Source organism: Cygnus atratus, chromosome 4, assembly GCF_013377495.2.
Source record: "Cygnus atratus isolate AKBS03 ecotype Queensland, Australia chromosome 4, CAtr_DNAZoo_HiC_assembly, whole genome shotgun sequence".
NCBI classification, from domain to species: domain Eukaryota; kingdom Metazoa; phylum Chordata; class Aves; order Anseriformes; family Anatidae; genus Cygnus; species Cygnus atratus.
The window spans coordinates 51,239,420-51,311,508 of NC_066365.1; the positions used below are offsets into that span (position 1 = coordinate 51,239,420).

The window sequence follows — 72,089 nt, forward strand, 5'->3', positions numbered from 1 at the left end:
GATGAGCCTATTGGGCGAGTTGCTCGGTCCTTGTAGAGTGGGTCCCTACCTGTTTGGGTGTTTTATTTTATTCTCCCCCTCCCCTTTCCCTTCCCCTCCCTTTGCCTGCCGTGTGCCGCGAAGTGGGGGGGGACGGTGGGATTGGCAGGGTCGCCGTTCCCCAGCCTCTCCGGAGAAAAGTCGGGGAAAGGAGAAGCTCCCGCACGCCCATGGATGCGTGGGGGGGCCCCGCGCCCCTCTGGAGCCGCCGCCGCGGGGCCCGGCTGCTGCTGCTGCTGCTGACCGTGCGGCTGGGGAGCGGGTGAGTACGGCCGGGCACCGCCACCGCCAGCCCGTCTCCTCCCGGGGAGGTGCCGGCCGGGCTTGGGGAGGGGAAGGAGGCGTGCTGAGAAACTTAAAAAAAATAATAAATAATAATAATAAAATTTTAAAGGTGCTTCCTTCGGATGCGGGGGAAGTCGGCACCGGGAAAGTAAAAGTTCTGCCGCATCCCACTTGTTCGTGGGAGCGTCGCATCACCCGGCCGGCGCAACAAGCGGACCCCCCGCCCCGGCTGCGCTCCCACGGGTGGGGAGAGTCTGCCCCCGCCGCGGGTGGCAGCGTGCTGGCACCGCTCGTGGTGCTGCTACCTTTTCTTTTTTTTTTTTTTTTTTTTTTCCTTTCCCCTTTTTTTCCCTAGCGCGCCGCCTGTGGGGTGCGCGCAGCCGGGGGTGCCGCCTGGCCCTGATCCTGCCCAGCCCTGGCTTGCGGGATCGGGCCCACGCGTGCCGGGCTGCTGCTGCTCAAGTCCGCCAAGTTGGAGACGTGCCTTCCGAGGGAGAGTTGTGAAATTTGGGCGGGAGGGTCTCAAGACACAACAGTTTGGTGCTGCTGCGTGTTACTAGTGCCCGTAAAAAAATTAACAACAGGCAATCTGATCGTTCAACGGCATTAATAATTCAGAGGTAATGTGCATCATTCCACAGGTTATACTCTCCTAAAAAAACACAAAGCAGTATCGAAATGGTATTCGGTTGTTGCTCAGTGTCTTCATAAAGGAAGACCAAATTGTCATTCCAAGAGGCTATAGCAGATATATATATATATATAAAAAGACTGGCTGAAAAAGAAAAAAAAATCCATAAACTTTTTTTTTTAAATCCATTAGAATGTAGACCCCTTCCTCGTGTTGAATGATCATTTATCAATCTGTGTGAAGTGTGTTCATCTCAGCTCATCTCTCATCTTCAGAAGGCTGCTGTGTTATCCCATTTAGAAACCCTACTGATTATACTTTCCTTATTCTGTCTTTTAAAACCTTGGCATATTACGGAAATATTTTTCAAAAGCATTGATGGAAATTATACCAGTGCAGCTGTGCATCTTCAGAATGCTTCTTAATGAACATATTGTACCTCAGGTATGAAAGAAATTATCAAGTGGTTTGAGAGAAAAGAATATGCATGCTAATTTATCAGTTCGAAGGCTTGGTTACAAAGGAGGAGGACTAGCTTAAAAAAAAAAGTTTTTTGTTGTTGTTTTTTTTGTCAAAGTGTGGTTGTGATTACAAGACTAGGTGTTAGATTATTATGTTTACATCTCATTAATGGTCGCATGTATAAAGAAGTTGATGAGAAGTCTTCAGTGAGAAAAAGGAGTAACTTACATGCATCTTTTTATTTTGTGCTTCAGAACATCTCAGATAAAATGCACCCTTTGGTTTAAATATGCACATATCTGAATCAACGTTTTTCAGCCTTGCCTTTCATTCAGAGAATACATAAGAAAACGGTGTCTGTTGAGAGATTTTGTTGTTGCTGTTGTTATTTTTTTTTTTAAGTAACCACAAATGGACATGTTTTTCAGATGTTTTCCTGATTCTCTGATGTGTATTGCATTACAACTCAGGGTGTTTGCAGAGAGCTTGTGAGCTCTAGCGCCCTTTAGCAGCCTGCCACAAAGTATGATGGAAATACTATTTCTCTTCTCTGGCTGCCTTTCTGTAGTTTCAGCCAGAGCTTTTCATTGAAGTCCAAATGAAAAAACATAGAAGCAATGCTCTTCTCCAGAATAGACTAGGCCGCACCAATTCTAGCTGGTTTTCCAAAAACATCCTGCAGGAGCCAAGCCATCTTTCAAGACACAGTTTTTAAAGGCTGCAAATTGCATAACTTTTCATATACATAGAATGGTTTGGGTTGGAAGGGACCTTAAAGACCATCTAGTTCCAACCTTCAGTTATACGTGTTGTTTTATGTTGAGTGTGGGTAAAAGTTACTGCAGATGTGACGTGGAACTAAAGCCTAAGAAAGGAAATTTGAAGTTGACTTCAACCATGAGTTTATCATTTTTAGTGTATTGCCCCAAAGCCATAGCACACCTTCACTGAAGGAATTTGCAACAGTTGAACTCTGACCCGTAAAACAGTTGTTTTCCCCTAGTTCTGCACACACACCACAAAGAGACACAAAGAATTGCCACTGCACTCGGTGTAAGTTCATGAGCTGGTATTTTGAAGGGGGATGTCTTCAATAGCTGGTACACCTTCTACAGAAGTGATCCTTTCCATTAGGTGTGCACAAGAAAAGAGTAGTTACCCAGCAGTCACCGCAGTCCTACAAGTTCAGCACACTCATTATTCTTATTAATCTCATATAAACAGATATTTCTTGGGGAGACCATAAGGGTTGATAAAAAAATTAATATTGTTTTCCTAGTTCTAAATGTACAGGTACAGCTAAACTGTCACATTTTTTAAAAATTTCTACTGAGTAGAGCAAGAGTTCAGTTGGAAGGGACCTTCAAAGATTATTGAGTCCAACTTCCTGACCTCTTCAGGGCTAACCAAAAGTTAAAGCTTATTAACGAGGTCATTGTCTGAATGCCTCTTGCTGTTTTAAGCGATACCTGTTGGTCAGCATCTATAACAGCATACTGTAAGGTTTACTTTATTTTGCTATACCTTCTCTTTAGTTTTGGCAGTGGCTGTTCTAAAAAGCAATTATAAATGCCCCATCACAATGGGACTGTCGGCAGGTGCAAATGTCAACTAATATTTTCTTTTCCATTTCATAGCATCTCATAGGAAAATACTTATATAATACAGCCTACATTTTCTTCTTGGATAAATTCATGGATCAGAGTTAAGCCTGTCATAACAACATGGGTTTCTTAATGCTTGATAATAGTGATTTAGTGTTTCATTTGAACATCTGTGATGTTTATTCATTATTATCCTCACTCATATATGCTTCGTTCATGATGTGACAGTGAAGAACTTGTTATTTATTAGCACCAATTGTTTAAAAAGTTCTTTATTTTATTAACAGTTCATAATCTTTTTTGGGGGTGTTAATATAAAGTTTAACTAGGAATAGTTAAACATCAAGAATTACTATTATTTATGCATCATTTTATTTTCCTTTATTGGATTTAAAGGAAATCTTCAAACTAGGGCAATCTAAAAATGCTCTCATAGTAAATTAAACAACATTTTCAATTGCTTTTAACTTTCTGCTTGTTAAATATTCTGTTGTTGTTGCTTGCTACCAAGTCAAACTTTTTTTTTTAAGCTGGATAGAAAACATTAAAGGTGAGCACTCATTGACTTTGGTCAACTTTTTCATGGATACATGTCTGACCATGTAAATGACAAGGGGATAGAAGGACCTATGTTTTTTCTTTGAAGTTACAGAGGAATTGTAATAATTTGGGTTTAATGCAACACCTAATTTCTATGGATAGTATGCAGGACTACCTAAATGGAGAGAACTGAGTACCTTGGCATATGTGCAGTTGGAAAGTGAGTTGCCCTGGTTTGTGCTACCATATAAAGCTGAAGAGGTCATGTATTTTGAACTCACAGAAAAAAGAGTCTGCAAGTTGCCAAGATGAGCAAACAACCATTTTTTATAGTAACATTTATGAGAGAAGAATGTCTGGGCTTTTTAATTACTTGCTCAGTCCTTTTTTGCATGGCATACTAAATATATCATGCACTTAAATAAAATGATAATATCATAATGTGTGGTAAAAAGTGACAGAGAGAAGTTATGATTATGAACAACAGTATGTAGCACATTGACAAGAGCCTTTGAAAGGGTGGTGGATGGCAGCGGTGCTAAGCTTTATTTCTTAACAATTTCACTTAATAGTAAAAATTTGTAAGGAAGAATAGCTCAGATGCAATTGAATTAATCTGCTGATGACACGGAAACCCTGATTTTGCAGTTTTACACATGTGAGTGCTTCTATTAATAAGTCTGAAAATAGTGTGGTGAGTTCAGTGGCCTACTGGCCTAAGTAAAAACCTGATTCTACATATTTAAACTTAAAATGGTAAATCATGCACTGAAGAGGATGTTGTGATATAGGTGACTGGAAAGACTAGATATGTCTCTCCAGTGCTCCAAGGAGTTGATCAGAATGGAATTTGCTTCAAAGAGGGAAATCCTAATGATTGGCAAAGATGAAAATAAATACTTCATAAAATATGCTTTCATTGATGTATGTTAAAGTCTGCAGGATCTGTTGTGATAATCTGGTCCAACATAAGAATAAATGAAGATGCAGAACTTGACTTCTGAATCAGGTTTGTTGCTTCAGTATAACTGTTCTAAGCCCCTGCACACACACTCAACAAGAAGGAATCCAGTGAAGTATTTTACGGTATTTCTAGTCTTAGGTTCTTCTAGCTTCCAGCCACTGGATTTTCTGCCTTCTTCTGCTAGATGAAAAAGTCTCTCTTCCTCTCCTCCTCTCTTCCTCTCCTCCTCTCTTCCTCTCCTCCTCATATCCTCTCCTCCTCTCTTTCTTCCTTTTCTTCCTTCCTTTTTTTTTTTTTTTTTTTTTTTCTCTTCCATGTACCACATGCTGCAACTGTCCCAGCCACTTTTGAATCCAATGTGCTTCAGTCCATCTCTTGGCAAATCCATGACCCCGTTTGCACCTCTGATTTTTTAGGGCAACCTCACAGTGTGGACCCATGGCTGGAGATGCTCTTAGGAATGGAGCATGGTCTGCAGCACCTTGAAGAAATCTCAGAGCACCTAAAATTAATCCTGAAGATTCTTAAGGGAATCACTATCTTGGTTAGAATACATCCTGTTGTCTGTTTTCACCATAGTCTTTCATGACATGTTGTGGGTTACTTCCTTGCTCCAAAAAACTTCCTCACCTCTCAGAGATGAGCAACTGTTGAGTGATCTAGTCCAAAATGAAAGTTTTATACAAATGTGTCACAATCAGAGATATTCAGCACAGGGTGGAGTTTTCCATTAAATTGGATTTACCCAAGCTATAGCCGGAATTATTTCCTTGGTATATATAGTTTAAGAGGCAACTTAATAGCAGCTTACATTTTTCTCTCAGATAAGTAAACTGAGCTACTTAAATTTCTTCAGCAAATATTGAATTATTCGTTTAGACATTTTTTAAACCCTTTCCAATTTTTCTTTGAAGAGCAGACCTCAGAAATGGGTAGATTATACAAATATTAGCCTCACTAATGGTATATACACACAGAATATTACTCCCCTACTCCTGCTTAATACTGCTGAGGTAATAGATCCCGGGATTAGCTCCAGTACTGCCCTGGTGTACCTTGTGTTCTTTTTGCTTTCTGCCTTGATTCTCAAATCCTTTTCAGTGCCACTGCATTCCTCATTCCTGGTCAGGTGTGAATGTCTTTTCGTGGTCCTAAATCATATGCAGTCATTCTTGTTTTCAAGAAGATAGACAGAAATTGTGGATAGAAAAGATCTGAGGTAACACAAGATACATCCCCACCAGATGAAATTATTCAGTCTTAAAAAGTGGCTGATTGTCCATATAATATGGTTTTCTCCTTATTTAAGGCAGTGTACCATGAGGGATTAAGTTTTATTATTAATAATGTAATATTATGGTCCAATTTATCTTTCAGAATAAAGTTCAGCTGGGTGGAATTTATATTAGGAAAAGTTGTAGTATTAAGTATTAATTTAGGTTGCTAACTCTGGCACTGTAAGTCATGACAATTTTTTTTTTCTCTTCATTGTGCAATGTCACATTTACATTGTAGAATAAATTATGTAGACATTTTTTAAAAATAAACTATTCTCAAAATTTTCCTTGATGGAGAAATGTACTTGACCTCACCAACATATAGACATTGAATATATACCAGATTGTGTCAGACCTGCTGCAGGTGAGCTATGGAGCCATATCTTAAGATCAAGATTTTTTGATGAAGACCATCCATCTGATGGCCAGCAGGTTTCACCCAGCAGGGGACATTTCTGACAGTCATAAGCTTTATTCACTGTCTGACGAGAGGTGGAATGCTTCTCTTGTAAAATATATGTGTTATATTTAATACACAATAAATTACACTGGAGAAGAGAGAATTTTGCTTGCAGAGACAGACAGCAAATTTTATCTTGCATGGTTTAGGTATTGCCACTAGCCCTTAAAGAGCGTATTTGCCTCTTTGTATGATTATTCATTAATTTCATCGACCTTTGGATTAGTCCGCAATTGCCTAATAACAATTACACAAAAATTTCAGAAGAATCCATTAACTCTTTCTCTTGGGGATAAGTTGTCATTGTCTAGTTACAGAAGGTGTATGGCTTTTTCTATGGTATTGAGCCAGATTCACCTATACACTGCAGTTATGGTATGCAGTTCAATACAAGTCTCTGGTTCTGTTGCTACTTCAGTCTATATATATTACTTAAACTCCTGGGGAAGGAGACTGGTACTTGCTCAGGTGTGTGTCATTATTTGGAAGTATTTTGAAGAAGCTAGTTTTTGTGAAGGGCTATAGTAGATTCCTAGTTACCTGAAGATTTTGCAGGAAATATGCAGTGAATTGTTAGAACAAATGTTTGCATGAGTATGCAGAATTATCAGTAGCTTATATAACTGAAATTACCTCATGAAGGAGAACTTGTTTTATATATTTCTTGTGATTCAGGAGACATTTTAAAGTTGAAATCTAACACTGTTGACTTTGTGATTTGATTAATGTTATAGTGGCTGTGGGATGGCATTTAATTAGGGTAACTGCTTTTTATTAAGGTTATGGATCTCAGTATTCATTTATGTTAGGTTTGCTTTAGGTCTAGTTCTACTCTGGAAAATGTTTCTTCAATCAAAGCACTTAACCCACCAACAATACATCAGTTCATTCTGAACCCGATGATAATTAACCTTTCATCAGTCAACTGCAGATAAAGATCTGCAAGAGATCTTCAAGAGACTGCAGATAAAGATCTGCAGTCTCTTGAACTGGATGCTGATTTGTGGCACATGGATTTATGTGTGTTTGTCTTTGTGTGATGATTCTAGTCTGAAACTCCTAGGAGGTCTGATACTGTTGTGCTTAATGTGCTCCAGATATCCAGAGGTGATGGCTTTTCATCATCATGTCCTTCCTTAGTAATTTGTGAACATTTTGTCCTTTATTTAGTACCATTTGTCTCTTTTCAGTCATATCTACTTAGACTCTATAATTTGCTATGGTTATCCTTTTATCTTCTGTTCTCCGAAGCTCAATTTCTTTCCTGCTATTTGGTCTGAAGGAGCACTGGAATATGGCGTTTTATGTTTTAATTACTTGATTCCATGGTCTGACCAAAACCCACAAAAAAGGTGAGACTTACCAATTGAGAAAGCAAAACTTAACAATGTCCGTTTCATTCAAATCCATCTGAAATAAATCTCCCTAAGAATTTTAGTAATTTACACTTAGTTTCAGTCAAGACAGTATCAATTTTCTTAAAAACTACTTTATCTTCTTGATAAGTTTTATTTTCTTTTGCATATAATGGTGGGAAGACTCTCCTTAGAAGACAATTGGTAGGAGAAGATAAATGTATATTTCTCTAAAAAACAATTATAAAGGCAGAATGCTCTTCATCTGTAAGATTAAAATATAGATAGCATAAGGGCCTCTATTATTATTATTTTTTTTCAGCTAGCAATAGAAAGGTTTGTACTGAAAAAAAGGAAGGACCTACTTACTGAAGATAATGGGCACTTTCAAGTACTTGTCTAGGCAAAGAACTGCTTTAAGATATTGTAATAACGATTTTCTGAGAACAGAGGAAGAAGAATATTTCTGCTGTGAATGTGCCAAAACAAAACACACAACACGTTCTGCAAGTTTGTAATCAGAACATAGAATAATTGGTGTGAAGAAAGAGGACTAGTGATAAATGTGTCCTGTTTCCTCACTTGTCTGGGGCAGAAAAAGAGCTGCTCAGAGCATTGGGAATAATGATGTTAGTATAGCCATTGTTGAAGACAATTTATTTATTTTTAACCTGTTGAAAGACTGCTTATACCAAGTTCATATGTTTGATGGCAGGGCTGCCGTTCAGAGGGCCCCAGAGCTGATGGTAGAATGGGTCGAGAGGAATATTATGAAATTCGTTGAGGATGAATATGAAGTTCTGCAGCTGGGCCAGAAGCCCCCTGGCAGCAGAACAGGCTGGGGACTGCTGTCTGAGGAGCAGCTCTGCCAGAAAGGACCTGGAACTTGTGGTGGACAGCAGGGTGCCTTAGCAGCAAAGGGGGCCAGCAACATCTTGGGCTGAACAGGCATGTACTCAGGAGGTTGAGGGAAGTGATCGTCTCCCTCTGCTCAGCACTTGCCAAACGACATATAGACACTGCATCCACTTTTCGGTCTAAACAGGAGAGAGAACTTAGCAGCGGGCCGTCAAGCTGGTCAGGCAGGAAACCTTGCCCTGTGACGAGAAGCTGTGGGACTGGGGCTTGTTCAGCCTGTAGAAGGGGTGGCTTCGAGGGACCCAGTAGGAACCCCTAGCACTTACAGGAAGGTGATTAAGAGGACAGTGATAGCGTCTTCACAGTAATGAGCCGTAAGAGAATAAAGAAAAATGTTGAAGAATTGCAATAGGAAAAGACCCAATAAGGTATAAAGAAAAAAAAAATCACTCTAAGGATAGATAATCTGTGGAACATGTCCATTAAGGCTGTGGGATTTCTGTCCTTGGAGTTTTCAAAGACCCAAATGGATTAAGCTTTAAGCATCCTGGTCTGAATTCAGCATGAGCCCTCCTTTGAGTTGAAGTTGACTTCCCAAGGTCTTTTCTAAAGTGCGTGATTCTGTGGGAAATAGCAAGAATTAGCAAATTACCTCTTTTTTTTGTTTCTTTTCCCATTATTGTTTGCTATCTTACTCATATGAGGTTCTTGCTCCCTGTTTTATAGTGTAAAAGAAAAGGGGTGCAGAGGTGCAGAAACAGCTACTTGTCCCCATCAGATTTACAAAACTGGGAAGAGTATTTTTGTAACCACATATGAAGGTAAACTGCTATTTTTACTAAGGTGGTCAAAGTGCTTTATCAGACTTCATATGTTTGAGAAACCAGTAGCTCTGAACTGGCACAGAGAATTACCTATATGTGGACAGATAGATGTGATAATTTGATTAGAATGATGATGATAATTTCTGTGAGAACTTTGAAGCCATTCGAATTAATAAGAACAAATTTGACAAGTGTCATTTGAAATAATATTATATGAAAGTTGACATAGGAGGAGAGCAATTTGTGTTGGTCTCAGAAAAAAAATTGTTCTGTATCATATCTTTAATAATACGTGTTGTTCTGAACTTCAAAAATTCATGTTTCTATAAATGTTCTTTGGAGTCAGGTTGTGCCTTTGTTAAGTGTTCAGAGTTAAGTCTAGTTGTATTGTTCATATTAGTTTTTGTTATACTACTATATCACCGAGATGTTGAAGATCAGTTTACAAGAAATGTAATAATGCTTTTAAGCGAAGGTCTTACTGAGACTAAAATTAATTGTACTGAACTTATTGTGTGTGGGAGAAAAGTTTCATATCTTTCAGAGGTGTACTTCAAAGCTGTAATCACTCAGAAAAGCTTGATCACCTGATGCTTGTGATATGCATTAAGATGCCACGAGTCTGATAGTGTAAACACTCAAATTTGTAAGCAACACTTTCCATTACATGAATTGTTGAAATGCCAGCTTTTGTTTTGTTAGGTGATTTTCTTAAACAAAACTTTACCCATTATCAGATAGGTAAGTAAACTTCTTTATTAAGTTTAACCTAAAAATTGAATGTTTCTCTATGATAAGAATCTCTGTTTGTTGTTTTTTTTTAACTATTATTTTTTTATTATCATTATTTTTCCCATAATTTTCCCTGATAATTTGAATGCTGGTTTAAGGGGAAAATTCATCCCTTCAGTAAAAACTTGTGAAGAAGAAGGGAAAGAGGAAACAAGGCAAGAAATAATGAATAGCCAGAAAATATGAGATTAGAGAAAGAGAAGAACATAAGTAAGTATGTATATACAGAAGAAGAATCAGCCTAATGGTATCTGGTAGGTATACTGCAAAAATATTTTAAAAAGCTATATTAAGTAAAACGGATACTTCAGTGGGATAGAAATGCATTTTGACACACAACAAGATGCCAGACTCTGGCAAGGCAAAAAAAGCAGGAGGTAAGGGAATAAATTGATAAAAGCACCTGAGATGAAATGGATGGGGAGAAAAGAAAAGAGATGTTTTTGTCAAGAGAATGTCAAACCACTTTAAGAAGAATGAAGATGAAGGAATATGTCAGTGAGTCTATATCCCACAGGATTAGAATGAGCTAGTAATGCTTCCCGGATACATGTTTTCAGTAGCCACATTTCTTTGTTTGCAGTTCCAGTATTTTCCCAGGAATTTTCTGCCATGAATAAAGCATACTGGTGAAGAAGCTGATGATGAAGTGCAAAAGAGTTCTACTGAAATTTCATACAGCAGATGAGTATGAAGTCAGTCATCAAGTTTGGAAGTTCTGGAGAGATGCCTAAACAATACAGTACTTATAGCAGCAGAAGAAAAAAATCAGGAAAGTCTTCGAAGAAAAAATGTTGTTGTGTCCTATTCTAGCAGTCATGACTATGTGGTTCTGCTGCTATTGCTATTGCTGTGAAAAAGGGATATTTTTGTATGTGCAGGACTCTGAGTCCTGAAGGATACTCCAAGTCTGTTTCAGGTTCTTGCTTTATCTTAGGTAGATCCAAGAAAATATGCTATTATATATTTTAAATTACTCAGATAAGAGCGATTATTCTTTCCTACCATGTTGAAGTTGTATTTTGCTCTATTTGTAATGAAGTCTCTTCTGTCTCAGGCAATGTTTAAACTTGTCATCCTTCTACAGTTCAGACTTTCATCTATACCTGGCCCTATGCCTTGGTCATTCATGTGAAACATGTAAGAACTTACCTTTTTACCTTCAGAATTAGAACCAGCACCAGCACCTGTAAAAGTGCCTGAGTCTGCATATTGGGTTGTCAAATCCCATGCTTTGTTTTTCAGCAACGCTTTAGGTCTTTTTTCATAGTTGACTAGGTCATCTGATATCTGAACTCTCACTGATGGGGCCATGAAATACACTTTTGTATTGTATCCAAGCTTATCATGTTTGGTGTTCTAGAGCAAGATCATGTCTGGTTAGATATCTGAGAGGTTGGAAGCCTGCCCTGGAAACCTTTGTCTGGACTAATTTATTGTGAAACAGTGTCTGGTTAATTGCAGGATATCGACAGACTTCTGAAGTTGTATTTTTATTATCAATGTATTCTTTCATATTTGCAGTTTGCGAAACATTACCATTTTGTCTGAAAGTTGAAAACCTTTTTTTTTTTTGAAGTACCGTAAAATAGAGATTAAATTTAATTATACTTAGAGGACATACTACTAATATGCCGGGAAGCACAACCAGTGAATAACAGTTGCCTTCAGGCATTTTTTGTGATTTGTTAGTTGCTTCTTGCATTAAATATATCAAAAATATATAGGCTTCTAGGACCTTACATATAAGAAGCAGAAAAGTGCACTTACTGATTGTGGAGTCTTTTAATTTTTTAAACTTTCTGTTGTCAAGATGGTCATGACATGGTCTTCACATTTGTGCTCTGTTCTATCATTATGCAACCTTTTGAAACCTTGGCAGGCAATGTGTGCTAGGAACTTCCTTTCTCAGGTCCCAGTCACTACATCCAATGTAAGCTGTCTATTAGTTGTCTGTGGTTTGTGAAGCACTGATTTCCTCCCCTTATCCTTTCTTTTCCTTTGTAAAGCCTCTGCATGCATCTTTAGCTGCTGAACCAGTTCATTCGTCAGGCAGAAGAGCAGCATCGAGACTGGTCTTTTAGAAATGGAAATATTACATCATCTGCTCATTAAAAGGAGCTTTCTTTTTCATCCTCAGCTTTGACTTCTGTTCTTCTTTTAGCTTGTCTCAGAGAGTCAGATGAGTGGAATGCTCTGTGCAAGGCAGTGTGTCCAGTTTACCAACAGGAGAGAGTTAGCAGTGCTTCTGGAGTAAAATGGGATTATGCTCATTTTACTCAGAGGAAATGGAAGGCATGAAGTGTCAGTGGAGATAATACAGGTTTTCTGGCCAGTCTCTATTGCTTCTCCAAAAGTCTATAGGTTCCCCGTAGATCAACCCTACCTGGAGGACTGGGAACCTTTGTGTGTGTTGGGTGGGAAGAGGAGCCTGGGAGTGGGTAATGAAATTGATCCTCATCTGTGTTTAAATACTCCATCTATGCTATGCATGTAGTTCTATATGTAATACTTTCATATGCTGATGCAAATGGCAGTAGCAGCAGTCTCACTGTATCCATTTTTTTTTCAGTTCCTTATATAACCTGACAGATGTTAATTGCAACTTAAAGCTCATCTGATTGTTTTTTCTCATACTTAAAATAGAACAAAGACCTGTGATATTAATGTCTGAAGATGTACATGCTGCCTGATATTGAAAAGACTTATTCAGTCATTAGTTGCTTGTGCTGAGGGATTTATTATTCATGGTAATGTCTCCAATTAGTTGAAGGACAGAGAGCATAATTAGGGCACTTTGTGCCTAATTACTGTTCACTGTATACATGCAGTTACTGTTAAGTTTCTGAGGCTAACGGAAGTGTTATAACAACAAGCATGTTAAGAAGTGAAGACTTACATACTTAGAGAATTATAAAAATTAGGGTCAACCTAGAAATATTTGAATGTAAAGATGTCATATTTTTGCTCTGAACCTTTGTCTCTCCAGAGAGTTCGAAAAAGACCTACTGTGTGAAATTTGTTGAAAAAAATATGTAGTTTATAGTAAATGGAGAGAGGATCAAGTGTGATGATCTGTGTATAGTGAAATAACCTTTAGATAAACTGGGAAAGGAAAAGAACTCCTCTTTAATTGTTTGCCTTTCTTCCCTGGGTTGTGTGAGAGAGAGAGGAAAGTGCTATTGTTAAAGTTAGGGTGGAGTTAATTAGCATTAATCTTCATGGGTTTGTAAGATTTATTTCAACTGCAAAGAAGTAAAATGGTGTTAAGCTGAAATTAACGGTTGTTGCTAAATATTTCAATGGCATACCTGAATTTAACACTTTATCTTTTTAGTTTGGAATTAAATTTATTACCCTTTATCCCATTCCAAAACTTGGGGAAAAAACTGGCCTTTGAAAAGTGAATTAAGAGGCACAGAGAATTAGGCCAAAGATAAACAGTTTTGGACCAACTTGTTCTCCAATGTGAATATTTCTTTAAATAATGTGGTCTAGCATCCTCAGTTAGATCCTGGTAACACCTTCTCAACAAATCCTGCTGACTGTAATTCTGAAGGGTTTTCTACCTTTGAAACAGAGTGGGTCAAACCAATGTAGCATGATAAGAATCAGTAATTCTGATTCCTAGAAATGAGTGTATATCCATTGTCTGCCCTTCATATGTCTGTGTGCTCTGTCTGGGGAACTATCTGCTTTATGCGACTTCCCTCCCAACCTCTGAATGGAGGACTCCAGCTGACAGTTGTTGTGTGCTCTGTTTCACTGGAACACATACAGAAAACATTCTATATATTCTGCTCACTTCCTTTTTCCCGCCAACACCATTCCTGTCTTATCTCTCTTGTGTGACTTGCTAGTCAGTGGCTATGGCTTTTGAATCAAAAGTGCAGAAATGTCTACCCTTAGCATTGCAGAGAGATTATAGTCTTCATTGCTTGCTCAAAGTGGTCTTGGGCACATTCTAAAAAAAATAAAAAGGATGGCATTCTGGTAGCAAGATGTCACAGTCAATCATCTCTGTAAAGGCTAGTTACATTGGTTATATTGGAGAGAGTGAGAATGTCTCCTCACAAATTGTGAATAGCAATAGTGCCTTTTCCTCCACATTTGGATATATTCATTTCTAATCTGCACTGGTTCTTTTGGTTGTTTAGCTAATGGATGAGCAAGTCACAAGGTCTTGAGCTAGCATACTGGTATGGAAGAAAAGAAACAGTTCCTGATAAAAGAACTACCTGAAATGGATTTATTTAGTAGTGTCTGGAAAAGCTGTTGGATATTGGGATGGAATTTTTCCATCTCACCCTGCTATTGTATTATTAATAGCTTTCAGAAACCTATCAGTGTCCTCATCTGCATAGTACTTTATAGTTCGAAGTTTTAAAAGTAGATGTCCAGAGATTTTGCCTTAGGCAAACCAGGAAGTACAAATCTGATATGTACTTGTATATTTCTTTTATTTTTATTAATTTCAAATATATTTAAAGATATTACATGATAGAAGAAGAGAAGTGGAGAGTGGATTGCTTGGAGAGGTAGTGCAGTTTTTTCTCCTTGGAGGTCTCCATGACCTGACTGAATCAAGCCCTGATCAACCTGGTCTGACCTCAGAGCTGTCCATGCCTTTAGCAGGAGGCTGGACTAGAGACTTCCTCTGGTCCCTTCCCACATGAGTTGTCATGTGAATCCATAAATAAAATGAATGCTTCAAAATGGCAGGGTATTTGAGTGGCTGTGCATGGAGGTATCATGGTTGTAACTCTTCTTGCATTTAGGTCGGCATGGGCATTTGGCATGACTTCTTGTACCTTTCATCTTGGCTAAATCTAGGATATTTTTAATAATGATGATGCAAAAAGAACATTAAAGGGAGACAAAACTGTGTCCTCATCACTGTGTCATGTATGGAGCTCTGGTAGTTTCCCTGTACTTTCTGTTGTTTAAGGGATGGGGAACAAAAAGAATAAGACACAATGGTCAGTTTTGTAGTGAATGTTTCCTTCTTTAGAGAGCTGCTCATAAGTTAAGTTTTACTCCTCATCATCTTAATGCCTCAGGGAAAAGCTGGGATTGCCTCTGCACTCTGAGGAACCATAAGCTAATTTATATAGTAATTAGATAACATAAAGTACAAACAGGCCAAAATTAAATAAATAAATAAAACAGTGTGGTAATGAAACATGAAAGAGATGGCAATAGGTAGCTTTGAGGGAAAAGGAGTGTACATTTACAAAACTTCACTTCCTACTTCTTTTAGTACTCCCATTAGTGGAATCCTGCTAATGGGGGATGTTAAATATTTAATAGCTGACATTTCTATAATGTCTATGTAGTGCAGTAAAAGGTACATTTCAATTTAAAAGAATGAAAGCACTTTTCAGGTTGTTAGAGGGGAAGCTGATGGTGAACCTTGTATTTAGATTTCTTATTACTTTCAGCTATAATAGACTCTTGTGACTTGTTTGCAGCAAGCTAGGTATGAAAACCTTGATATCCAAGCAGTGCCTTTTGTTCACCTTCTGAAAACTTACCGAATTGTGGCCAGTTCCCTCTTGCACTTGCCTGAAAAGCAGGCTTGCTGAAACTACTGAGCAATTACTACAGTGGTGATAGTCTTGAGTTTCAGCGAGACTTAATAGTATTATGTGAGAGGTGGTGCAAGGTCTTATGGATACAGACTGTTTTGGTGCATTCCGACAAAGGACTACAATAACAACCAGGCATGCCTATTCCATCTTTATACTTTCCTGATTTTTTCTGTCCTTTCTCTATGAAGTCGTAGTGTTGTGGAACATCCTGGTGGTCTTCATTCCTGTAGGAAATTTACTGAAAAATTCCACCCTTAGCCTTGAGTGCAGTATGTTTGTAATTTAGAAGCTCTTTAAAATCATTTTCTAATAATATAGAAATACATTTTAGTTTTGGTGTACAATACAAATTGGTACAAGGACAGTACTTTGATTCCTTTCCTTTACTGGAATATCTATGCTTATGGTAACATTAGAACTGATTTATATGATTTGCATACCCTCAGTAATAATTGCTATGCAGTGTCCCTTTGTGAAGATTATATGACAGTCAGAGTTACTGCTATCAGTCTGATGCACTTTGCTTGATTTGAAGCCCATAGCAGTTCCCTGAATTATGCTGGATGAGTAATGTAGATTGCAAACTTTAGCACTGGAGGAATACTTAAGTCCACATGCATTTGATCCAAATGGAAAGAAAACTACTTCCAGGCATTCTTTGACCTTTTGGTGATATCTGAGTGAATCTGCAGACATAACCAACGTACTGCCATTTTTTTTACTAATGACTTAGCGATAAAATATATATTGCTGCTTATCTAATTAAAAGACAGGCAGTGCATGAACATATAAGTGTTTTTCTTGTGCATTTGTTCCATCTTGATAAAATAGATGGCTAACAAATAATCGTAACTGGAAAGAGTGGTACAGAATTTTAGCTATAGCACATATACATGCAGGTATATTTTTGACACATGACTGCAGTTTCTAACTGTGAATGTTTCATAGCGTATGGACACAATATTTGTTTGCTTTCTTAAAATTTGAATGGAGTTGAGTGAGTGTATTTAAGGTCTTATTGTTTATGTAATAGATAGATTAAGAGGCTACTAAGAAGGAAATTCTGTTAATGCTTTTGACACCAATATGTGTCTATTACGATGACTAAACATCTATTAGAAACATCAATACCATGAATTGAAAATGGAGTATGTACAGCAAAAAATTTCAGAATTCCATTTTGTGTTTTAAAACAGGAAAAGGTTGACAGAGGATGCCTACTGGTGCTTTTATGAGTTTTACTCATAGTTTGAGTTTTTCTGTGTATGTAATGTGTTAAAGTTTCTCTTGACATATTTATTAGCTTAAAATTTCTCTGCTATAAAATAAAATGTTGGTGTTTCAAATAAGGTACTTCCTCTTTCTGTTGGCACCAGAACTCATTATAAAATACTTTAAATTATGTTCAGTATTTTACCAGTTTCTTCTTCACCTCTTGTGTATTTTGTTTCACTGTTTCTTTTTTTCTAACCTTTTTTTTTTTTTTTTTTTTAAATTCAATCACCATTAGAGCCGATAAAGCAGATGATGAGGATGATGAAGATCTAACAGTGAATAAAACATGGGTCCTAGCACCAAAGATTCATGGTGGGGATGTGACTCACATACTGGACTCCTTACTTCAAGGATATGACAATAAGCTTCGGCCAGATATTGGAGGTAAGCTCTTTAAATAATTCAGTAAATAGAAGATGTGAACCAGAGATCACCTGCATTTTGCTGAATTTGGCAAAAATGTGTTTAATATGTTATTATGCTTAATGAAGTTAACTATAACGGCAATAAAATGCAGTGGTTTTCTAGAACTGATAAAAATAATATACCATGCATGAGCAGAATTTTTGTGTTATATTTATAATCTTTTTCTTATGCAAAGTATTGTTTTCTTGGGACAGTGATCAATAAATCTTTAAAAGATAATTATATTTTGCTTTGTTACTCCAAGATAATATTACAAAAATAATTGTATATATAAACCAGCCACAATTAAATATATATATAGAGAGAGAGTCAGCAGGAGTTTATTAAGTATTATTCCTAGACATTTTAATCTTACTTTTGAAAGTGAACTGTAAATGTGTATTTTAAAGAGATTGAACTCAATCCACCAGTCCTCTTTCCTTAGCTCAGATTTTGAAAAACTTTGTAAGAATCTATGAAGACAGTTTAGGACTTTTCTTGAAGATTATAGGAAGGAAGATTTCATCACTGTAGTTTAAACTTTGCAGTTAGTAGGAAATCAATTTTGTCTTTCAATAGTCAAAATATCAATTCAGATATAACTAAGTATAAATATTTTGTAGGATTTGTGCTGAAAATATAGAACACATGAAAAATTCACCAGCTCTCGTCTACCACATGCATACTGGATCAAGCTAAGAAAAATAATTTTATTTCTCTGGGTCTGTTTTCTGAACTGTGGAGGGAGAGGTGGAGGACAGACTTATGTGTTAAATACTTGGTGTCAGAGAAATGCAAAGTCTATAAGCCGCTTATACAATAAACAATTGTACAATCTAGACTTATTTCATTTATGTAGAAGAACAGAGAGATGCAATCCCAGACTGTTTTCTTTTGAAAGCTTCTGACAAATTGTTTTTTTCCCTAAATTTCTTAGTTCTGTTTTGTTGCTGACTGTTTCTTTGAAGACACTGAATGGCAATTTTTCTTTCCCTGTCATAATAGGGAATCTCATGAAGTTTGCTCTAAGTCTTTCCCTTCACCTTTATTTAATTGAATTACTGTGAACATTTAGACAACAAAAAAACTCTTCAAGCTTATTTTTCTTTAAATTATCAATGTGTAGCAGATGTATAGCATTCCTGTTTTTTTCAGACTGCTCCATGCATCAGACAGCAAAAGAATTATAAGGGAGTAATCTATCTCCATAAAAAAGTCCTTCTAATGGAACGTGTACATGAAAGAAACCAGAATTCTGTTTCTCTTCTCTCCCCTTAATATTTTGTAATAAAGAAAGGGAAAACAGAGGAAGAGAAAATTATTCTGACATATCCAACATGTTATGTACTGGTCTTGGCAGAGCAAAAGCTCTGCCTTTCTGTGAGTAACTCTATGTGTAACTTTCTGGATTTCTAATATTAGTTCCCGAAAGAAAACACCTCCTAACTTCTACCTTCTCTCATATAAATGCTCCCTTTCTTTTTCTTCTTTACTTTCTTGATGGTACACTTTTGTAGTAATTTGACCTTTGCTATCTGGGACTTACCTCTATCCATATATTAAAAGGCTTGTGAACATTAGCCAATGATGAGAACAGGAGACATGCTGGGGTATTCACATTGTTGTTAGGAGAACAAGTATTAAGGTTGATCCTTCTGGATGGAGGAGAAGTTGCAGAGTTCTGCCACAGGGCAGAAATTTTGGAGAATGTAAGATGAAAGTTTCAGCTTCAAATACAGGCATCTTATTCTGTCCAGATGCTTGAGAAGTGCAGTAGAGATTTATCAGCGAGAAAAACAAAATCAGCCTATGGTTCATTCATCTTAGTCTGCTTCAATTATGTGGATAAAATGTAGTGTCAGATTCCACAATTTCAGAGTATATGTCAGTACTTTTACAGCAAGGTTATTGACTGGAATTATAATTATCTTTCAAGGTAATAATCTCCCCCACAACATCTTTACTATTGTATTACAAAGCTCAGTTAAAAAGACCACATTTGTTTTTATTTTTTTAATTTTTTTTTGAGGCCTGCACTTTTTGAATTTAAATAGCAGAGCAGAATTTTGTTTTCTTCCTAATGTTGACACAGAATTTCAGCATCACAGAGTGAGATAAGGGGTTTCATTGTTAAACACACAGAGGAAGATGATAAAGGAGAGCCAAATGAAAGTTGAAAAGTTAATGGTAGTACTGAAATTTAATAGCAGAAAACCACATTCTGTCATTTTTGGTGTGTCTCACACAAATATCCATGAGTTGTACTGATTTCTAAATTGCTAACCTTTAATATGTTTATTAAACATATTAGTCTTTAACTCACATATAACATACTTTTAGATGTTTGGAGCATAAACATATTATTAAAGTACTTCTTCTCAGTATGAAATAGTAGCGGTTACCACCTGGGTTCTCTTATCTGTAGCATAAATTCCTATAATTACAGATACAATCTTGGAGTGTTGATGTATTAATGAAAAAATATTATTCTCCCTGTATGTTTACCTTTTGGCTACTTATAACTACACCGTTTTAGCTCCAGTCCTAGATCAAATTATTTGTTATTTTTCAACTTTCTAAAAGGCAAGTATTCTGGCTGCTCATTATTCCACCTTTCACAACTTAGGGATACTAAAATAATTAATATTAGTTTATCAATTTATATATTTTTTTCTAGTTGTCTTATGCCCAGTGTCGTGTAAAACACAGCTGATAATCTGAAAGTTCAATTAGAAATAGTGATTAATGACATATTACATCTCTAATGTAATGTTTTCAATCACCAAGTTAAGAAAAGTCATTATTGAAAGATTTTTAAGAATGATGAGGATTATAGCTCATGGGCATAGAGAAACTTCTACCTAGAGAATTTTATATAGTTGTGATTGCCCTGTAAGCAGAGCATGGGCAAGTAATTGCATCTCAGTCCACTAAGGTGAAAAGACATAATCAGGGATTTAAAGGTTACATCAACAAAATGTGGGCTTTCAAGAGACTGACAGATACACTAACTCTGAAAAGATAAGGTTATAATGAGGATATTCTCTTGAACATGTAGGTGCCCTTAGTGTAGTATCGACAAAAGGATGTTATAGGCAGGAAAGTAATAAACTTAAATAAGCACAAAAAGTAGCAGGTAAATGTAGAGAAGTACGTATTCTGATATGAAGAATATTTTACAAGAATTAAAGGAAATTAAGTACAAGAGTAATGTGTAGAAGACTGTATGCAGTAAATGTTAAAAGTACTCTATGGGTGCACTGCATGGAAAATGATGGAAATTATAAAAGTGTTGTGGTAGGTATTTGCTAAAGATTTTTTTTTTTTTTTAATAAAAAAGGATTGAAGAACAGGGCTCTGCTTTCATCAAACTCACTGAAAAAATTCTTTAGAGATGGAGCTGGAAGCCCAATGTAAACACTTGAGGACAAATTTTAATATAGATAGCCATATAAGTATATTCTTAGATTACTGGTAGTGAAAATTGTATTGTTATATTAAATATTTTTACAAATTAAGGACACCTGTTATTTCTTTATGCACCTAATTTCTTTGCTGAATAACTGCTTTATCACCAAGAAGAGAAAACTCTTTAGGCTTCTTTATGCAATTAATAAGGAATTACAGAAAATTTTCTCAAAAAAAAAAAAGCTTAGATGAAATTAGTAAAAGTCTCTGTTTAAATTAAAAATCATGATAAATTAAAATCATGATAAATAAAAATAAGGGCTATGCCTTCATTGTAAAATGCACATTTTTTGATAAGTTAAGGGAAACTGAATGAACAGGAGTGAATTTAGATGGACTAACATTCTATTGGGTAATGGTGAGGACTGAAGTAAACTAAATGGAGGAATATTCAACAAGAAAAAGGGCAACAATCTACACTTTTAAAACAATTGTAATAGTTTCTGTGAGGAGATAGAGGTTTGTAAACCTAGAATAACTGGTAAAGAGAGATCTTCAGCATAAAAGGCAGAGAGATTTCAAATATCAAAGGCTGAAAATTGGACCTGGATAAATACAGGATGAAACAGAGTTACTTTCAACAGCAAGAACAATTATTAAAGTAATTTGTCAGTGATCAAAATAGATTTTTGTCATTCTGATTTTTCTAATCTAGAGCTAATGTTTTCCAGAATACAGATTTTTGAACCCAAATTTGAGTTCAGAATATTCCTGGGGATTATCCATCATCATTCCTTGCTAGGGGAGCACTGGTCCATACTTGCAAAAGAAAGGCTTCTTTCCATGTCTTGTTGCTTTCTGGGAAATTCTTTCTCACTCTTGAATTTTAAGCACAAGAGTCACTTATTTCTTTCCTGGGACAAGCCTGTACTTAGCTACATGCTTGTGTCAAATGATGTTCAGTGACATTCAAACTTTCTAAAGAACAGAAATTTAGACTAGTGAAGAAATGGTAGCAAAGCAGGAAATCAGGAAGTGTGAGTGCATCTCTCCAGATAAGGCTTAGCGAATGGGTTTCCTCTGTCTCTTGCATGCTACAGCTAATTTGGGACCTGATGAATTCTCTCTTGGGGGCAGCTGCTTCTTGGTGTTCTTTGCTCTCCCTGTTTAATATGCAGTCTACTGTCCTCTCGCTTTCTTGCTTTACTCCAGCCTCTTTTGTGCTATCTCTTTTCACTCTTCAGAAGTTTCTGTAAGTCTACAATACTGTTTTACACTTCACTCAGGATGTGTTAAACAGGTTTCTACCTACTCATAATGTTTTCAAGGCTGTTACTAAATTTCGTAAATAAAATAAGCATTCACTGTAGAAATATCTTCTCAAACCACGTTTCACAGTTAGCTCTTTGTGGAGAGCAGTTGAACAAAGTAATTATATGGATGTTAAATTAGTATAAATAATGTATTCTCCTCCAGCTTTTGTCATTTTAGTGGGCTCATATCACTTCTAGTTTATGAACATGAGTAGAATGAATTCTTTCTTCTAATTCACAGAAACACTGGGATCTGTTCTATACAGAAGATCTAAGAAAAAACAGCCCCTTTTAATGTTATTTCATCAGATATATTTCTTCTTCATTTGGGTCAATTAAAATAATTTCAACAGAGGCAGATTTTCAGACTCTTCACTGGCTCTTAATAGGTCTAATAATCTTACTCAGAGCAGTATGGAAAAGGCAACTGAACCCTGTGGCACATTACAAGAGAACCCTTGTGGCAGATCAAGTACTGCTTTCTGCAAGCTGGAATTTCATAAAATTGACACAGCCCACATTAAAAACTGGCTCACTGACAGATCTCAAAATTCAGTTATTAATAAGGAAATATCAGAAGTAGGGCTGTCTCACAGGAAAGTCTTGATCAAGAATAGGGATATTTTGAAAGATTTCAGCATTTTTTTTTTTAAAGTAAAGTTGGCAAATGACACAGACTGTTGGAGACTGTATGTGCAGAATAATTCCATCCTTCAGTAAATTCAGAGACACAAACAAAAGATAATTGTTAAAATAAAGAAAAAAAGAAAAAGAAAGCCTGTGGGTTATAATTCAAGGTGAGAGCTGCACAGAAGAGCAATGATTTAGGGTAAAACTTAGTTATTTTGTGTAGTATGAGTTCTTAGGTATGCATCACCCAGAAGAGTAAGTCCCCTTTGAAAAGACACTATGAGTAGAAAACTGGAAGTATTCATGCAGCACTGATAACACCATTACAAAAAATTCCAGTCTTGGTGTCCACATTTCAAAATGGGTCTGGAAACAATAGAACAAGTTTAGAAGTTAAAGCTGAACAGATTATCCATGACTAGCATTTGCAGTATGTGGCATGAACTGCTCAGGTTATGGAAGTCTGAGGTGACTTTAATCCTTGTGTGTAGATGTTTGTGTGTGAAGAGGTTTGACATATGGCTAGGCATTGCCAAAGTTGGAATTAAAGAACTGAACTTCAGAATAAAACAAAATTTCCTATTAATAGGAAGAATTAAATATTTCCTACAGTTACAGGGCAAACAGGACAGGATTCAGCATTTCTTGACCAATGAAGCAAGATATGCTTTGATCCAGCTCCTTATGTTCTAGCCTGGCAGTGGTTAAAATGAGGGGTTTGGCTGTTATATAGATAAACAGGTTTGCAAAATCAAAGGGAGTACATATGTATTTGTGAGACGTGGTGTGTGTAAAAATATGTCACATTACACAGGCAACATGTGTATATATACACACAAATATATATATTTATTTTTATTTTTTCTTCCTCTGATATTTCCATCTGTGCATACTAGTTTCCAGGGTCCATTTAAACTTCCTGTGAAGCATGCTCGGGACAGCAGGATGATCAACGGATTTAGTGCTCCGTGGTCATACAAAAAATTCTTTGTGCAGCCTGACTAGGGTGTCTTGGTCTCAGGTTCAGGGCAATGGGTAGTCAGATTTAGGATCAGGGAGAATTTCCTGCCAAGTGAGACTGGCAGGGAAAAGGTATCTTTGGATATTTAGGAAATGTATCTTGCCTGTTGTCATAGCTGACAGGGGGGCTGTTGCCCTGTTTCTTTCTGTGTGCCTGAGTTTTAGATTTTTGAGATTTGAAAAATCCTTTATTAATTAAGATTTTACATTTGTTATAGAGCACTTAGGAGATCTCTGATGGTTTGCAGTATAAAGAAATCAAATCTTATGACCTAGCAACCCTCTTCTATGAAATCAAAGTACATTTTTCCTGTACCTTCCTCCTTGTCCATCTACGAATAAACAGAGGTGCTTCACTTTAATGTGTGAGATCATGGGAGAAAGAGCAGCAGAATTTTGTAATTAAGGGACTAGGACACGTATCTTCTTATGTCCATACTCTTTGTCATTCACTCTCCAGTACAAGCTGGAAAAAATGCTTGGTGAATTGATGTTGTTTAAATGCAAATCTCTCCTGCACCACACCCGGACCTCTTCCATTTGTACCTTTTCCCCAAAAAACAGTTATGAGGTTAGAACTGATTTATCAATGACATGTACATCAGACGTGACTTTCTTTGGAAGTTGCTTAGAGTTTTTGTCTTTCTGTAAATACATTATGAGAATATATTTCTAAAGCAGTTAATTTTGTCAGCCCAGTGAGAGTAGTTTTACTGGATTTCTTAAGAAAAACAAGTTTGAAAATGTTTAACTTTTAAATGACTTTCTCTTAATGAATTTCCAATTTGGTGTGTGGAGCAGTATATTGATCAAGTTGATGAAAGGATATTAATAATCCTTAGGTGTTCTATTATCGCATGAATTGAAGAAATATGTAATAAGTTATTTTATTTTTGTCAGACATCTTCAGTAGGAATTGACAGAAGGTGCTGCATATTGATTTATTGTAGTTGATAAACACACCTGCTCCAAGACCTTATGGTTTGCTGTACTATCATTTTTTTCCAAATATTTATTTCTGTTTATGATTAATTTTTAATGTTGGAAGAATGTTCTCCCCCCCCACCCCCCTTACCTCTTATACTTTTTTATATCTATCTTATACCTATTCACGTGACAAAGTACAGATGGTGGTTGTATTAAGAATTAAAAAATTCATCTTGATAATTCTAACTTAATTCACATGGAATAAGGAAGCCAAATCATATATGATTCTTCACGGAATGAACAAAAGAGAGATTTACTTTTTCTGAGTTTAATAAATGAATATTGTTGTTTTAATACATACATTGAAATACATTAACAGTGTAAAGAGTTAATTAAATCTGTAATTACTATTGTTACTATTTTGTTTAGTGAGGACTACGGTAATTGAGACAGATGTCTACGTTAACAGCATTGGCCCAGTTGACCCAATCAATATGGTAAGTTTTGAATATTGACAGAAAGTAGTATCTGAGAGATGTTGTAGATTAATGTTATGAAATAATTATAATCTTATTCAGATAAGCTTCTTTATTTCTTACTGTGTATTCTTTTGTTGTTAGATAAAATTGTGCTTATTGCAGAAACTTGTTTAGACTCTGTATTTCAAATTGTTTTATTCTTTCAATAAACTTCTTTTTAAAAATGTGTTTTCTAAAAATACAGAAGACATTGCATCAAGTGTTTATTTTGGTACATGTTGAACAATTTCACTATGTTTGTTTATACTTGGTCTACCTCTGGCCCAGTATAAAATATTTCCTGGAGATATTCTTAAGACTAGGAAAAATAACAATTTACCCAGCATTTGTGAATAACACCATTTTCAGTGTAATGAGTTACTTATTTTGATATCATGGAAAGAAAAAAAAAAAAACTCTATTGTCTTCCTTCTTCTATGTCTTATTTGGTTTTATGGGTCTTCCTCAATGTGTGTGTACATAGCTGGTTTCTTCAGAAGTTAAAGCAATGCAGTACACCTTAGTTTCAGGAGAGACATGTTGAGGTCAGATCTCATCTATTTGGTACAAATACTGAAATAATAGCACTTACGAGGAAGTTCAGTCTGTGGCCTTTTCTCAAATTACTTAGATTTTCTGTCATTTCTGTCTGAAATGGTGATGCTGGAGGATTTAGAGAGGCTTCTGTACAAGACTTCTCCTGGGCAGTGCTACCCAGCAGTGGCAGTGGCTCCTGTCAGTAGCTCAGGATCTGAAGTACTAAGACTGAGACTGGCACTTGGGCGAGTTTGAGCTCATTGTCCTCCTGTCTTTTTCTTTTTCCACCTCCCTACAGGACTGCTCACATTTTTGCATTTGCATGCAGAAGGGCATTTTGTTCAGTTCTAGTATGCTGGGATATGCCAGTGCAGGCAATTTCTGAGCACTTGGTGAAAGCATAGTTATTCCAGAAGACTGTTAAAGATTTTGTGATTTGCTTGTATGTCATCATGCTTGGGGACGGGGAATGTTGACTTTCATTGGTGTGAAGCAGGAAAGGACAGTGGTATTTAGATAGTAGGGGTAAAGGTGCCAAAAACAGATGATGCAGATCTGTGGCAAATGACATACATTACAGCGTAACAATCTACTAAGTTTAGGGTTGTTATCACTTGGGCTGTGGCAGGGAATTCAATGTTTCAGGTGAGGGCTGTATGTAAATAACTGATTGAAAGAGCAGAAGAGCAACGTGGTAGAGGAAATTTTTCACATTTTCATGTCCAATATAAGTGCTTTTTTGTGGTTTCATCCGTTTTCCAACTGTAGTCTTTCTCCTCTGCTTCTTCTCTTCACATCTTCTGAAGGAACTTACAGCAGGAGCAAAATATGGGGACAGACAGTTACTGCTAATGAGGACATAGCAAATTGTAAATGTTTCCTTTACAAGTAACCAACATAAGTCTTTCAGCCTGTGACCAGTAGGTTGCATACATGAGGACCAAAAAGGGGAAATGCTTACAGCTCCAGTTTGCCAGTTATAAAGAACCAACTCTTGCCATCCTCTTACCCCTACCCTGTGTTGCACCTGCAGTAATTATAGGATCATCCATAGGACTGTATCATGCCACTTGGTTAGAGGTCTACCCATATGCGCTACAGCTGGGCAATGCTGCTTTTGCCATAGTGCTAACAAAATGCAGTCATACTGACTTTAATCTAAGGCAAGGATATCATATTGAAAAAGCATATTACTTCATTATAAAGTAGGATCCTAATGGTTATAATGTATATCAACATTTATCCCCCTAACCTGATTTAAAAAAGAAATAACAATGAAGCCGCTCACCAGAGGCTAATAAGGTAAATGTCTTTAAAACACAGAACTTTGAAAACTATTCTATGCTTTTAAAAAATGAGCAAAGAACTACTTAGCAATTCAAATTATAATCTAAGGGCACTATGGCCTTCATAAAATAGCAATTGCTTTCTCTATGCTTGGACTCCAGGAACCTGGATCATATGAGCATCTAATATCACTAGAAAAATCAAATGTTTGTGAAAATAAATAAAACCATATATATGCAAACAGTTTTTATTAAGGCTTCCAACAAAGATGTCTTTAATCTCAGCAAAAAATAATTATGGATTTGACCCTGTAAGCAATTGTTATGTGAGCTCTTTCATTAGGGAAGCACTTTCCCTGGAGTTAATATTGTTTGTGATAGTTAACCAATATTCCAAAAATTGCTTCCATTACAAGGGTTGTCCTTAGTCCTTCATTCTATCACTTTATGTGAGAACACATATCTGTGATTCCCCATTGAATTACTCATTCGCCAGATATGTTAATTCACTCTGGCAAATGATGTCCTTTAACTATTTACTTAGGAAACAATATGGCATGATGTAGAAAGGGTTTTTTTTGAAACGATGTTGAAACAGCATATCAGGGGAGTATGTTCCTCTGAAAGCTTCAAAGGACACTCATTATGAGAGGAAACTGATTTATGTATATAATTCAGTCTATTTTCCTCTTGCTATCTGATAGACTCTTTCACTTTCATAAAATTGAGGCTTTAAGCATATGTATGACATTCATTAGAACTTGTTTTTGAAGGCTTGCATTTTGGCTTTCAGTATTTAATTTAACAAAGATCTACATAAATTTCTAGATGGTATAGACACCCCATGCATAAAAGATGTTTTCCTACAGTGTGTGGTCTCTCTAGGCATCTGCAGCCTCAGTAAACATTTTTAACAAGTGTCCAGATCAACGAAGTATTTAGGCTTCTAGTACTCATTAAGCCTAAAGATTTTTGAATCTGTTGTTTAGAGCTACCCTGGGCTATGCATCCTGCAAGGGTCATATAAACCATATCTAAGTGCATTTTTATGGCCAAAGTCTCAGTCCCCAATACCTCTGCAGTGGTCTAGAGGTTTCTTAATGGAATTTAGACATATGATGAATATTTAGAGCCTGTTTTTGTTTATGTGGAAACTTATTCTGCTGAGCGCTTAATATATACGTACTAGGCTCTTTCCTCCCAAACCAGGACTAATATTAAAAAAAAAAAAAAAAAAAAAGCCACTCTGGTGGTACAGGTTTTAAGTCTGTTATATGGTCCCTGTGTAGAAATACATGTTCATCCATGCTGTCTGTTGGCCTCACAATCTTTTATTTTTTGCCCTCAATTTCATCCCCCAATCCCTCTGTGTTCACCAACACGTAATGTTTTGTGCTACTGTTGCCCCAATGTCTCCGGGATATGCAGATGTTCCCTGCTACTGCCTGTGGCAGAGCCGTGGGAGTGCCTTGGCTTTTGTGTTCTGACAGCTCAGGTTGGAATTCCTTTCATGTTGGAAGAAGACTGTGCAGAGGAGAACCATTGTCTGTAAGAGCTCTATGATGACCAAGTGAGAGTAAGGGCATGAGCACTTCTGGCCATGTTTTAAAATTTATGAGTTTCCATAAGGTTGTGCATGTTCATCATGCAAGCATTACAGGCTTTGTTTTATTTTGTTTTGGAGTCCATTGTATGCATGTTATGAAAGCAGCTTCCTTTCTCTTTCATACGGTAGGAATAATTGTTTCGAAATCAGAACAGAACTATCAACAAGTCTTTGAATATTACCTGTTGCTTATTGTATAGCATCTTTGGATTGAACTAGAATAGCACACTTTCTTTCCCAACTTACTCTTTTATTTTGACTAAGAAAGGTAGATCCCAATCATTCTGATGCCTATCAGCACTAAAAGTGATCACAGTTAATTGCTTGTTACTCAGATGAATGTTTGAGATAGATGGAGACAATGTTCATTTACAACAGTTGAGGAAATATTCCTTCAGTAATCTTAAACATTGTTGTTTCTTTGTTATAAAATACATTTAAGTATTAAAAACAGCATGTCTATTAGTATTTCTTATTTTGCCAGCTGTAGGAATTTGAATAATAATTCATAAATACAATTTTATGCATGCTTTCTGTTTTTCATGGGGGAAAAAAAATAGCTTAAATTGATTAGTCTGGTTCTGGCGGGCAGCGAGTTTGCCTGTTACTACTGCAAGGTACTTGCAGCTTATCCTACCCGGTTTCAGGGGAATCAGCCAAGTACAAGCAATATTCTGCTCATACTGGCTCAGCACAACAGTCCGTATGTCACCCTCAATTTCTGTGATCATTTTGAAGGGAGTGGCAAGGGATGAGGGAAAAGACAGCCTTTGTATGACAGGGAAATGTTGCAGTAGCTTTCTGAAAGCAAACCAAAGAAGAGCCATCTTTTCAGCCCCCCCTTTAAACAGCATTCAGTACTTGTCACTTTTTCAACTGCAGTTTACCAGCTGTCTCTTTACAGATATGAAGTCAGAATAGGTAGTTAAGGTCCCACACAGAGCACTAGAAAATCTGTTCTCTTTGATATAAAATGTGCCCTAATTTGTTTGTGCTGTTTAGGAATGATGCAATCTGAGGCTGCAGACTTTTTGTGCTGTAGCTCATTCTTAAATCTTGTGTTAGTCTTGTTCATGTTTCAGGAGATACTGTTTTTGTTTAGTAGCATTGTGTTACTTAAGACACAGTTGACTTGTTTTCAGTATAAATAATAATTAAGAAAAAAAAAACAACTTTAACTCTCTTGACTTCAGTAGAGAGTATGCCACCATATACTGGTTTAAAATCCATTTTATATCATTTTAGATTCGTCATATCCACAGACAGAACAATAACTTTTTGACCGTTCCACACTGTCCTTTGCTGTGGATAATCACAGGCATTGAGGTCTGAAATCTAAAAATTTTCCATAATGTGATGGATCACAGAACCAGGAGCAAGGTCTCAGACAGCCTCACAAATTCTGATTTTCTTTTTTTTTTTTCCTTTTTTTTTCTTAATCCGTCTATCACAGTGAATCTCTTGTCCACGTTTCCATTGTTATGATGACAATTTTTTGTAACCTTTCCAATTGCAGTCTTGTTCCACTCATACCATTTAGAGATGTCCTACAGAGAAAACATTCCACAGTTTCTGCTGAGCCATTTCTTGCTCCTGCTTCCTTTAAGGCACTTCAAAGCCTATTCTCTGCTCTTGTTTTTTTTTTTTTTTTGGTTTTGTTTTGTTTTTCCTTTTTTTCCCCCAAGAGGACAGCTTCTGCTAGCTTCTGCTTGAAAGAAACTTTCTATAAACAAATAAAGCTTCTAAGCTTCTTCCCTGTTTCTCATCATGATCCTGCTTAAACTTTTTTTTTTTTTTTTTTTTTTTTTTTTGTGTGTGGAGGCTACAAAATGTTGTGAGAAATTAAGCTTTTGCTGTGCTAAAATCTCTGCCTGTAATTCTGACTGGTATTGGGTTCTCTGTTTTCTGTTACTTTTGTCCCTATGGTCTTTCCAGATTTTGTTTTTTATGTTAAATTTAAACTGTAAGTTCCTTGCAGAGGATGTGTATCCTATATAAGCACTTTTGAGTGTCTGTGAAATCAGTTTTGACCTAAACCAAGATTAACATTAATATAATTACCATGTAGCATTTCACTGAAAAGATGAAGGTATCAGCTATCACTTAACCAGTGTTCTGCTGGTGCTTTTTCCCCAGACTGCACAGACTGCTTGGCTGCTTTGCTGTACAATTTATTGTTACTTCTGATGCCTTAATATCTGCTCCAAACCCTTTCTGACTGCTGCTGTGGTTGCCTCTCTTGTGTCTGCAGCTTAGACAAGCTACATATAGTTCTTTGTCTTGTACCTCTTATCTTTGCTTCAAATATGTTATAAATATTTTGGAGAACATTGCATGTCTGTTCTTTGTTATTAATTCCTAATCTGTCTGTCTATATGGAAATTTGTGATGCTGCATTCAAATTGTGGGAGTGATTCTGCTGGCCTAGATTCGCCTAGGTTTTGGGTAGAAAGATGAGGGATGTGCTTTGACTGTTACAATTGCTTGTAGTCATCTAGAAACTGCCCTTGGCTTTGGCTCCTATAATACAGGTTGTCATTGACTCTTTCACTACTGTGCTCCAGAGGAAAGCTGCTATCCTGGTGAGTGCCAGGATCTATGCTGACACTATAAAATCTCAACATCTGTTAAAAGCTGAGCAGCTACAGGAACAGGATTTTTCTCCTCATAGTGCATGCTCTAGGAAATCCATTTTGCCAAGTGAGGGAATGGTCTGCTTGCTCTTTCTACAGCCACACCTCCTAGTTGTTTACTAAGCAGGCAAACCCATTTTTGGAAGAAGTGTTTGTCCTACACTCTTAGTAGGTGTGAGAGAGCTGATAAAGTAGCTGTTAAGGAATGCAATGTTCATTTACTAGTGAATTTAACTTCCCTGCCTGTTATCTTGGCTTTCATTATTTTTATTTTGTTGTAGCGTGATTTTAAATTTGTTGAAGTCTTATATGTTCTTGCTGCTTATTTCAACTACCATGGAAAATTCACATCTAAACCACATTTTGTATGGCTATTTTGGAGTTTGTCATTCACTAGCATATATAGCTGCATGAGATTTCACTTTTTTGAATAACAGTATTGTCTCTTGTAGTGCGCCAGCCCTTACAAAGAACTTGGGATCAATAATTAAATAAAGTCTTTGGAAGTTCTTAGCAGTTATCCATGTTCTTATATCTTCAGTGTAGCACATAGGTATTAGGAGGTTCCTGACTGCCTCAGGAACCAGAAAGGTAAACTGGTATGACTGCTATTATTTCACATCGGATCATGTATCATACAAGAGTTGAAGGGTAGGAACCAAACGCAGGTAAGTTTCTGTCCTGGTTTTGCTGTCAATGTTGGGATTTTGGTTTTGCCATCAATGCTGGGATTTTGAATCTTAGCAGGAAAACCGTGGAATCAAAAGAGCAAAGAGTAACTTTGCTCTTTTTCAAAAGAGCAAAGAGTGCAATTAATCTGGTGGTAAAGCAGTTGTACTGTACTGAATAGTGAAATGTTGTGTTTGAGACATTTATAAAAGGAAACTGTAGAAAGCCATGTGTGCTTGACTGATGTACAGCTTTGTTGCTAAATTTGTTCATGGGACTAATTTTGACTACTTAAGTCTCTCTAGTTACAGAAAGGTAGATGTAGCTTCAGAATTTAGAAACTACTGCTAATGCAGTTGATAGATCACTACTGGCAGCCTTGAAGCTGAAGACTTACTCCTTTTTAGTATTCACTCCTGGGTTTTATTTATATATATATGTGTGTGTATATATATATATATGTATGTATTTGTCTGATTTTTGAGATCTGAGTTGTCTTTGCTTCTTTCTGTACTTTAATGTTTTTGAATGGCAGTGGCTGAAATGTTCAGATTTCAATTGAAAAGCATAAAAAACCCTTTCTGTATTATTTTCAATATGCAAACATATGCATATTGTTTACTTCCTCTTCTCATGCTGTTGTGGTTTAGCCCGGCTGGCAGTCAAACACCACACAGCCGTTCGCTCACCCTCCCCCCTCCCTCTCCGGGATGGGGGAGAGAAACGGGAAAGTGAAGTCTGTGAGTTGAGATAAAGACAGTTTATTAAGACAGGAAAAAGAATAACAACAATAATAATAATAATAATAGTATTAATAGTAATAATGTGTACGAAATAAGTGATGCACAATGCAATTGCTCACCACCCGTTGACCGATGCCCAGCCTATCCCCGAGCAGCCGGCCCCCCCCTCCACCCCGGCTAGCCACCCCTATATATTGTTCAGCATGACGTCAGATGGTATGGAATACCCCTTTGGCCAGTTTGGGTCAGCTGTCCTGGGTCTGTCCCCTCCCAGCTCCTGCTGCATCCCTAGCCTGCTCGCTAGCAGGACAGAGCGAGAAGCTGAAAAGTCCTTGGCTTGGTGTAAGCACTGCTCTACAACAATTAAAACATCAGCATGTTATCAGCGCTCTTCTCATTCTAATCCAAAACATAGCACCCTGCCAGCTACTAGGAGGAAAATTAACTCTGTCCTAACTAAAACCAGGACACATGCTTTCTTCAAAAGTCCCAAACCTAAGCTGATCATATGAAAGCAGAGATTTTGCTGAAGTGTTTTAGTTATTTTTCTATCTAATCTTTTAACTAGTGGACAAGATTTTTTATAATCTTCAAAACTAATAAATCTTGCCTTTTGTTCACATTTTGATTTGCATCTGTCACTTTACATGTTCAAAATAAGGACTGGAGAAGCACAGATGCCAAATTATGTTGTGAAGAGCAGTGGATGTCTTCTGTATCATGGCTATATAGGTCTCTCTGTACTCCCTCACCTTCTGTAGATATGATTTGCCATATTTACACTTCCCCTGTGCATATGCTCTCATAGTAATACCCTCCAGTGTGATTATCGGCATGATTATAACAATCTGACTGGTTAAAAGAGTCTGGGAGCAGATGGTGTACACTTTTGTTTAGTGTATTTCCTGCAACCTCCACCCTTTCCACCAATGTAATATCATTAATTTAATATTAGATGTACATATCACAATCATTGTGATTTGTCAGATCTTTTCAATCTCACTGTAGGGTCCACAAGTGAGCAAACTAAAATGGTTTACTAAAACGTGGAATTTTACTTTTGCTTCAGTGCCAGGCATGGGGATCAAGTTCTGAAACCATGGTTGAGTCTGATGCAGCTCAAGAATCTTGTTTAAACAGCTTTTAAAGTAACCCACCAGGGAGAGCAACCATATGTTAAAACTTTTGTTAAGAGAAGTTGTACTTCAAGGATAGCTAAGTATTTTAATAAAGTACTTAAAAACACTGCATTGGTGTCCAGAGATATTTTGGTGAGGGAAAAGGTAAAGATTATGAGAGCATATTGGCTGCTCAATGACAAGGTGAAGATAAATTGGCTAGTGCCTGATGGTTTTGTTGGCTCTTACCTCTTGGGAGAGCATGTGGTTGGTTACCAGTTTGTCTATGACTCTTCATTGTCTAAACCTCTTAACCATCATACTTACCTGAGTCTTTGATATTAAATTGCATAACTTAATAATGTCAAAACATATAGATTGATAGAGTGTTTTCTCTATCTTCCCTTTCTTCATTTCTTTTTCCCTGAAGAATTCCCTGCCTCATTCACATTAAGTTTGACTTAAAGGAATTAGAAAACTGAATAGAATGAAGAAACATGGTGAAAATATTATGGGTAACCGAACAAGATGAAGTCATGTCACACTTGGCGATTGAACTGAGTTCAGGGGCTACCTCTGAAATAGATTTCTGAATTCGCTTTTGGCATTGCAGAAAACTCCAGGTGTGCTTCACATGAAATTTTGAATCTAGTAGGGAAGCTAGGGTGGGTTTATTGTGAGTGAAGAAGGAATGAAAAGTAGACACTTTTATTCTTTTTTTTTTTTTTTTTTCCCTCTCTGAAATTCATCAGTAATGAACTGTATTGCAGGACCGTAGTTGGATAACACAATACTTCAGCTCCAGTTTTGGTCTTGGGGCTTCTCACTGCATTTGTATTTAGTCCCAGAAAGCTAAGCCACTTTTTCCAGTTGCCAAAGAAAATGTGTCGTGGTTAACACAATCCAGCCAGACGTTTAGCTACTCATTGCTTGACTTTTCTACAGTTTTTACTATGGAATATCAAATCACTTGTGAGAGTGCCAGACAAAATAATCAAGAAAAATTGTTTTCTTCTTTGTGTGATTTTTCTATCCTTATTGATGCTATGTTGGAATTGGCATGTTGTAGGTACACTAAGAAATAATCTTGTAAAATGGTATTTGCCTCCTTTTTTTTTTTTTTTCCCCCAGCTTTCCAATAAAAAACTCTAGCAGGCTATTTTCTTGTTTTACTATAATTGAACTGTGCTTGTTCTTTCTGAGAAACTAATTTTGAGAATTCAGTATATTCCCATAAAATAACTGTTCCTACTCTATTTGAAATAGTTGCTTTTACTTACTGTTTTTCTCTGAGATTACACACCTGCTTGTCAGTATTCACAGATTGTTGTGACTGCATGGCCCTTTAATGGTAATCTCTGATTAGCCACTGTGTTCCCAGACTTTGGAGTTTGTTATGATCTTTTAGAGAGGAAAGAGATGGAAGAGGATTGCAGTTATCTGTAAAAAATTAGGCAGGTGGGCTCTTTATGCCAGCTGCGCAAAAGAGTTCGGTGATCTAATCAAATACCAAATATGAGCTAACATGTGCCATGGTTATTGAACCATGTGAGGCTAAATATGAATAAGCACACGTTTTGCTATGGCTGTGACTAATGTAGGCATAGATTGATTTCATTTTATTCTGCATGGCTATTTTATCATTAGTTTCATTTGGAAGAGAAAATAGTAAACCAATTTTTATGGTTACAGAATGGCATTGAATTGTGAGCTTTATGAGACTAATAGAGGTAGTGATAAGTGTTAAATTTCACTTTTTCTAAGAAAACAAGGAAAGCAAAATAGTTGCTCAGAAAGATTTGTTGCACTAAAAGAAAATTTTATAAATCTGATGTGCCGTTGTGCTTTTTATTATGGTATATAAACAAAGATGGGGATTTTATTCATCTAATTCCAGAAACAAAGTACTTTTAGAGAAGATACCTAAGTGCTTTATTGTAGTGATTTTTCTACCACATTTTCAACATATTTTAGGGACCCCTATTTCCCCTTTTAATGAGAAAATAGGAGTTGTTTTTCAGGAGCTGAAAATTTAAGGGAATTCAGTGTATGAAGCCATAAAACCTTCAAATTTCAGTCCCATTTCAAAACTAGATCTTCAGAACCGATCCAACATTCTGACAGTACCACTTTCAGGTTATTGTTCTCAGGTATCTATACTGCCACAGCTGCATACTGCCAGACTCTCTTGAGTCTCAGCTGTCAGTGTGTTTGATGGATGTGCAGGATGTTTGGATCTGTAACACCTGGCCTATTTTGTGAGGACATTTGTGTTCAGAAATGAGGCTAATAACCACTTGTGTCCCATTTTCACATGTATTCACACTGTAGAGATATAGGACAACATATTTGTGCTTGAACTTTATGCTAAAGTTCACCTGAGTGTAGGATAGTATAGATAAAATTGTCTGAATTTATGAGATCATTTGTGTGAAGAAGATATGAAGCTTAAAGGATGTATTATACTGAAGAATTAGGTAGTTAAGTCCACCAACATAAATGTTAGAAGTGGAATAAATGCTCTTGTGAGAAATCAGAGAGTACTGAGTCTGGGTCCCTGCTGAAGAGAGGGGTAAACTGCTGCTGTCACCCATGAAGAAGCTGCGAATTCACATCTTTCAGGTAGGATGAGTGAGTAGGATTATGCCTTTGGCTGTGTGAATCCTGAGGTACATGTCTGGGTGCTCATGTCAGCTTCAAAACAGAGGATCACTCTCTGCAGATAAGTGACAAGAAGCTGGCATTTCTTAGCATGCTTTCAGCAAGACACTTGGAAACAAATAGTTATTGATGTTATGATATTGAATTATTATGTATCAGATTCTTTTTGAGCAATGATAAATGCTTCATGAAGGATTTTAACAAAAGTTTCTTTTTTTTTTTTTCCTTCAAAAGGTTGTTTAAACAACTCCTGTAATACACAGTTCTGATAAAAAAACTTGTACATTTAATAATGAAAAGTAATAGAATCCAAGCATCTGGGTCTACTGAGGCTGTTCCTTTGCTCTGTGCATTCAGAATCATCTGTGAGCTCCTCTTCCTTTTTTATCTTAATTTACAGTGGTTGGTATTCTATGGCAACCTGAGTTTCCTTGCCCTGGGTGGATTTGACTGTAATAACACTTTGATATATTTATTTATTTATTTATTTATTTTTTTTTTTTTAGACAATGCAGTGCCACTGTGAAGTGGTTGCTTAGGTTAACACCTTCAAACTCAGTCAGCCTGCTCTTTTCGTACATTTGGTTGTTTCTGTTGATTTCACTCACTGACTTTTTTTCTCCTATTTGTACTGTTAAGGCAATAAATAAATCTTTGTTCATGCTGTTCTATTTAAGTCCGTTAAGGCACTTCTTTAGTGTACTGTCTTGGGTATTCATTTACAATAGACCAAAGCAAGTTTCCTTTCCATTTGTAACCATTGTAGGTGAACACAGAAAGCAGAATTTTAAGGATAAACAAGACCTGGGTTTTCACAGCTGTCTTGAAGGACTTTTATAGAAATAAAATAATCAAGTACTTGTTCTGACCTGCAGAATGTTCCCCCGGTGGCAAAACCCCTCAAGGAATAAGCAGAATTTTAGAGTGAAGTCGTCCCTAAAATGCATTTTTAATTACTCCTTTTGTTCCCTCTGTCCCTCTGCTGTTTTCCTCATACACTAATCATTTGTAATCTTTGAGTGAATGAGTTACCAAAGTCCAGGTGGACCAGAGAGCAGAGGCAAGCCTCCCTTTTGAATATCTATTCTATCCCAAACCTGTTCTCCCACCTGAAGAGGTGGGAAAATTGAGAGAGGTTTAGGCAGTCCTAATACCTGTCTTTGCACTTCCTAAGGATGGAGTGGAAAATTTCACAAGTTTTCTTGGGAGGTGGCTTTTATCATTTGGAGAAGTGGGTGAGGAGTCTATAACTCTTACAGCTGGCTGCTATGCCTATTTAAAAATAAACAGAACAAGAAACACTAATCCAATCAGCAAAGCTTTCCACTTTCACTACATTTAAAAACAGAATTGACTATTTGCAACATGCATTTTTATTGGCCAAGTAAACTAGTAGCGCATCGTTTGGCTTAGGCAGGCATTTGAACCTTTCTCTCTCTCTCTCTTTTCCCCTCATAAATGACAGGTGACCAACAAACACAATGTGTCTAAGTCTGGTCGGTCTTCAGTACTTTTTCCCTGCAGACTGAGCTCTGAAAGGAGATGCTGAGTTGCTCATTGGAGGTGTCATGAGACAGACATGTAGGGAAGATCTGCCACAAAATGGAGTGGCTGTTGATGTTTAGATCAGTGCCATGGTCTGGAGCTGTGACAAATACAACAGAGAAGAGACTGCTGCTTCGCTTCTTTATGTGGTGTGGAGGAGCAAATTGTGGGATTCTTTGCAGATGCAATGAAATATTTTTTTTCAATGCATATCTCCCTCATATCTCCCTCTTAGCTGTGTCAAGAATTGCCTCATTAAAAGGCTGTGTTTTTTTAAAATTATTATTATTATTCACCACTTTTATTTTATGTCCATAAAAATCTACTGAGGAGTTTGCTTTCTATCCAAAACGTTTTCTTCAGGATCTAATAAGTAAGGTGAAGTTCATTTAGGGAAATTTCTTTCCTGACTGTGATAAAGTATACTTTTGTGTGTACATAGGTATATATTTGAGGCAGATGGTAACATAATTCTGCAATCTGTGTTGTTTACTTCCTGCATATCCAGGAATTTTTCAAAATCTGAAATTTGGCCAGTGGATGATTTTTTTTTTTTAATTTATTTTTTGTTGTTGAATGTTGAAGATGATTGTAGCTTTCTTGAAGGATCTTAAACTGTATGTTGTGAAGTTTTTTTGGGGAGGAAGATGTAAGAAAATTTTTTGGCTTGCTTTTTAAGCAATGTAGAATCTCTGTCTTTAGTATGTAGTCTGGCACAGAAGTATAAAGGCTGCTCTTAAATTTCTGCCTGTGGCCCCAGAATTCATTGTGTTTTCTGGGGACCACCAAGTCACAACAAGCTTCTATCAGGTCTCCTCCTCCTTAGCTTGGGGGTATAGGCAGCCGAGTGCAACACAAATGATACAAAAGAGAATAGAAGAGGTGGCCTTGGATTTATATATGAATTACAAACTCTTGATTGCAGGCTTTGGTAAATGTATACATAGATATAGATATTTCTCTGTTTTTTTAGGAATACACCATAGATATAATTTTTGCCCAGACTTGGTATGACAGTCGTCTAAAATTTAACAGCTCAATGAAAGTGCTTATGCTTAATAGCAATATGGTTGGAAAAATTTGGATTCCAGACACTTTCTTCCGGAACTCAAGGAAATCTGATGCTCACTGGATTACAACTCCAAATCGCTTACTTCGAATCTGGAGTGATGGAAGAGTATTATACACTCTAAGGTGGGTTTTTAATAAATGAGTAGAAAAAAAAACAAAAACAAAAACAGAACTGTTATAGCTAAGAATATGAGAGTAAAAAATATGGAGCATGTCTGTGGCAATTCTTTCTTGGACCACAGGAATTTGCAAGGAGTTTTCTAAGGAGAAAAAGAATAAATTATTTGATCATGAAAAATATAAAATAGTTAGTATTGAAATATATTGCCCAGATAATTGGGTAGATATAATTGAAATGGATAGCAAATTTTAATCCCGTTTATGTACAGACAGGATTAAAAAAAAAAAAGATATTATGTAGCCAGTAACATAGTGGTGGTCTGTCATTAAGCTATCACAGATCTAGTCATAAATCATTTAACACATTTCTGTGCTAAGCAGTTCAGTATTTAATTTCCACCAAATTATATTCTATAAGGAAAATAAGAATGCTTCAAAAAATAAAAATCATAAAAAGTTTAATTTAGTCTAAGGCCTAAGTTCTGCCTATACTACTTTACATGTTTACTCTAAAAAGCTTTTAAACCTGTTCCTCCAAATTTGGCATAAGCAAACATGTTGGCAATTAATCTGCTTGGTAAATGGGGCATGCTTTGGATGATTTTAAGTTTTGCATCTAGGCTATCTGTACTGATCTTTTAGTCACTTATCAAACAGTTCTTGAATAGCTTTAGTCTACAGAAAGGATTTTAGGGTCATCTCTCAGTTTTTAATTTCTTAAGAAAGTTTAAAAAATCTTGCTAGTTTTGGAGCTGATAGGGAAGTAGTGAATGCAAAAGATGCCATAAATCTGATTCTGCTCTCTATCAGTTATTATTATTATGGTTACTATTTAAAGTAGAAAGTTTAAATTACTTTCTTTTATCATTTATGATGTTTTCATATGCAGGCTGTTAGTGCTGTATGAGTATTTTATAAAAGTATTCTGTAACAGAAGAAAGAAGAATTGTATTGTTTTAAAGAGATTCTGTTCCCTTAATTTTTTCTTAATATGCTTCATTTGAAGGTATATGAATACCTTGGGAGAGCACTTTGTAAACAGTTTATTCTTCTGGTGTTTATAAAAATCCCTAGATAGTCTCTTTTGTTAACATGTTATTTTTTTATTTTTTTTTAGTGAAAAATTCATACTTAGACTTTACCCTTCCATTGTCTGTTTAATTTCAATGGTGTATATATATATATATATATATATATATTTTTTTTAACAGGGTTTAATATATCAATCAAACAAGCAAACCCAACCAAAAAATGTGAGCTCTCGCAAAGCAATAGTTTAGAATTATTGTGCTGGAGTTTGAGCTGTAAAGTGCAATTAACTAGTAATAAAAAAGCAAGACTGTGTATTCACCTGGCACTGTAAAAAGCAAACATCTGTATAGTTGAGATTATGGTCTGAATTTAGCCTTAAGTGGAATAACATTGAGAAATTCATAGGTTGGTGAATGAAGGAACAATAATTAGATCTGACAGTGCTCCAGATTCCCCTGCACCACCACTCTTTCCTTACTTGAGGGAGTAGAAGTGGTGATTCTTTAATGCTCAGCTACTCTTACATTCTGGCCTACTGAGCTTACTCTGAGCTTAGACCTTACTCATTCCTTTGCACCCATCAGTGATTCCAGATCTGGTTGCATTGCTTTTAATTTTATTAAAATAGATAATATGGTTTTAATAATATGGTCTGGTTTTGTTTTCTTTTTCTTTAAGGGCTTGGCTATCCAAAGACTGAAAATGGAAAACAAAGGCAATAAATGCATATACCATAGTTGGTAAATTTGAAAAGCATCTCCAGAGGTCTCTTACTTGGAAATATGGTCTTTTTTTTTTTTTTCTTTCCCCAAGTGTATGACAAGAACTACACTTTCCCTTATAATCCCATATCTTTCTCTTGGTCAGGTCAGATTTTGGGAAAGCTCCTAATGACATTTTGGGTAGAATAACTACTTCGTTCACAGACTTACGGTGCTTTATGGCAGTGCATGGCACAATCTTCCTTTTCCTATCCCTTTTAGTCTGGTACGGAAGTATTGCATACAGTTCAGCACGTGAGCATTTTGTTAAATTTCATGTTAATTTTCAAAGTTGTTTTTAGAAGAAATTCTGACTTTCTTCACTGTAGTGCCATCAGACGAGGAACTATTTTAAATGCAAAGAAGGCAGTTCAGAGTCTAACCCTTTAATCTAGCTTTCCAGTGAAAGTTAGTTGAACTGGTTTTCTCATTGGTTGCTTGGAAGCTCTTTGGAAATCTGTGATAGTATTTTTTAAAAGCAGCAAATGATTCCGTTGTCCAAATATTATCAGTTCAAAACTGCTTCTAAAATGTATATTAGCTACCTGAATAACTTAAGTACCTTAGACATTGAATGAGTAGAAATTTTAAGACTGCTCTTTCCAATCCATATTACTGTCTTTACCAGAGCTTCTTCCATAAGTGTAGAGTAGGCCCTATGTTAAAGTTTTGCTGTAATAAACTCCTCTCCTTGCCCTGCCTTCATCCCCACCCTTTTACCCCTCTTTCTTTGAGAGACATCTGGGAGATCCCTCAAATCAATTGACATTTTTGAAATTGACTTAATATGGCAATTGAAACAACACAGGTCCTCAGGCTGCATGCGATGATAGTTTTTGTTCTTCAGAGGTCATGGTGGATGCTTTTTGCAGATACACAGTTGACTATCCATAAGATCCATTAAGTGGCAAAACTGATTTCTGTGTATGTTTTTTACTATCTAGTCTGAAGTGTCTGGATGTCTGGATGCTTGAATATAATCTTTCTTGTCTTTTTCTTTTTTTTTTCTTTTTTTCTTTTATTTTTATTTTTTATTTTTTTTTTAATTTCATTTTCTAATTAGACTGACAATTAATGCTGAATGTTATCTTCAGCTTCATAACTTTCCTATGGATGAACACTCCTGTCCACTGGAATTTTCAAGCTGTAGGTGGTACAATACTTTGTTTTCTTTTCTTTTTACATTCAGGCTTTAAATTTCCTGAAGTTCTGGCAACAAGAGAGCAAGTAATTACTTTTTAAAGCCTTGCAGTGAAGGAAAAATAACATACCTGTTTATAATTTGCTTTGATTTATTGCATTACTTATTGCATTATTAAATGCAATAATGAGTGAGTTGAATTACATGCATTTCATTTAGTTGCAACTTTAAAAATAATCATGTTGCTTAGGAATGTGATGCAGTGCCCATTCCAGTTAATAGGAATCTATTTTCCTGGAAGAACTTTATTTTTTATGCCTGCCATACTTGCCAGCTTTGAATTGGTTCCATGTGGTATACTTAAGAGCAAAAAGACCTGCTCTCTTCAGCCTGTTCTTGTAAATGCTAAATCAGTATAAGGACTCCTTCTCTTTTCAGTTGGACTTACTTATGTGAGCAAGAAATACAACATACAGACTTACTTTTTAATATAAACTATGTTAAATATATATATATATTGTTCCTAAGGGAATTGTTCTATTACTGGCAAAAGAATCCTAAACAACCTGAACACAGCCAAACAACTTATTCTTAAATGTGAAATCTAATAGGCAATGAAATCAAACTTTAGTGATTCTTCTTAAATGAATATTTTCATTTAGCGCTTCCTTTTTGAATATTTCTAGCTAAATGAATTTTGGTAGCTCTGACAATTAAATAAAATTTGGATAATTTGGAACAACATGTGAAACACATGAAAAGGTTGCAGTTCCATCTGGATTACTGAACAGTAACTCAGGTCACAAAAATCCATGCTAGGGAACTGAAATTTTACCAAAGTATAGACTAACAAGTGTATATACTTTGAAGCTCTTTGAGGTCTATTAAACCTAATGTGTATTACATATTGATACATGGTGATGACTCTGAGACAGTTTTTCATGTCAGAGTTCCAAAATTTTGTGTAAGTATTTTCTAACCAGTTGTATTTATATAGTTTTTGGTTGATCACACTAGCTAGACGTAAAAGTTAGGCTAGATATTTTGTTATTGTTAGGTGTATCAGGTGGAGTACAGATTTTCTCGCTCTCTGATGCACTTTATATATTGCCATGGTTTAGTTTATAAACAACTTCAGAAATCACAAAACATGCGTTGATATATACTGTGGCTGAATGCTTGATTTGCTCTGTTTTGTTCTAGATGGATATCCCAGAAATGAAATTGAATATAAATGGAAGAAAACCTCTGTTGAAGTAGCAGATCCAAAATACTGGAGATTATATCAGTTTGCATTTGTAGGGTTACGAAATACAACTGAAATTTCTCATACTCTGTCTGGTAAGGCAAAGTGTGAAGTTTTATTGCATGTAATATCTATGTAGAACAAAAATAATAGAAGAAGATACAACTAAAACCCATTTTCAATGTCATCCAAGAATGTATTTTTTATTTATTTATTTATTTTTAATTTGTAGGTGATTATATTATTATGACAATCTTCTTTGATCTCAGCAGACGTATGGGATATTTTACTATCCAGACATACATTCCGTGTATTCTCACAGTTGTTCTCTCATGGGTGTCATTTTGGATCAATAAGGATGCAGTTCCTGCAAGGACATCTCTGGGTAAGGACGTGTTTTGTCACCTCTGGAGGTTCTGGTACTCCACAGGAATACAAATCTGCAGAGGGCACTGAATTAACCACAGTTTATTCCCCTTCAAGTTATGACCATTGCTCACCCTTTCTCTTAAACTGCAAGGTAGGAGGATCCTGTTGTAGTAGCACAGCAGGGCTTAAGGAGGGAGTGTTGAGAATGGAAATCTGGAAATACTGGCCCAAGCCTTGTGGACATGCTGTTGTTCACATAAATATATATTTTTCTTTTTTATGTTCTTTTTTTTGTCATCTCCAGTCATCTCCATTCTCCAGAAAACTGAAAATGTGTGGTATTTTATTTTATTTTATTATTTTATTTTATTATTTTATTTTATTATTTTATTTTAGTGTGTGTGTGTTTAGTGAATTTGTTTGTTTGGTTTGTTTGTTTTAATAATGTAAACAATTAATTTGCTCTTTTAAGTCCAGGATAAGAGAGAAAATTTACAACCAAAGTTGAACTTCAAGCATTTAAGTACATTAAATTGCAAATTTTCTGTTTCTGTCCTTCAGGACATTGTTTTTATTACAGATATTACTGAAATGTTGCAAGTTCACTACAGTTTTAGTTCTGTGTTAGTGTCATCTTGGCTGAACTGATTAGTGTGGCACTGGCCTCCTACATGTGACAATTTGGGATTCATACACGACCTTGTAGAAGTGTCATAGTCCCCATATATTCACAATAGATGGAGATGCATGGAGGGCATAGGATGCACATTAGCAATTCACAGCTTAGCATTGGTGGATGATTATAGTAAAACTGGTAATGGCAGTATGACCCCTTTTTTTTGGAAAGGCCAAGAGTTGAGAGTGTATCTTAGGATGTGAGAGATCCTCATCAGTTTATAGGATTTTGAATACACCGTTCCCACCTGGTAGGAGCATTTCCTACTAGAAGAGTAAGTCCAGGCTTTAGCTCCCTTCCTTTCCACTGAAACTGGTCTACAGTCCAGTCAGGACTGGAAGATTAATGAGTCAAGAAAGAAATTAAGCAAAAATGAGTATGGCTTAGTAGCCTAATGAAAAGGTAAGGGAAGAAAATCCAAGTCTTGGATTTTATGCATGTGCTATTCAAAAGTTCTGCAAAGGTTAGTGAAGAGAGCCTAAAATCTTGAATAAATAAGTGAAACTATCTCTTGTTATTAAGAAATGTATTATAAAATTTCTTTCACTTACTAATCATTGGGTGTCATTGTGGGGACAGTCTAGGAGGATGCTAGCTGTAACAAAAAAAAGCCTGTCATACTTGTATCCTGCTAGTATCTAACTTGTTCTTTTTACGGAGTGCTTTTTCTGTACCACTAACCTAGCAAATTTGCTTTGGATCTCATGATGAAGCTGGAGTTTTCATGCTGTCACTTCAGCAGTACTGTCTTTCATCTACTTGAGATGTACTACAAATGTTTGCCATATCATATTTATGGCTCCCTGCAGTTAAATCTGAGTTCCTTTTGTGTGAATACTCAAAACCCAATGTTTGGCAGATAGTAGGATGACTTTTCTCAAATGCAGGTGTCCTGATGAAGAAAAAAAAAAAAAAGAGTTAAAAGAGTTTACAAGTCAAATAGATTTTAAAGGAAAAACAATAATTAAAATAAGGACTGATAAATTAAGAAAAGAAAGCCAAAACTAAGTAAGGTGCATCATGGCAAGTAGTTGAGATGCTGTGGAAGGTTTGCTTCCTTCCAGAGAGTGGAGAGGACTGGGAAAGTCCGTGTCATCTTTCATCCTTTTGGAACAGAAGTCAGCAAAGGGAATAGTGGGTGTCACTTCCAACCTGGAGGCTGTGCTGGGGTCTGGTATACTTAAAATGCCTGGTAATTTTTCTTGCATACATGCTGGAAGATCCTGGCAGATTGGGGTTTCCCAAAGCAGAAGGATTGCAATGATTAAAGGTCTTTGGATACATAATTTTGCAGAGTAATGTCTAATTGATTCTCAGAAACATCTACTGGGAGCAAAGCACACTGCTGAAAAACTCTGTGGTTGTCTGTGTGCCCTTTTAGGCAAGTAATATCTTTGAAAAATCTGTTGCAAAATCACTTCTGCTTCCCTCCTGCATTGTCAGTCAATAGCAACTCCTGATTCCATGCTTTGATTGAAAAGCCATAGAAAGCCCTAGACTGGTATAGCACTTTTTTTTAAAAAAAAAAAAACTTATTTATTTATTTATTTTTCTTTTTCAATAGGCCTACACATGTAAGTAACAAATTATGTGTGTGCTCAAGTATTGCTCTCCAAAGTAAAGGTCACAGCTTAATTTTAGACTACTATGAAAAAGCTTTGCATCTCCCTGAAGCGTCACATATAAGAAGAAAGTGTTAACACCTTCTAAATGTTAAACCAGTGAGAGGGGTATTGTGAAGATACTAAGCAAATTGCTACCAAGGCCAGCTTGTTCATTTAGTTAACTTATATATAAGTAAATAAAGGGAAACATTTTTATTACTAAAGACAAAGTGTTGAAAAAATATCTAGTAACTCAGAGAATGAGACCAGAAAGGCCAAGAGAGTCATCTAATTTGACCTACTACAAATCAGAAACAAATAGTTGTAAACATTATTCATATAATCATATAATCATAGAATGGCTTGGGTTGGAAGGGACCTCATAGATCTTATAGTTCCAACCCCCCTGCTAGATCAGTAGCTCAGGGCCTCATCTAATCTAGTCTTGAATACCTCCAGAGATGGGGCATCCACAACCTCTCTGGGCAACCTGTTCCAGTGCCTCACCACCCTCTGAGCAAAGAATTTCCTCCTAACTTCTAATCTAAATCTCCCCTCTTTTAGTTTAAAACCATTTCCCCTCATTCTGTCACTATCTGATTGAGCAAAGAGTTGCTCCCCATCTTTTTTATAAGTCCCCTTCAAGTACTGAATTCCTTTTTCTGATGCTTTCTGAAAGTTTATTGTTTCTTTTTTGTTGTTGTTGTTGTTGTTTTTAATTATTGATACATAATGCACCTTTTTTTATGAGTGAGTGTTTTTATATATTTTAAACTTTCAAGAGCCAAGGGTCTTTTACCTGTTTATTAAATGTGTGCTTATGTGTACCGGTTTGCCTATTGTACTTGTTTTATGCATGCATTCTGTAACATTTATAAAATTATACAAACTTTATCCGTGTCTTGTTTTCTTCAGTGTGTGTTGAAAATGGGAAGGATTTAAATTAAAGGTGAAATGTGCTACCTTCTGTATGATCCCCTGGTGGCCACTGGATCCACAGTGTCTTCTTACAGTAGCACTAGTGTGTATGAGTGTGATCTGGGGTGAATCCTGTTGTGGCTCAGTTCTTGTATGCCTCATGAATGAATTAAGGGCTAATTTGAGTGGTGTATTTATATATACATAGCGACAATATGATCGAATCACTCATATATTTCCTTATTTTTCTGTTGTCTTTCTTACTTTATCAAACAGGCATTACAACGGTGCTGACCATGACAACATTGAGTACAATTGCCAGGAAGTCACTCCCAAAGGTTTCCTATGTGACAGCAATGGACCTTTTTGTCTCAGTTTGCTTCATTTTTGTGTTTGCTGCCTTGATGGAATATGGCACCTTGCATTATTTTACCAGCAACAGAAAAGGGGACAAAGGAAAAGATAAGAAGGCAAAATCTAAGCCATCAGTAAGTTTAACCAAGTGATTAAGAAGGAAAAAAAATGGTTCTTGATTTTATTATCATATTAATTTTGAGGGACTTTTTCAAAGACAGCTAGTTTATTTATTTATTTATTTTTATATAAGTGGGGGTTTGCATTCGTTTTCTGTAAATACTACTAACAAGCAAACTTTTTTGATCATTCCACTCATATGTGAGTGAGAACACGAGTCTAAAACACCCTAGAGAGGTGTTTTGATGTAATTTTCCATGCTATGCCCTTGGTGCTTCTAGAGCTGCCCAAAGAGCTTGTGCCTATGGAGAGTTCTGTAGGGGCACAGCATTTCTGGAAACAACATCTGTCAAAGAACCACAGGTAAGACTATAGCAACAAAGGTAATGTAAATGGACTGAAGCTGTGAGGATTTGTTAGGGTCTGTATCACCTAACGTCATTTGGATCTTACCTTGCTAACACTGCAGAGAAAAAACTGCTTATTATCAGTCAGAATTCCGACCCTCTTTCACTTCATAAACAGTACTTTAAGTCATTTTTTCATTTACTTCCATGTTTCTTTCTAGTAAAATGAATCTTCTGGTTTTTACAAGTTGAAGTTTTTATTGTATGAATGCCCAAATATCATAGGAGTAAATATTATTCTATTTTAAGAGAATTTCTGTTCACATAGTTAGAATATTGGAATTTCTGAAAAAATCCATTGTTGGAAGACAGTACAAATATTTAAAGCTAATCTTTAAATTACTAAAATATTTAGGTAAAGGAATTAAATAGCTTATTCATTAGAACAGTAGTCCTACTAGTTGAGGCTTTACTGTAGTCTTCTTTGGGGCCAAATAAAAGGAAGGAAAATGTTTTAAAGCCGCCTTCTGGATCATTTCATCCAAACAAGTTGTAGCATAGATAAATCATAATATCAGTTGTCTTTCCTGGGCAAGGGCTGAATGACACCTCTGTAAGATCAAACAGAAGATGAAATGAAATTACGAAAGCCCATATATGGAATTGCAGAAATCCTGGTATGAACCATATCTCTTTTGTGACTCACATCAGAAAGTGCTGGTGCACCTGTTTTGAGCAGTGCTATTGTGGGAAATTGTTTTATGGCAGCCCTGTGGAACTGCTGTGGCTTAATAGCAGGGAAGTGAGAGTCCTGTTTCATATACACAACTAGTAATGGTGAGCTGGTCCAAGAGTGTCAGCTTGGTATTTACAACAAGACTAGTGGTGAAGGGTTAATACTACCCTGTCCTGCCTTGGTCGGGCATCACCATGATCCTCAGGGAATTCCAGACAAGAAGACTGGAAGTCAATTGGAAAATGTAAACCTAAAACCTCCTCGCTGTTAGTGGTAGGAGCGACTGCATGGAAGGCATGGAAGGTAGGTGTTAGCAAGGGCCACAGCTAAACTTACTGTCATTGCTTAATGACAGTATAAGATAGAGGCTGCAGAATTTGGGGTACATCCCAGTGTTAGTAGAGCAGTTTCAGTTCAGTTTGAGATTATTGTGGCAATGAAGTCTCAACAACACTTAGGGATCAGGGATCAGAAATGGGTGTGCTCACAGCATGCACAACAAGGAAAAAGTGAAGAGGGGAGGAATTACTGCATGTTCAAACCAGTGAGAAATTAAAGATCAGCTGGTGGCAAATCAGCAGACATTGAAGTGGTTTGAAAGTATACTCTTAAGGAATGGAGCACCGAGACTTTCCAGAACTTGTCTTCCTATATCAGCCATTTGTGCAATAATCTGCCAAGTGCTTTGAGATTTTCCATGCATATGATAATTTAAAATGTAGAAGAATGGTGAAATATAAACTATGACACATTTAATAAACAGCTGAAATTTGGACTAAGATTAGAATTAGTAATATAATACTCAAAACACTTTTCAGTTGTGTTTTACTTTGCTCTTAAAGCATGCCTTTTATTTTAAGGAGTGAAAAAATAATCTTTTCACATACAATTCTTTAAACATGCTTTAGCACATTATGGCTATAAGAGCATACTAGATAAGAAATGACTAAAAAAAAATGGGGGGTGTCAAATTGAATATAATTAGATGTAAAGGATTTTCATTTAATAAATATATTTTCTTAAGTTTTAATAAAAATCTTTAAAATTTCTTGCTCCAAACAGAGCAATTAAACAAAATATCTGGTTAATCAATAGGAAGTCACACAATTACAAATCTAGATTTCTTTTTTTTTTTCTTTGTTAGAGACTTCTATTCATTCTTTCTTGCAATTATGGATGTGCAATTAAAAAAGAAAAATCTACACAATTTAGTTAATTCAAATAGCCATTTTATTTTTTTCTGTAAAGTTCTTATTCACAGTTGTGTTTTCCTAAGAAATATTGCTTTGCATAAGTTTTATTTCTATTGCAAATTGCAATAAAATATTATTCCAAGAACTGATGCCAAAAAGGTGTAATAAAAGATCTTGTGAAGTAATGGTAAGATTTTACAAATGATTACAGCAATATTATCTTACAAAATATGTGCTGGCATAAATCAAGAAAGGTAGGATGAATTGGCTTATGCAAATCCACATTAGTAATGATAATGAGTTTGGGAAGGAAAGATTAAACTTAATAAGTTGTGGATCTTGTTCCGATTTCCATTTTACCTGAAGTGAATGTATCACCTGTGTTATGTGCTCCACAGATGATGTCTGTCTTTTGTACATGTGTTATTATTAATTCAGAATAATTTGGTTTTGGTCTTACTGCAGAGTATTATAAATGTTTGTCACTGTATGTAGAGTTTTATCTGCAGTATCAGTAGGTATGTACATGTACAGTACACGTATAGTACTGTATATACATATTATTTTTTTTAAGTCCCCGCCAGTTAATATGAGGTCATGTTATTGTGAAGTATTGGATTCTACTTTTCCACACACCATAAATTCACTTATGCCAAAAGTGGGAAAAAAAAAAGTAGATGATCTTGTTTGTTTGTTTGTTTGTTTTTCTTCAGGTTAGCAGTTTTCAGTTAAAGTTTCTTCATTCTTTCTGGACTAGAACCTTTCCGATGATTTGAGCTCTTTGTAATCTCTGAGTTCATAGGTTATGGATCCTAGATGTGTTTTCTCTCATTGATGTGGATCCATGTTGGGCTCAGTAGGACAAATTGCTGAGGATTTTATTTTACCTTTGTCCTTTCCTGGTCTCCAGATTTACCTTAAAGGTTTCACTTGATATTTTGAAAAACATTATCTTTATAACTTTTTCACATCTTATCCCCGCCCCCCCTCACCACCTCCTTTACATTGTTTTATTTACGTTATGTATTCCCTGTAAGGAGCTAGGCCTATAAGATGGCACTCTTTCTGCCTCTCTGAGGGCACCTCTACAAAATTCTACATCAGAAGCTAGTTTCAATCTACTATGGTGGTATAACATAGGATTTGTTGAACAGATGGCAGGGAGAATGCTAGTAATATTTCCAGCAACAGAAGAAACTCTAGAGCAAACAATCATTGAATGCTGGAGAATCCTGCTGGGATTCTGAAGGCACAAGCTATTGAAAAGTAAGGATTTCCTTGGCTCCTCTTCTTATAGGATTGTTTTATTTTTTCTTCTGTTTTGCTGTGGAACGGACTATTTCCTTGTTTCCCTTCTCTGAATGTCTTCCTGTGATACGTCAGTAATTCTTGGGAGCAGGTGACTACTATAGTAATCTGAGTGGTGACTTAGGTCTTGTGATCAATGTACCCTTGAAATGTAAAATGTTCCTTCCCCTTTTGGGGTTGAATCAACACATTGATTATGAAGTCTCACTGCATTCTTTACTGTGGTCTTCTTAATCCCGTGTAATGCATAATGACTGGTTTGATTGAAAAAAAAAAACCATTTTTATAATCTATATCTATCTTGGGGGAGAGATGTTTTCCAGATTAGGCACAGATAAAGATGAGGTATCAGTTCTCAGGAATTTAGAAATCATTTGTCCCATGAGCAATAAAAAGTTGTACCATCATTTTTTCTTCGTACCATGATGTTTCTGAGTTGGGAATTCCTATTTTATTTCATGAGTAAAAATGAATCATTCCATCAGTCTTACATTGGTGGAACCAGCAGTCAGAAAATTCTTGTAAAGTCAGAGAAGGCATGCATATGAAATAGGCATCTTTCCCTATATATCTTCAACAAAGTAATGATTTTGTAAGTTCAAAACAAATTTAAACTTACATGTTATATTTTACAAAAATAAGATCTGTTTGTAATGTCTCATGTAGCTGCTGTTTTAGTGTTGTCAGTATTTTATCAAAACTGAAAAGAATAATGAGGACCTTTAGGATGATAATTAGCTCCCTAGGTCATCATGTCTAAAAAGTGTTGAAGCAGCAGTCTGTGTGAATCTTCCTCTGGTAAAAATGTTTATTAAATAAAGTTACAAAGGCTATTAAAATATGGAGGATACTGCAAAGTTTTAACACTGTCCCCTTGGGATATGGTAGTAAAATGTCCCTGCAGCAATAAAGTTCCTCCTTTAACAATGTATAGAGATCTGTGTACTGGCCAAAGTAATTTCCTGGAAGTGGGACAATTGGATTCTAAAGCATCAGAAGAATTAATATGATGTGGCTTCTTGCTTTTCATATATTTCTCATACTTTCCTATCATGTATAAATTATATGAAAGATTCTTTTATATGTTTCAGTAGACAGAGTTGCTAATTACTTCATCATTTCCTGTTTTGATTCCTTATATGACAAAAAAAAAAAAAAAAGTAAGAGCAGTATTGATGTAACCACCATATTCAGTCTGAAAATTTTAGGAGATGCCAAAAGTGGGATGGGACTGAAAGAATGAATGAACAAGATGACTACAGAATAGTGTAAAAAGGCTATAGGATTTAGAAATTAAAACAAGGACAGACAGAGAAAGGGAGAATGTATTTTGGAATATTTGGGAAAATAAGGATAAGGAGTGAAGAGCTACGTAGAAACAAAATAATAAAAAGAGAAAAGATGGGCAGTGGTAGTGCAACTAAAAGGAAGGTGGAAAGTCACAGGAAAGGTAATAGCAAACCATATATGTAATAGGCAATAAGGCACCCAGATTCTTTCTGTGAAAGCTATTTATGAATCTCAACACCTGTTACACTCAGTTTTAATGAGAATGCAAGAGGGTTGAGTTATGCACATGGAAAGTAGAAGTAAGAATTAAGAGCTAAATTAATCATTTTCACTGACTTCATGGCATTCTCCTAAGGAGCCTTATGCCTTGGTTTCTTTCAGCAGGGCGTATTGTTTAGGGATTTAGCATCAGAGGGTTAGATGACATAACCTGGCCTTGTGTGTATCAGTCTGCAAAACTCCAACAGTAACGCTGTTCTGATCCCACTAGCTTGCTTTAGTGAAAATCCAGACACGAACCCAGTCCAGTACTAAAGATTCCAAATGATAGTAAAGCCATTATTCTCTTGGTAGTGGTGCTTATATCCTGCCCATGGTTTTGTTTATGACCCAGTCACCAAGCTGTGGCTGACTTCAAAATGTCCTTCTGTGTTGTGTAGATGGGATCAGCTAACCCTATCTGTGTAACTAGTTATCCAGTATTCCCAGATCCCATCAAAACCCAGTTTTCACTGTGGCAGGTGAAAAACAGTCACAATCTTTTGCCTGCCTGAGCTAATTATATAGAGCAGTTCATAATTTGCAAAGCTCCCAAAACTGTTTTCTGCAATATTTGAATTTCTGTATATTGTGCTAATGTGCTTATAGTGGCCCTTGCTGTGGGAAGCATATGGAATTATTTAATGAGAGGGTAAAACAAAAACAAACTATATTTTTCTCTTCTTTTTTTTTCTTTTTTTTTTTTTTCCTTTTTTTTTTCTTTTTCTTAAGAAACCACCTGCAATTGCTGTTCGACCTGGATCAACACTGATTCCAATTAATAACATTAATCATCTCCCTGAACGTGATGATGATTATGGATATGAGTGCCTAGAAGGGAAAGACTGTGCTAGCTTCTTTTGTTGTTTTGAAGACTGCCGCACAGGATCTTGGAGAGAAGGAAGGATACACATTCGTATTGCAAAAATTGACTCCTATTCTCGAATCTTCTTTCCAACAGCCTTTGCATTGTTCAATCTTGTTTATTGGATTGGCTATCTTTATCTATAAATTTCAGTGGTTGGACAAACTCAGAAAAAAAAAAAGTTAGTTATCTGTCATTAATGCTTTTCAGTGAATTGTCAAAGAATAGAGCTGGTCCAAAATGATTCAGATTGGCTGTTTTTAAAATCTGAAACAATGAGAGGAAATATGATGATGTAGTCTCCCTCTTGTGATCAACTATAGAACAGATATTGGTATTTTGAAGAGGAAATTTAAAAATAAAACCTCTTATGATTTAGATTATCTGAAAACAAACCTATTTTCATCCAGCTCTAACAAAATGCACAGACAAGAGGCTATATTATTGAACTGAACATTTCTACATAACCTTTGAATTTCAATTCTAAATGATAATGCAGATTAATTTTGTAGCATCTCTTACACCTTAACAAAGAAAGCCTTAATAATATGGGATTAATTATTCTCATCCATTTCATCTATAAGATGATGATTTTTATTAATTCCTGACTTAAAAAAGTTGAAGTGGAACATTTCTATTTTTCAACTAGACATTTGTTCTCTGCTGTATGTTAAGAAGAATGGTTAAGTCATGATTAATCACATTATACGAAGCGCAGAGACAAGAGCAGCAAGAAATGCGTATATCGCAAAAAAGCCAAAAGGGTAATTCTGAGCTTGTCTTATCCTGACCATTGATATAGGCTTTTGGCTTTCAGCCTTTGATTACATGTATGTCTGTGCTCCATCTGCTGTTATTTCACTGTTGCAGGTTCCCCAAAGTTCTCCAAGAGGGCTACAACTTTGAAAAATTCCTACCAAGCTGCCATTGCTCTAATTTCATGGAATCCAGACTGGTGTTGGCTAACAGATTCTGGCTCTTCAACATAACGCTCTACACATCCTCCCCATCCCCCTGTACTTTGTCTTATTCATACTCAGGGGCAGAGAAAGAGTTAAAGAGTTCAGTAGAATTTGTATCATCAGAGTTTGGAAAAACCTTACAACAGTGCTATAGACATTGTATTCAAAACCATTTATCCATCCTATCTGTCCCTAAGAATAAAATATAGGATGTGGTCTGCTTCGCATACAGTATAGTTTTGTATATTCTGTTTGTTACTGCTTATGCTTCTCACTGAGCCAAAGCCAGATTTACCGATACTGTGTTATGGATTGCTGTGTAATTACCTCTTTGATATATATACTTTTTTTTTTTTCTTAATGAAAAACCCTTTTATAAGGGGAAAAAATAAATATAATTCTTATGCATTACAGATCGTTCTTCAAGATGGTGTGTATTCCCCCAAAATCACAGGACCAGTACTCTAACCTTTCTATGGTCAGAGCTTCTGTTCCCTTTGGTAGGAATTCTTCAGTAGTAGTCTTTCTGGACTAACTTCTATGTGTTGACTATTGCTGGCTGGCAGCATTTACTATCTAAATTCTATTTTAAATCCATTGTATTCATTATAGAAAAATGCAGTCTTTCCTCCTTTCTCAGAAAGAAACTGGTCTCAAGTGAGCTTGCAAAAATCACTGTAAAATTAAGATATGCATTAAGTAGAAGTCAGAATTACACAGAAGACCTTACAGATCTTTAAAGAGGATTAATGGGATTAACATTTGGCTGTAGGTGAGGATGCTCGGTACGAGAGATAAAGACATGATTAATGGTTAATTATAGAAAATGATACATGGAAGAAGCCTCCCCCTCCCCCCAATATTTCTGAATGTGCTACCTCCTCTGAATTTTTATCAGAATAAAAGTAATGGATTTTCATAGGCTAGTTGGTAAGTAATAAGATATTCAGTACATATGTGAACAATTCCTGCAATGTTCAGCCCCAAAGTTTAATAAAGAATGCCAGACTATGTGCAGTGATTCTGGAAGCAAGTGTGACTGAGAAGATCACATTTTAAAGCAAGCTTTATTTCTTTATTTAGCCAAACATCTGTTGTATGACCTTTCTGAGCACCAACTTCCTCTGATTGTTAGACTGAGGGTAGAAGTGCAGCATCATTAACAATGCTATTGTTTCTTTAGAGTCTCATTTTCAGAAAATGTTCAGTACAATGGAAATATGTCAGTTTTAATTCCATAGTGCAGTGTGATGCGTTTTGACGGCACACTGAACATGTTCCTCTGTAGGAGGGATGAAGGTGGCTTCAGTAGCAGTATGTTAGATGCATATTTGAAAGGCATTCTACTTGCTACTCAATACAGGCCCAAATTTTTGTGAGCTCCTGGCTGTCATTAATTTACCTTTAAACAAAAGGAACTTGAAAGAACTTGGCACTTTGCAAGGGGAAATACAACTTTCACAGCACATCCAGTTAGCTTTTTCATTTGGTTGTCAGTTGCCAATCAACCTCTAGTGATTTACCTGGACAACAGAAAACATCCTGAATAAAGAAGGGATGGATAAAAAGTCTTTCATCTTTAATTTCTATGAAACAATGTAATGGAATATTAAAGCTATTGAATGTTATGACTTTTTGGTTTAGCGATGCACTTGCTTCTGTCTGTTGACAAACTTTTCTGTGTATCTCATTTGATTCTGATGAAATCATTTCAGTTTCCCATAGTACTGTGAGTTCAAATTGAAATGGGAATGCAGTGAACTGTAACTTGGCATGTAATAAATGTTCTATTTTAGTCCTATGTGTTTTTTTTTTTTCCAGTTTGCATGTAAACAATAAATTACAAGAAATCTAAGCATTGCTCTCAAAAAATGGCAAGAAACAGAGACTATGATTACCTAGGCTTAGATGCTGTGACCATTTTTGAAACCTACCTGGAAAAAAACTCATTTACTGATAGCTGGGATTACAATATTTGGTGTCATATTATTCTGACCACTACTGCTTAAAGACATGCTTAAACCTATTCCTAATCAGTACTGTAATTAGGCCAGAATTTAGAAAAGCATGTGCTTATGTACTGACATAAAGAGTGATGTGATCCTGAGTTGATGCCATTAACACATGCTTAATTTGCATTAATTTCAATAATGAGTGTTCAGTAGCTCAAATCATTGAGCATTAAGGATGGGAGCCAGAGCCTCTTCAGTAAAACATTTTCTCGCTGAAAGGGCCAGAGGAGAAATTGCCAGAAAGGCAAAAAAGGGGACAAACAAGTCTGGGGAAACTGTTTGCACCCATTGCGAACATCTCCTGAAATGTATTTTTCAAAACAGAGACATTTCTTTTCTGCATTTGTGTTTACCACTTGTCTGTTTTAGTAGTAAGTACAGGTCAGAGTGTTATTTTTTCGTAAGGTTTTGTCTGTGATTGTACTTACTGATCTTCAGTGCATGTCTTCTGTGTCTGAATGCATCTGTTTAATGTAGCAGTAGTAAAAGTGCAACCAAAGCATGAGCTCTGGGTAGTGTATTTTATATTCATATATTGATGTGCTTCAAAGACTTTAACCTTATCCAGTTTTCTGACATTCAGAGACATAGGATTGTGTAAGGCTTTGAAGGAGAAACACCTCCAACACAGTTTCTATAATTTTCTGTTGCTTATTTACAATGGCTGTAAAAGATTTGTTTAAAATTGTTATCTGAACTGTACTTTGTGAGCACCTTTGGCCTTTCAGTTGAAAGCTCAACAGGAGGAATCTGGAGGAATCTGTAAGATATATTTTATTTAATTATATCAGTCATCATTTCAGTTTACTGTTTCCATATAACTGAGGATTAATGCTAATACATCTAATTTGCATTTTTAAAATCATTGCTTTCATAACTTTTTTTTTAATTTACTGCAGTTCTCAGCTTAGTTATACATTAAAGACATTATTTTATGTTTGTGAAATAAAATTGTATTTTGTGGTGATTATAATAGAGAGAATAGCAACTAAAGTAGAATTTCTCAGCTAGAGTAGAGTTTAGAATATGAAACAAGGAATTAGAAAGAACTGTTGTGCTTCCACTCCTGGAAAAAAAAAAAAAAAAAAAAAGTGAATTTCCACAATGAACATGCCACAGGGGAGAGTGACTCCATGAGAAAGGTAGAATATTTTTCAGGCTGAGAAAACACCTGTGCCGGTTCACACCAGGGACTTGTTACCCAAGTGGTTTAAGTCAACAAAAGGTCAGTATGTCCTTCAGTGGTCTCTTGCTTCTGCTTCAATTGTTCCAGCAATTGCAGTTGTAAAGCCATGTTGCCAGATGACTCAAAACCTGAAAAAAAAAATAATGTTTTTATTATAGTCTTCTCTAAGATAATGTTACAACCAGATGGGAGGGATCATCTGACTGATGATGCAACGCTATGGCCCCCTAGATCACTGAATTTCTTTCTCACAGGCTACATGATTTTCTTTAGAAGATGGATCAGACCTATTACTTCCCGAACAATGGAAAAGCATATCTGTACATCTGTCTGCACATGTGCAGTTCCGTTGTGTTGACTGTCCTGTTACAAGGCACTGGATTTTATTATTATTATTTTTTTTTTTTTTTCACACGTGGGTGAATTTGAATTGCGCTCCTGGGCAAGATGTCCAAAACTTGTTAGAGGTTGTGGGTTCTGAGACCCGTTCTAGATCAGTGAATACTAAACTTTTGAGGTTATATACTAGCAAATCTCATCGAGAGAACTGGAGCATTACAAAGGCTTTAGAGGAAACTTCAGGCTGCCATTTCAGGTAAGCAGTTAAAGTTTAAAACTGTAATAGAAAAAAGGATCTCCACCTTTTATCTATAGGCAGGTGTTTTTACCCACTAAAAATCTGCAATATATGTTTAAAAAAATCTTAAAAGTTTCATGGTATTGTTAAGGAAGAAATGATATCTGTAAAATTGCTGAGCAATCTCATTTCCCTTCACAGTGACAAATCTTGCTTTGCCTGCAAATTTTGCTTATGGTAAATCAACATAATTTGAGCTGGGTGATGGAGCCACAGGGGATGTTAAGACCTATAAACTGTTCTATGTTCTTCTCCATCCCTTTTCTTAGTCAAGAAAAGTGTATTAAAGTACTAGAAAGTGTATGACGTATAAATGAGGACAATTTTTCTACTGAAAACAGGGCTTGAGTTCCACTAACTGATAGGATCCAGAAAGAGACAGGAGTTTGCTCACAGTAATAAGGCTTCCCTTTTGTAATTCTTTGTGGTAGCTGATACATCTCTGATACATCTGATACATCTGTGGTAGCATACATCTCTGCATGCCTACCTGTAACTCAAAGATTACCCAGGCTGGAAGTAATTTGTTTGCATTTCTGGCTTCACAGAATGATCTTTATCATCATGGTTTGAGTCTTGCTGAATTCAAAAGAAAGGTTTCCTCTTCAAGTTTCCCTGAATTGAATTCATTCTGGGAATGTATGAGAGGTCTAGCCATTGGAAAAGCGATCTTCTGTTGAGCCAGCTGAGGAGGCAGACTGGCTCTGTAGGTTGGCATTAAGACTACTTTGTCATTTAGACTTGAAAATGTTAAACACTCTTAACAACAATGACCAGTACTGTCCCCACAGAGAGTATAATATTTTTGCCAATTCAATATTTAAAAACAAAACCTCCAAATGGCTACTGTGGGTGGGAATTAAGGATGAGTCATTGTTTAACTGCAGAAGTCAATTTCCCTTTAAATTGTTTTTCGTCCTGAGAAAAAGAGCAAATACGAACCTTTTGGTTTGTGAAGTCTGCAGAAAGCAGGTCACAGTCAATTTAAACAGGTAATGTTATGTTTGTCCCTCTGTCTGTGATGGTATAGGAGCAGGAAAACTGAAGGGACATGAAGGGATTTGGAATTTGGAATTCTCAAGACAGGTAAATGCGGACATCTGTGTATTCACAGGCCCAGCATAAATACACCATCCATGTTCACACTTTAGTCACCTACAAAATCTTAGTGATTGGGTTCTTCACAACATCTTTTGTTTTTATCACTGTTGCCCACCATGAATGCCCAGACTGTTCTTCATGGACATTGAGGGTTGCATTATGATACCTTTGTTTATAGTTTAAATTATAATATAACATAAGTACTTCCTTAAATGAAACCAAGGGGTCAGAATCTGTTAATCTTATGATGATTCCTATCTTGAAAATATATAATACCTGTTTATAATTCCTATTCCAATTAATTAAACAATAATGCTATACTTTGTATTCCTCTTTAATGAATTTTTATAAACCATTTTTTTTTGTATATATATTATTTTTACAGTTTATTTTACAGTGTTTGGTCTGAAGACTAAGTTTTTGGAAATTGTTCAAAAATAACACCTGTTAATTTATTGTATGACATGTCTCTTTTATATTGAGGTTCCATTATAATAGCAGCTTCAAATGTGCATACACCCTTATTGAAGGTCTTTGTTTCAACATTTATAGGTCACATAATGTTTCACAGATTCACAATTTTTTTCTTACTAATACATACTAATACATCAATTTTTTTATTTTATTTTTTTCTTCTCTCTTTTTAAAAAATCTGTCATTTTTAAGCTACCTAATTGAACATTCATACCATGTATTCGATTTGGTAGAGTCTTGGCAGCAGTGGACAATATTGCAATATTGTGCATAAATGTTAATTTTAAAATGATATATGAAAGTCTTTGTTGTACCTTCCTGAGCAAAAATACAGAACATTAAGATAAATTGAATAATTTTCAGTGCTGCTTCTAAGGAGTATATATAAAATACATAATACTAATGCAAATCTGTTCTCCTATTTCAGTTTTACATTCAGAAGCCTCCTCAGTTGGGCTAATATTGTGTGTGCTGGTACTTACAGTTCTGCTCAGTTATTTGGTACTTCTCCAAAAACCTTGTTGTGCAGTTCTCCATTATTATATTCAGTTGCCCAGAAACATCAAAGTATCCTCACAGGCTTTTAATGTGATTAAACCATGACTTCTTCAGCCTCTCTTAAAATACCATAATGTTTTGTGTGCAATGCCAAAATTAAAGCATTTTCAGATATTAAATTGAATATTATTTGCTTCTCTGCTTTGATAAAATCTGTCTGCCAGGTTAGAGTAAAACACTGATACCACTATTTCAGTATTTGACAACACTATTAAAGAGCACAATGGAACAGAAGACTTCAGAGATGACAAACTGATGATGCTCTTGGCTAAATCCCATACAACTAAGATTTTGCAAATGTAGTAAAAATGATATTAGCAATGGAAAGACATTTTCATATATAGATTAGAGAGCATGTTCTGAAACCTTTTTATATACATCAAGCTCTGATTGTCATTTTCAGAAATATTTTTTTCTATAAAAATTTTGTTCTAAGCATAAAAAAATATTTTTATTATTTATTTGCACTGTTAGAATGCAGAAATGGTTCAGAAGCTTAAAATAATTCTGGATTTATTTTGATGAGTTTTGTGGATTCACATTATTTTATACTAAAAAAAAAAAAAAGAATGGAGAACATAAATGTTCTGATTGAAGATAAGAATTGAAATCACTGAAGACAAACATGAAAATTTTGCCTCTGGTGAAAAGTTGATTTGCAGATAGGAAAGAATTTTTTCGGTACTGATGGAGGTGCTATGATTGCATTCACAGAGCGGATGGATTCTAGTCTTCCTTGTATGAATTCTATTGCTGTCAAGGTAAAAGATCTACTCAGAGTTTAATTTTTTTTAGTACACCCTTAATACTTGGATGCTTCATTTTCCAATGTGCAATTTAAATACCGTTTTAATTTAAAATTTGTTAAATACTTGCTTTCTAGAGAGTGAGTGTTTATCCCTTTCTATCTTCCCTTAAGCTTTCATTTAAAGCACTCCAAAAGCAAGGAACTCATACTAACTACGTATCACTGAGAGAGTTTTAAATAAATATAAAATTTAGATTTCTGTAGAATACTGCAGAAAGTTCAAGTATAGTTCAAGGTTATAATTTTCTAGCCTTTTGTTCTCTCTTGCCTGCGGGATTTTTATTATTATTATTACTGATTTATTTTATCTTTTTTTTTTTCCTGAGGTTTGAGGAGAGATGAAAGTAAATAGAAGGATTTCACCTAGTGTCTTTTTGACAACAGCATACCTCATGCAGAATAATACATCTGCTGCTAAAAGCTGATTTTATTTGAGTACTCCTTTGAGACTGATGGAAGGAATAATGCTAACAAGCTCAGAAAGGAGGAGCTTGTGGCCCTCATTATCAGAAGGTGTTCAGCTGCTCAAAGCTTTGAAAGCAGAATTGAAAAAGTCAGAAATCTTTTGCCCAGAGAAGACTGATATTAGTTTGAAGGATAAGTCTTATAGCTCATGACTATATTGTGAATGTTAATACGTTAATGTCTACAGAATTTTCATATAAATGTTGCACTAGTCCTTGTGCATTGAGTGGAAATGTGCTTGCACCCTGATGCATGGTTCACACTGGTGTCTCTAAGATATAGCTTGTAATTTTTTAATGTAAAACTCTGAAAGCCATAGTCTTAAAAATAAAAGTAAAAATAGTAAAAGCCACCATTGAATACCATGTGTTCTGTGCAAAATGAACAAATTAGATGTTTGTGCTCTGAGGTCTCCAAACTGGTAAGAATTAAGAGAGTTTCAACACTGAGCTTTGGAAGAGAGTTGTAATGCATTGTTGGTACTGTATCTGCTGTGAAGTTCATTGGTTACACTGTGAAAAAAATAAATAAATAGTGCCTGGCTACTTACTTTTAAATGGTATTTATTTTCTATGTGGCATACATTCTTTTCTCTTTAGGAATGAATAAAGACCAAAGGTCTGGGGCCAAAATTCCACTTTGCCAGTCATTTTGTTTGGGATGAGTTTAATAACACAGACCTAATGAAAGATTTCCTGTTACTGCCAAAAGTCCTGTAATGGTTAATCCCACTCTCCTTCCTCTTCCAGGATCCCTCATGGCCATGATGTTTGTCTCCATTTTCATTGTCTTGCTTGTTATTTTATAAAAGGTTGTACTTTTCTATTAGTTGTGTCAGGGGGCAAGGAGCAGAGTTCATGCTGAAAGCAGATGCCTGGGGGAAAATCACTCTTTATTTTCCTCAAATACTTTTTACTCTTTGATCTGGATGGCACACTGGAATATCATCCTGTAAGCACTAGATTCCTCTTGTGATCTGTCCCAGGAAATATTTTTAAGTCATTCTAAATAGACTGTGGAAAGTTGATGAAAGGGGCATACAGTCAACATAAAAAAAAAAAAAAACCTCTGGGAAAGGAGTCAAAGATGCTCTAAGCCACTGTGGGCACTCGGAGTTCTGGAAGATGCCATAGATTTCTGCAGCCACTTATACATTTACATTAAAAACAGGAATTGCAGCAATACCTAGGTTCCTTTCAACACTGTATGTTCTTCTTTCCCTGGTAACTACCTCCAGTATTATGTCTTGCAAGGTGTTATTTAAATTATTAGGGTTACTTAAACTATAATAGATTATTTTTTTTTTTCTTTTAGAATCTATTTTTTTTTTTAGATTGTTGATGTCCTCTCTGTTATGTGAAAAATACAATGACTTATGGTATTGCACAATAACAAATCTCTGAGAGAACAATGGTTTGAATGGCTTTTTAGCTAAAAAGAGTCAAACCTCTAGCTTTCACAGTACTCAAGCAGCTGACAAATAAGGAAATTAGGCAAAGCCCTTAGGTACAGACTTCAAAGTAAATTCTGTCATCTATATTTTTAAGGTAAACATTTTTCATTATTACTAAAATTAGTAAAGCAAATTCATAATAATAATAAAAATATTTGTAATAACAAATATATGGCCTGACAGTTTTCTATTAATAATATCTACAGTAGAAATTGAGCTCTTTTAAAATGTGGACTTAGAGTCCAAATGCTACCTATGGATGTTTTAAAATCTGTGTCGAAGCAGAAACTAAACACAGTAGTAGGTAAAACTGTCTTTGTGCTCCCTGTCTTGCCATGGGGTCCTGCACTGTGGCTTGTGAGAGAGTCAACCAGTCTGCTAGACCTGGGACTGAAAACGGTGTTTCTTTGGTAAGAGTGAGGTCTGTGATATTCTCACTTCTCTTTTGGGAAAGGGACTGTGAGCACTTAAGTCATTCCATAGGTCAGTGAGCAGCCAATTTATGGTAATGAATTTCAGACTCAAGCAGCTATTGTTAGGTAAACCTTAGTAATGGAAAGTTTTCACAATTCATTGGCAGTCCCTGGTGCACAGTGTCAGGTTAACTGCAGCTCTTCTGTTTTCTCATCTGTTCTCTCCTGCAAGAAACAATGCCTCAGGTTTCCCCCTCACCTTTTCTCTTTGTTCAGAGCTATCACCTACTGTCTTCTCAAGCCTTGCCATCATAACTTTACCCAGGAAATCTGATATGTGGTTTTCTTCTTGCCTTAGAAATCACTTTGTTTTCCTGAGCTTACACTGCACTGTCCATCCTTTCACCTGTTTCCACACCTTCATTTTCTCATTTTCTGTTCTGTCCTGGGTTAATTCACACATTCACAAGAAAGAATTATGGAAGATGAGAGATGATAACTGTGAAAGTGCCACTGACTTAAGAAATGAGACCTTTCCTCCCCGCACACCACCAGCAGTCTGAAGATGCAGTATATCAGCCTCCTGCTGTCTGAAGTGTCCCAAAGTAGACTTCTGTCTGGTGTGAAGTCATCTAATACGAAACAGTAAATAAGCAGCAGATCTTTCTTAGCACTCTCTTAAGTAAGTCAAAAGGTGAAAGGGAAAAAAACTCCTTGAGAATGATTTTTGGTTTGGGTATTCTTACATGGCCCTGCTGTTGACAGAGAGCTCTCAGCAACAGTTTCTTCAAAGCTAGCAGGGTTCCTGAATGCATCTTTCCCATGTGAGAAATGCATGTTAAAATAGATAATCTGGCAAAAAAAACACTCATATGTTTTACTAAGCATCCTACCAGCAATGGATAGGCAAACAGGGGTGCTGGTATTTCAGCACACACTGTGTTCAGGACACACCTTCTTCCCCTGCTCCTAAGTGTAATTTACTATAGCTCAATACTAAAAGTCCTAACTTAAGGTTGATGCTGAGGTTCATGCTCAGAGAATGAATCAAATGTTAGACATGAGCCTTAAGACTCAGGTTTTTAAGGTTCTCCTTCCTACTCTACCACTGAATCTGTATGACTCAAATATTTTCCCTTTTAGTTGATATAAGTAGTTTCCCCATGCCTCAGATTCTATCCATAAGATGTCAATAATATTACTCATGGAGCTGTTGAAATTAACACTGAGTTAATGAATGCAAAGAATACACATTCTATGTTGATGTTATTCCATTCTCAAAAAGAAAATATATTCAACTCTCCTGTGAACCTACACTGGTTAAGGAGACAGGTGTCAGAAGTGTGCCTGAAACTTCTCTACTAATGAAAGTATTTTTAACTTACATATTAAAAGGTAAATAAAACAGGCAGTGTTGAAGATACATCCTAATAATAACTTAGCTATCAGGACTAACATCAGGAAGTACCCAGAAGCAGAGTTATCAGGCAGGTATCCTCAGAACAAGAAAACTCTTTGCTAAAGGTAAGAAATTAGGTAACATTATATCTTTTTGTTGTTATTAATGACAATACATATGAGAAATGTTTGTCCTGGTTGTCTGTTGCCTGTTTCAGGTCTGTTCTGACAAAAAAAAAAAAAAAACACACAAAAAAAAACAACAACAAAAAAAAAAAAAACCACTGTATCAATATTGGCTTTATTTGTAGTTAGTCCTACATACAGTATTGGAAGACTCTAAGACCTTCATAGTTGCACTAACATAAGCTGTAGCCATTAAATACAACTCAACATTGCTTATGGTCAGAATGAGCAGATTAAAATATATATATATATATATGAGCAGATTTAAAAAAAAAAGGAAAAAAAAAGATATATATCTGTCAGAGAATAAGTAGAGTTAATTGCAAAAATTAGCTTGTGCGGTGAGAGTCCTAACTGCTCTAAGTTTATTTGAAAGTTTATAGGACCAGAATACCAGTGTAAGGCAGTATTGCTCCTCTGAAATCAATAGCATTGCTTTGAATTACAGCTGTAACTTTGTATGACCTAAATTGTTTCATAACTAAATATATTCTAAGTATTTTATAACTCAGTATGTTCTGACTTGGGTAAGAAGCAGCACAAGTGTTTTGCAGCAATGAAGTCATGGTTTTGAAATTACAGCTTTCTCAGAATACAATAAACTAGTGAAATCACAATCCATTGTGATTCAGATCACAGTCTACTGTCATTCAGAATGACAGTTCAGACTGCCAAGGAATATTCAGCACTGGTCTTATCAGTAGCTGCTATTTAACCTACACAGTCAGTTGCATTGAGTACTTATGTTCTTGACTTAACATTAGGGTTGTCTCTACTGAGAATTGGGTTTGATTCTGTATATTTGGAATTCTAAAACAGTATGCAGTAGAATAGCTTTGAATATTAGTTACTAAATTATTTTCTTCATCCACATACCACTTCTTAGGTTATAGATTTGTTATTTCCTTCTGCTAACACAGAGTGCTTTAAAATCCTAACATTTATTTCTCTAAATGGGAAAAGCTTGCTACAGACATCCTTTAAATTTCCCAGCAGCAACAATGAAGATAAATGTGCATGTGTTATCATTACAGTACTCCAAAAAACACATTAAGTGGAGTTATAAATCAAAACTATTTTGTCCTCTAGACTACTTGGGATTAGTGGTTAATAACTGGGCAGCAGATTCAGCAGCATGCAGACAACCATTAACGGTGCACTTACTATGAGTCAGTGTCCTGCGTGATATAGCTCTAGCAGTCATGAAGTTGCCAAAACTTTTATTTCATAAAGATATGTAGAAATAAATGGTATTTGACTATGTTGACTACCTAGTACACGATTCAGTCAGTGAGAATTACTAATTCCTCAGTATACGATTGCCTCTAAAATCTACTAGCTTTCTGTATGCTCTGCTGCCTTTGTGTCCTGAAGCATTTCATTTGCTTCTCCAGGAGCAAACCTTTTAATACCTCTGTTAGCACAAAGCCAGTACCAAGCTATGCTCACAATAGCTGCCTTAGGAAAGATGACTGGAGCCACTTTGCCAAACATTATTCTCAGAATTTGATGAAAAGCATCACTGTAATTTCCACTAAGAGACTGGAATTGTCGTTGTTCTAACTGTGGTGGAAGAAACACACAACAGAAACATACTTAGCTGTGCCCTTTAGATCTCAAGACAGATTTTGTAATACTAAATACATTTTTGTCCATGAACTCTGCGCTGGAGGCTTGCTTATTCTGTTAAAAAACAAAACAAAACTGTTTTAGATAACAATACTTTATACCTTTGTGTAGAACTTGCACGGATTGTCTTTGTCCAATTAAACAGCTCCCTTTTTCTAAACAAGTTTCAATACTAGTTAGGGAGTAGAATGTTAAACTGGAAGCCATAGAATAATTAATGAGTTTAAAAAATATATAAGTGAACAATAATTGCCACTATTGTAGACTAGTTTATATGGCTAAAACACAACAGCTGAGAGATTAGTGGCACCAGTTGCAATTCAAGTAATTTCTAATCCTTATTTAAAAATGAATAAAATCTCACAATGATTTTACATTCCTTTTGACTGCATTTTTTTTTTATTATTTTTTTCGCTCTAGTAGTTTACATTTTGACTCTGTAAATATTTCTCTAACCTCTCAACTTTCCCTTCAGTTCCTTATCCCAGTAAGGTTTATCTTCTGGTGATACCTTGCTTTCCATTTCTCACTTGCATTAGAAATTTTCAAGATTTTGTTCTTTCTTGTCTCCCCTTCCTTCAGTTTCCCCTCCAGGAAACTCATCTGCTTCAGCTGAACTAATACTCAAAAACCCCATCAAACTATAAAGTGATGCTTGCATGGTATTTGAGCTACCAGCCAGGAAAATGAACAGCTTAACAATTCAGGCACTAAAAAAGTTCAAAGGCAGAGAAATATGAAGGACTAGATTGAGAAGTTGTGACCTACCTCAGAAATGAAATCAAAATCCTGGAATTCTTGTTGTGTAATAGACTTAAAAGGCAGCTGCACAATTTCCTTTGATCATTGCCTGGCAAAACATGACAATGAAGAGCATGAAGGTTGAGTTTAAAAGAAAATTTGTGGGGGGGGTGAGAGGAACTGATGTGGGTTCCTGTCACTCTCTAGACTGATGAAGAATGCTATGCCATGCTCAGATGTGCTTTCCTGAGCTTAGCTATACCTGGCACAGTTATGCTAGTACATTTTCCTGACTCAGTGCTGGGATCAGACAAGCAAGAGAGACCATGATGGGACCCAAACAAATCCCATTCCATGTGCGAGCATTTCTGTGGGCAAGAGGCCCAGGCAGAGTATGGGCAGCTCCCCAAGCATCCAACCCAAAGCTGATGGCGTGCTGCAGGCATGTCTGCCCCACGCTGCACATATTACCATATGGATCTGTTATGCTTAGCACAAGTCTTTTCACCAGCTCCACTTAATGCAGCAGGGAAATAGGAAGCTAAAAGGCCCAATAGATGGACTTCCCAGCATCACTGCATTCTCCTGCCTTTTGGGGGAAAGGCAGTGGTGCCTTCTGCCTAGACTAATGGCTCAGAAGGAGGAAGGAGCCTACTTTCTTTCTCCACACCAACCCAACAGTTTTTATTGGCATTTTCCATTTTCCCAGGACTAGATGGTGCAGTACTTCAGACTAAAACCAGAATAACTGAGAGAATATTTGTATTCTTCTGGCTTGATGCAAGATACAACACTAATTTTATACATGGAATTAATTCTGAAGAATATGTCCTAGATAATGTTGCCATCTAACCCTAAATCTCTTGTTTTGCTGTTCTCTGTTGTCCTAGTCAGATTCTTTTTTTTTTTTTTCTTTGTGAATTCCTCTCACTTTTACCAGCACTGCTGTGTTTCTGTCTTTCTGTTTTATCTTGCCATTTCACTTTCAGACTGCTGGCCTTAAAATACAAATTTTCACAGATATAGATTTTAAGTGGATTATCACACAGTGGTAAATGAAAATCTCTGTATTCAAGGCTGTTCCAACTACTTGAAGCTCTGGACTACTTAGAGAAGGGGGAAGGCCTGCACCAAGACAAGATTAACCTTTCTTTGCTTTATATTTCTAAGCTCTTTGTGTTCTCGATTGAAAATATTCCCTTTGAAGGCTCTCTGTCATGAAAGGGATTATTGGTTGCCTGAGAAATAATAATTAGCTGATAATTTAAACTGAAAATAAACCACTAGTTCATGATTCATAGTCCAGCAGAGAAATTATAGTTTTCTGTACAGGAAAACAATTCTGCATTCTAATAGTCATTACTCCCTTGGTGAAGGCCATGCAAAGACAACATTTTATCTGGAGACAACTTCACTGGGTGATGGAAGCTGATAAAGCTTCTTGCAAAGCTACTTGCTCCTTTTCACTGCCCAGATACAGCTTTCCAGGAATAGTCTCTTCACAGTTCCCCTTTCCAAGGGCATTTCCCTAGAAAGAGGATGTTATGGAAAGCAGAAAGATCAAAGCAGTGAAAGAGCTAAACAAAACTTTAAATGTCACTGGAGGTCACTATATTTTTCAATGCCTCACCAGATGTTTCACTCTTCAAGGGACAATAGTTTGAGAAGAATACAATTAGCTGCTGAGGGTCAATCTACAGGGACAAACGTCAAATATTGTTAGCATCAGGGAATTAATGGTTAATAGTGGAAGCCCATTCAGAAAGTCTGAGGCAAACTACATTTTGACAATCTTAAATATTATGGTAAAGGGTATTAGAGTCTACAAACTTTTTTCATGATTTATCAAGAAAGCCAAATCATCTGAAATATCTCTAATGTGGGACATTTATTACCAGAAAATTGTATGCTAAACATTTGCTTTCAGCTGCTGGGCAAGAAAAAGAGGGAAGGGAAGGGAAATTATCTTCAAAGCTACTCATAAAAAGCAAAAACCATATATGTCTCAAAAATTTAATTGCTGATGAATTTTAGATGTTTTGAACATAGTTCTGTCTTTCTGTTTTGTTCAGAAATGTCATAGGAAGTCAGAAAACTGTCAAATATGAATTTTTATTATTGGTCAATTTTGGTATCAGTATTTAGTAAGAATTTCATTAAATTCAGTTATAGATGGTGCCAGTAGGTCTACAAGGCACAAAGACCCCTGAATCACCGCTGGTAGAGAGAACACCAAAACTAGAGGTAGGATGAAAGCTCTACATCACAGCTGATTAGACTGTGTAACACTGTGCTGTTCCTGAGAGAACAGCTGTTCACTTTGCTCAGAGAGGGGGTGTTTGCTCAAGCAAAGTAAGCTGAGGACTCCCACAGGCCTGTGCACCATGTAAAGACACAGAAAGAAGGAATACATGACTGATCAAGTATGTCTAAGTGTCAACTGTGTACACATTTCAATTTATCAACAAGAGACAGTATAGGCTCCTTCCAAAAGTGATGATCTTCCCTCTGAAAATGACTGTTTAACCATAAACTCAGGATTCAGAAGCCATATCCATGATCCTCCACTTCAAAGCTGTCAAGAATTTCAAATAAATGACATTTTGGCCTGACCTGAAGCAGAGAGATATTCAAGGTATAGAAAAGAGGGTCCTCCATTTATTTTTTCTGATTCAGTTCAGAAGTAAAGACACAACTTGCTTGAAAGATGGAAACTGCTTTTATATGAAGACTGAGAGTTTTTTTTTTTTTTTCCCACTTTGCATCTTCTATTTATTTTTCTCTTACAAAGAGAGACATTTTTTCTTTTTCATAGTATCAAGAATGCCTTGAAGGCGTACTCATGGTGTCTGGGACAGCTGGACAAATCATTTTTAGTCTAATGAAGAACTAAGAACTTAAGAGGGAGGCACTAAGGAGATAAAATCTATAATCAATGAATAATATAGGTAAACAAGTGGTGAGAAATGTATTTCATATCAGAGTGAAGTAACAACTGTTGCTGAAAGGTTTATGTTTATATATTTCTTTACTGAAAATATAGATGTTGCTCTTATTGCCATCTGGGGATACTGATGAGGTTCCAGGAGATTATCTGGTGTGATCTACTGTATATCATGAAGTGGTGCATTTTATACAATTCTCAGAGGAATACAGAACTCAAAAACCATGAGTCTGTTTACATAAGGGTTTCAAAAAGATGTTTTTTTTCAAGATTTAAAAACTCAGAATGTGGAAATGCAACTATTTAACTTGATAATATAGAGAAGAGATCAATTATCCTCATTGCTTTTTTTTTTTGCTTTTTTTTTTCTTTGTTTGCTTTCTCTGAATGCTGAGGTTTAAAGTACTAGTCAGTGCATTTGTTATACTTGTGTCCAAAGAATTAATGAACTTGTAAGTAACCAATATATTCTACCTGGGAGGGAACTTGACATTTTACTCCATTATATAGCAATCCTCTTCATGATAAACTAAAGCTCTCTTTTTCAGAGATATCTTTCTTCAGGCTATGATTTGTATTTGGAACTCCTCTTGTTCTGTGAGAACTCTTCAAAGCTAACTATGAGCACAATATTCTTTTATCAGCTTTATCAATGTTCTATTTGAAAGCAAACCTCTAGTTCCAGTATTTTAATTAATCTTGTATATTCCATGAGACCAAGTGTTTCATTCTGAATAGCCTTCTAATCTTGTTAAAATTCCTGTCCTTGCTATATTTTCATGTGTAGTTTTAAGTCTGAGAGGAGCTCTTACCAGAGCCTAGAGGTAGGTATAGAAGGAAGACCTCATCTAGAAACATTGTTGAAGAGGCACTGTAAGACTTTTGACACCAGAATCATTATTAACACATGGAGCAACATGACCATAATGGGAAAATACTTCCTCCAAACAGGGACCAGTGGGCATCCAGTGCTCTTAGTTCCTGTTGTAAGTCCAACAGCAGCTGCAGTTCTTCCATGACTACTGATTATTTTACATTCTGTGTTTCAGCTGTCTCATATGCTGTATGGACCATTTGAATTATAAATCAAGAATTGTAGCACAGAGTATTTTTTTTTTCTCCCTGAGGAATACTGCTTAATACCTGAAGTCTTGAGGGAGATTTTCCACCTTTTCCAACTTTCCAAAGAAATCCTTGGTATGCAAACTATTTTTCTTGTTTCAATAAGAACAGCAATGGAAAAACAACAAAGAATTCTAGAAGAATTTGAGGGTAGAATTTTTGTATTGCAAATACTGTAAGCTATGTATATAACCTTGATGTCAGTGCTAATTTACTGGTATTCTCTCCACTGTAGGATGCTCTTCTCAGATCTCAAGCTCGACATGTGCTTCTTTCTAGAGGTGTTTCCTTCCAGATCAGCTGTGCACCACTGACACAGTGAAACTTTCATTGAGGAAGACGATTTTCACATATATACAAAATAGACAGTGCTCAGACACTAGACATATCTTAGGAAGTGGATTCATATAGCAGAGAAAAATGAAAATGGAAATAATATTTTTAAAGCAACATGTAAAGTTTGTTTCTATATAGTTTTCTTCAACTGTTTATCACAAACAAATAGAGTCTTCTGAAATTAATCAAGTAACTGCTATACACTGATTAGAAAGGAGAGTGATTAATGGTGAATGGAACAGATACAGGCAACTCAAAATGATTTAAATACACTGAAGT

General features: G+C 36.0%; 1 protein-coding gene across 1 annotated transcript; it reads left to right on the forward strand.

Annotated features, from left to right (window-relative positions):
* The first annotated feature begins 209 nt into the window (after positions 1-209).
* GABRG1 (gamma-aminobutyric acid type A receptor subunit gamma1) lies at positions 210-53,531 on the forward strand. The gene is made up of 9 exons (XM_050710586.1): positions 210-301; positions 17,193-17,341; positions 25,090-25,157; positions 38,950-39,170; positions 42,024-42,106; positions 43,305-43,442; positions 43,580-43,732; positions 47,191-47,402; positions 53,253-53,531. Exons 1-9 carry the CDS (start codon positions 210-212, stop codon positions 53,529-53,531), a joined length of 1,395 nt encoding a protein of 464 aa, XP_050566543.1.
* Positions 53,532-72,089: the final 18,558 nt, after the last annotated feature.

Excerpts from the sequence above, each read along its gene's own strand:
- GABRG1 (XM_050710586.1), top strand. The coding sequence starts at position 210 with ATGGATGCGTGGGGGGGCCCCGCGCCCCTCTGGAGCCGCCGCCGCGGG. Across the intron at positions 25,158-38,949 it reads CAGTTGACCCAATCAATATG|GAATACACCATAGATATAAT; the intron begins GTAAGTTTTGAA and ends CTGTTTTTTTAG. Across the intron at positions 42,107-43,304 it reads TCCACTGGAATTTTCAAGCT|ATGGATATCCCAGAAATGAA; the intron begins GTAGGTGGTACA and ends GTTTTGTTCTAG.